This window comes from Schistosoma mansoni, chromosome W (assembly GCF_000237925.1).
Source record: "Schistosoma mansoni strain Puerto Rico chromosome W, complete genome".
NCBI lineage: Eukaryota > Metazoa > Platyhelminthes > Trematoda > Strigeidida > Schistosomatidae > Schistosoma > Schistosoma mansoni.
In genome coordinates, this window is record NC_031502.1 from 44,771,513 (window position 1) to 44,836,214 (window position 64,702).

At 33.9% G+C, this 64,702-nt stretch overlaps 3 protein-coding genes and 1 non-coding gene across 4 annotated transcripts in view; 2 read left to right on the forward strand and 2 right to left on the reverse strand.

Annotated features, from left to right (window-relative positions):
* Smp_175160 (serine/threonine kinase) overlaps positions 1–23,537 on the forward strand; it is a gene marked incomplete at both ends in the record, with an annotated part of 37,740 nt that extends 14,203 nt beyond the window's left edge. Inside the window, 7 exon segments of the mRNA XM_018789845.1 lie at positions 5,650–5,935; positions 7,602–7,770; positions 8,723–8,833; positions 14,030–14,167; positions 14,172–14,278; positions 21,907–22,024; positions 23,442–23,537. Coding sequence (XP_018655247.1) covers positions 5,650–5,935; positions 7,602–7,770; positions 8,723–8,833; positions 14,030–14,167; positions 14,172–14,278; positions 21,907–22,024; positions 23,442–23,537 — 1,025 coding nt within the window.
* Smp_tRNA_01163_Pseudo_TTG.1.1 lies at positions 2,366–2,438 on the forward strand. Its single transcript has one exon. It is a non-coding gene (tRNA).
* Positions 23,538–29,059: 5,522 nt separating the features above from the next.
* Smp_096640 (serine/threonine kinase) lies at positions 29,060–50,021 on the reverse strand (the record flags this gene model as incomplete). The annotated part of the gene is made up of 9 exons (XM_018789846.1): positions 49,974–50,021; positions 49,501–49,891; positions 48,147–48,304; positions 46,191–46,376; positions 42,583–42,731; positions 36,720–37,052; positions 34,058–34,305; positions 30,319–30,470; positions 29,060–29,275 (listed from the first exon to the last, which is right to left on the reverse strand). Exons 1-9 carry the CDS (start codon positions 50,004–50,006, stop codon positions 29,060–29,062), a joined length of 1,866 nt encoding a protein of 621 aa, XP_018655248.1. The 5' UTR covers positions 50,007–50,021.
* Positions 50,022–54,630: 4,609 nt separating this feature from the next.
* Positions 54,631–56,618, reverse strand: Smp_175150 (hypothetical protein; the record flags this gene model as incomplete). The annotated part of the gene is made up of 2 exons (XM_018789847.1): positions 54,631–54,828; positions 56,571–56,618. The coding sequence occupies 2 exons, from the start codon at positions 56,616–56,618 to the stop codon at positions 54,631–54,633; spliced, it is 246 nt and encodes an 81-aa protein (XP_018655249.1).
* Between the last annotated feature and the right edge of the window lie 8,084 nt (positions 56,619–64,702).

Consider the following 64,702-nt stretch of genomic DNA (forward strand, 5'->3'; position numbering starts at 1 on the left):
ACCCAATTAACATTATTTCAAGTTTAAATAGTACGGTACTATTTGAACTTGAAATAATGTTAATTGGGTTATTTATTCTCTGAAGAAGTGACTTACACTGAGTCACGAAACGTCAGAAAATCTAATTTTTCTACTCATTGGGATATTACAAATATACTATTTATTTATAACAATCTACCTAATGCTCAATTTATTCAAAATTATCAAATCAAAATTTCTGTTTACTATGTTTACTTTTGAATAGCTGGGAGGATAGACTAAAATTTATTATAATGTTTATCATAATAGAATTGATCACATGAGGTTTATCTTACTTAACTGCTAGATTGTTTTTTATTATGTTCAATAGTATTGAATAGATAAGCTTAACAAATTGGTTATGCTGAAAATTCCTTCTTTAAGTATTTTTATTGATTTAATTTGAATCATTTTTCATAACAAATAAAACGGAACGAATGAAGTAGAAAAATATTTGAGGTGATATTTTCAAATGATTTATTCAAGTATACAACACTTGTGTTTGTTTTATCAAATATCTATATGACTGAAAATAATACACTATGAAACGTGAGACGACATTGTTAAGGTTTTTTCGTTGTTCAAAGTGGATTTATAGCTATTTTAATTATATATAACGTTATGCTTAAGTTATAAAATAATTCTTTAGAAAAATGAATTAAAGTATGTTCTGAAATGCTGATGGGAACAACTTATGACCTGCTGATGTAAGTCAGTTCAGGTCATATCTAGATATATATTTGAATAAAAAAATTTTAAAAAAATATCGAAAGTTATGCGTTTAGTTTAGCGGATTTTCCGAAAATCACTTATGACATTAGCAGCCTTTTTTAGGTGGCTTCATCAATTCGTTAGGAGGACTCATTTTTATTAACCATTCATTCGATAAGGATAATGTGTACTTAACACTTCAGATCAGTTAATGAATTGTGAACTGACCTCTCGTTTTACCTTCCTGAAGTCGTTTCCAACATACTCTTATACCACAATAGTATTTGATTTGAAAATAGGTAATAGATACTATTAATGTTTGCACTACCTACATCGGTCAGTTAAGGTTTGAAGAACCATTCGTCACTCTATTTCCCCAAAACTTTTTTCTTCATCTCTGAATGCTCACCTTACTTTTAGTAATTTAAAACGATTCATTGGACCCATTACTGTTCTCTTTAAAAGACATTGCGTTATCTACCTAGTTATGGAGTTGACAAAATGCTTAATAGAATTGAATGAAAGTGAACTGATTTAAATCTGATTTTCTTGAATGCACTCAAAGGTTTGGCTTGTGAATATCGATTCCGATATCTTCAGCAATATGCAGCAGATGAACTAGTAAACCATATAGTAAATTTGATGGATTATAGTGCTCTATTCGTTACTTTTACTAAATGTCAAAATAAGAATTTTCTTAATAAACGTAATTAGTAACCAACAGTGGTTAAAGATCTGACGAGTTCTTACGCGTTTTGTTTTAATACTTTTTGAGCCAACCAATGTTTGTTAATTATATACCTGAGTGGGAACAGCTAGAAAGCAAGATGTTTTGATATGATATAGGCATTTTCAATCTATTATGACTCCCAGGGCTAAATCATGGAATATTGATTTGAAAACAAAATTTATTGTGTATTTCTGAATCAAATTGTTCGATCATGTTTGGTATTATTAACTTCTGTTTTCATTACTTCTTATAATAACAAATAGATAAATGCTTAAAATCTTTCAAAACCTTTTCATCTTAAAGAACAATAAAAATGTCTGATGTCAACGAAAGGGAAGTCAATATTTTATATCTTCACGATCTTAGTAATGATAATTAGGAATGTTATTAAGGTAAATTCAAGTCGTAAAGTAGTAGCAAAATCTGAGCGAACGCTTTGTGAGTAATGTGTAATTTTTTTCGCAATCTAAATTATCTTCTACTAACCTGAGGTCCCTTTTCAATAATACATCTAAAGACACATCAATAATAATAATAACTACTAAGTGTAGAATCAACTTTTTTGTTATTCTACCTTAAATTAGTTCTATTTACGTAACAGTTGTTCATACCAGTACACAAACTAAATTAAACATCATTCATTTACCAACAAATTGTTATTAGTCTCGTCAATTACAATGATAACATGCAAAATGCATTAAGTATTTATTTTAAATCAATGAAAAGACCTTTTTTATTAACATAAATTCACTCATACTTAAATTCAGTTAGTATTATTTGTTTGTATCTTCCCATTGATGTTTAGCACTGCAACTGGTCAGTCTCTTATTGGCCATATGTGCATACTGTGAGTATTACCTCAATATAGCCTTAATCCACAAGTATTGCACAAGCAAGTGGCTATCAGGACTCAGTAGCTGAGTTGATAACGCGATGGCGTTTGAAGCGAAAGGTACTGGGTTCGAGTCCCAGAGTGTACATCAACTCTGAGATGCAGGTACATCCAGCTGACGAGTCGCAAATAGAACGAAACGTGCGTCCTAGATTCCAATGCTAGCCACTATCCATCTTTGCTTATAATCACTCATACCTAGTTTCAAATCACTTTTCTTTCATTTTTCTTTTATTTTAACATTACATTCTGTGTTGTTTATTGTTTTATGAACAATAAGAAATTCATTAAAATACTATAGACAGTTTATCGAACTGATTTTAAGTATTTTACTAAAGTATTTAAAGGTTAATCTAAAAAAGAACATAAAAACTACATTCACAAGATCCAATGCTTATAGATGAGTATGATTTCAATGAAGATCCATAAAACATTTGGTGAATTAACTAATTGAATAATGTAATTAACATAAAAATCAGTGTTGTATTGTATTGCTTAATGAGAAGTTTCGTATGTATTATATTTTTGTTAGAAGTAATAATAAAGTATAATAAATGCTATTAATCATTACATTATAATCACGAGTAATTTTAGAAAGGAACCAATGAATCACTAACATGCTTTATTTTATTATTTCGGTCCTAAATTAATTACTTTACATAGATGTACAGTTCATTATTTACATTAATGAATACATTTAATGATTCTTTTCATTTAAATTTATAATATTATCTGAACAATTTGAATAGGGTAGATTAAACTTCATCCAATTAGTGATATAATGCAATTTAATTTATTGGTCTTAAACAGATCAAGTTAATAATATTAATTCACTTTTGAAAATTTATGTTTTACTAAAGTTTATGATATCGACAACATTTAAAGTTACTTTATTTGGATATCTTGATCACTTGATGATCTTTATCTTAGTTTTTCATGTATTCTAGTAATTTGGTATGAATTTATGAACTCAACTATGAACCGTATATTTTTCTAAAGGCATCCTAATTCATGGTTGGTTAGAGTTCGTAGTTATGTGGTTGAATTAAAGATCATTATTTACTTAACTATTCAGACCCGTTGATTCTCTATTTATTTTAGAGATTGTTTATACTGTTAGATTTTTCCCTTTGCAATCATAATATTTTTATAGGTCAGAGGAATACTTCAGTAAGTGCTGCTGATGTATCTATCCTGCACCTATTGTATCCAATAGAAATTATGGTGTCTTGATAACTGTTTCCACGTCCTCAAATCCAATTCTGATATAATTAAAGAACTAAACTACATCATTAGCTTACTAACTTCGGATAAATACTTTATATTCTTCACCTTCCATAACTCGTGGATAGTTCCCCGATATACTAATAAACAGTAACTTGGAGGTAATTTAGATGAATTGGCTTCCTCTAAATCAATGAACGCTTTCAGTAACTTCTTAAGTATACGATTATTTTGATTAACCAGACAACTGCCTCCTAGATGATAAGTAATTATTTATGTGTGTTACCAACATAGTTTATTTTGTGGCACCCTCTGAAATTTGGAATCGAGATTTAAATATAAATGTACAACAGTGTCCTAACAAATAACTTATTGTTTAGAAGTTGTTTTAATAATGTTCAGATAACCGTTCCCTCTTACATTGCTGCTTTTAACCGCTTCATATATGATCAACAATTACTAAGTATGCTTATTTCCCTACCTATAGAGTCATTCTTTCCTTCATTTTCGTTTAAAATTCAGAGTGTTTTATTGATGGGACAGAAGGCGTGTTATAATTCAATATCATATCACTTTTACGGTCACTTTGAACAGCATTATTTGTGTTAGCATAGTTAGAAAGGGTTTCGCTGTTAGACTTGGCGCTGAGCTATTTCTAGGTTAAGGTACACTCGAATATCAGCCCATTAGGAAAATCTTATCTAAAACTTAAATAGGGCGTATACTATAGCAAAAGCCTATCTTTCGTATGCTAAATTGATTGATTAGTTGTCAACTGTTTTGTGTTGAGTGCTGGTCGGACTCTATCGATCAGTTTGTCATGTGGTTACTAGTCTTAATAACTTAACATCTCGTACACTATAGCGAGATGCCAGGTGGATAGAGGTAGTGGACTAGAAGCCGTGAACCCATCATCAAGGCCCATCTATAATTTTGATGGAACCGATGTTTGATTTGGGATTCAAACTCGCATCAAGAAGCTGAAAATTCTGGTACATTACAATTGAGTTATTCGTGCAGCAACTTACCTCCAGTGAGATAGAAATATTTACATCTGATTGGTCACTGAGTACCTTAAACAAATTCCTAAACAAAAATTTCGTTATTATTCGGATTTTTTTAAAACTTATGAATTAAATAACACCATGTATCAATACGATCATTTATCACTGGGTTCATGCAAAAATATATACAGTATTGCGCATCGTTTAAGAAATTACTGATTGTCTAGTTTTTATTTATTTATAAGTATGTTAAAAATGCATAACTACATACAGATATTGTTTTATTACAGATCAACTTTCCACAACGTTTATAATAATTATTCTAGACAGTAAATTAAGCATTTAAAAAATGAATACATATAATCTTTTTTAAATCAGTTGCTATCTTTATTTGGTAAAGGTTTCATATGAACTAAAATAGTCTCTAAAATGTCAGCGTGAAAATAAAATTATATGGCTGGAATATACGCAACTGTTAATGAGTTTTATTTAAAAAGCTTGATCTTGAAACATTTCCCATGAATTTTGCTTTCTAAGACGAGGTGATCACAAAAATATCTGTAAGAATTCATGTAAAAATCTGGTTATCAAAACCTAACAGTTGTTGGGAAGCAATTTACCCTAGAATCATATTTTACCCAAGTTGTCTGATTTTAAATTGAAATTCTGTGAATCCATGAACTTGAATTAATGATGTACTGGAAAAGTTCTTTATTGATATATCATTCTAACTAAAATGATATTTTTCCGTAAAACAACTGCAGATATTTATTCCTTCAGTTTATCTAACAGTTATTTTTTTCACAGTTTGAATTAATGGCAATTATAAATCCTTCATTCAGTTTGTATTGATACATTTTTTGTAGGATCTTAGCAGATGTTATTGAATGACATGCTTTCTGTCTTATATTCTTAAGTTTCCCACACTAAACTTGTAATTAATGCATCTAGTGTAAATTGAGGGGTGAAGTTACACATTTTTATGTAATATTTTCAATTATATTTACAATTGAAGCAAGTATCTGGTTTGTAAGGACTTTATGCACTTTTTAACATCCTTTAGTCCGCAGTTCACTCAGGAAGACAATCAGCAGTGAGCTTGAAAAACTCTCCTAAACTTCTGGCTATCAGTAGAAACCTGGGACCCTCAATTACTCCGAGTGACACAAGCTTCCCAGGTGATGGAAACGGATTTCAAAGCCCCAATCCCCCAGTTTGTCTGGTTTCTCGACATTCCCCTAGTTGTCGTAGCAGAATTCGTATGCGTGATGAACAAATTATTGCCCGGTTAAGGACAATTGTTAGTCACGGTAAACCGTCAGAAAAATATGAAACCCTTGGACGTATTGGCCATGGGTACGTTGTTCAATAATATTTTATTTCCTTATTTTCAGAAATATTGTTCTGAGATTGCATCACTTGAACAGCGAAGATTCACTCAAGTAGTCGTAATCAAAATCGACACTATGTATCCTGTTGTGTGGCTGTGGGTCCACTTTTGTATTTGGAAATTTTCTTGGAGGCTCAAAATTCCTCATGCAGTATTTGTATCTATTTCAGCAGTATTGAATGAATCTTTTCAAGATTTTCATAGACATCATAGAATGAAATACACTTACTCTTAAATGTCATTAAAATAGCTTTTTATCCATGAATTTAGATATCCTTTCATTACTATGGACAAAAAGTCATATGTGAAAATGAACTAACACATTATCACTTCTATTATCGTAGTAATAAAAAGTGTCATTTTCTGGGTCCACACGTTAACTTTTTATTCAATGACTAAACAGATTGAAATACCCTACAACTTTGAGAAGTTTTAATTATGAAATCTATCATATTAAGTATCAGATGTTTTAAGGAAGTCGCCGGAAAACTATTTATCTAGAAATCATATTGTGAATAAAATTCATTTCAAATATCAAAAATATTTCCAGAATGTTTAGTCATCAAAACAGTGTGTAGTTTTTGTTCACCTGCCCAACAAAAAACTATGTGATTCTGAATATATTAATGTTATATTTAGAACTTGAATTTTCGCTACACTGCGTAAGTCTTTTGCACTCGAACGCTTGAACCCTTAAAGTCGCATGTTAGAAAACAAAATACGATTAAAAAGGAATCTTATTCCAACCAGTGTCAAATATGGTACAAAACCACTTCGGGTATTTATACTTTTTAGTAAAAACGAAATCATCATTACAATCTTCCAATCTATATGCAGTGGGTTTTAGCATTTGTTCAATCGAGTAGCTACACATCGAGGTTTTGGAATGTTCCTCCAAACGATGATTAGACGGAACATCTTTAACTCTTTCAGAGCTTCTTTGAATTCACCGATAGCCGTCCCCACATTTAGTATCAAAAATATTGTTGTAGAACAAAGTAAGGACAATCAAAATAGGAGATTAATAATATGAAGTGTTTTTATCATTCTTTTAGCTTTTAATCTCATTTAATAGTGATTTACACCTGTCACATTAATCGTGTCATACATTTAAGTCTTATTGACTTTTGTGGTGTGAGATTCACTAATTTATGCATTGTGATTCTTCGATCGTCCTTGATTTATCTCATTCCGTTCTGCAAAGACAATACTTAAAGAAATTTGACGAAAACACTGTTTTCGTTTGAATAATGCCCGCACACAACCAATATCTACCTGTCATGGTTAATCATGTTCTGCTTCCGAGGTAGAAGATCTAGATGACAAGATTGAATGATTTCTTCAGTTTAACTCAAGTAGTGGATAGCTTATAAACTATTATTATCGTTTTTAATTAGGGTCGATTGTTGAAAATAAAATCCAGTTCTCTTCGACTTTTGTTCTTCAAAATAAAATAGATTTTAATTTATAAAGAGAGAACACACCTAATTATGTAAATGACAGGGATGACCATAAATAAGTTAATTATGTTTTCTTCTGTTTAAACTTTAAGAGCATCGTTTTATCCCTTTTATGTTTATGATAATTGTTGTACTTTTATTATCACAATTCATACTTATTGATAATGTTTAGAGCTTCGGGTGTTGTTTATATCGGTCGAGAACTCCAGTCTGGATGTCGTGTAGCTATTAAACAGATGAGTCTACGACAACAACCTAGAAAAGAATTAATCCTCAACGAAATTTTAGTTATGAGAACATATCGAAATCCAAATGTAGTCAATTACTTAGATAGTTATTTAGTAAGTTCTGTACCGTGATTTATTGTTTTTTTCATTTACTACTCACCCCATTTTTACTATATCTTACTTAATTCAGATTACTTCTGACGCTGTAAAATGCTTAACTCAATATTCAATCTGACTAATAATAACGTTTTTGTTACTGTCATTCTATACTACTTATATTGTCTATGAATTTTGATTCTGTTATTTCATTCGACCTACAAACTGATTCAAATGTACATTATGTGTGAATATTCTCAACATTTGCAAACGCTAACATTAAACACAAACTGCTGATAACTTCACCGAATATACAAAGATCCAAAATAATACGAGCAAAACAGCAAACGTTGCTTAAAACCAAAGTAAATCAAGCTATTCATGTTATTTAGTTTAAATAAAAATATAAAAATGTTACTTATCTGTGATTAGCAAGTTATAATTTTGAACATAGTGAATGGTTAACCAAGTAATCATGTGGTGTTAAATCCCAGATGATGTAAATGTATGATATTTTTTTAAGATTTCCACTTTATCTAGTTATCCCAACATACTTATTGAATTCATCACGCAAAGCCCGATTATTCTACGTTGTCATGAAGAGTTTCCGTGATGCATATTAACTGTATTGGAAACACCAACTACAGTATATCATATGGGAAGACTTTATTGATTACTTGTTCTGGCTGAATTGTGGTGATATATTTTATGAATTCATTGATTTAAGCGCTCTTAGAGATTGGTGATTGCACTAAAAATTGTCTCGGTATCACAGTGAGATTGATAATATTTTGATTATTGTCATCTACGCAGGCTTATGAATCAACATTTTATTACTTATCCGGCTTATTTTATCATATTCTAATAATATTTAGGCAAGGAATAGCTCGTCTGCGTTAGATGAATTTCTGCAAATTTTATTTATTTAACAAAATTTAAGTTTGCACTTTATCTTTAACTTGATACCTAGCTAGGAGATGAATTATGGGTTGTAATGGAATATTTAGATGGTGGTTCATTAACTGATGTCATTACAGAAACATGTATGAATGAATCACATATTGCCACAGTTTGTCGTGAAGTAAGTCCACTATAAATCTGTATTTTCTAATTTATTTATCTCTTAATGCTAAAAAATAAATTCAATTATTATTATTTCACATAACTACTGTGTTTCCACTTGTTGTAACATGATTCATGAACTGTCAAGTTCAAGTAAAATTATGAAACTAAAACAAATTTGGACAGCTGTTTTTGGTTAGCTTTAAGAATTTGTATCATAATGAGTTCAATATCTTATACATTACAGTCAGATCACAGTGGAGATACGTTGTTTGAATGATAAATTTCAAAAATATGGACTGTGAGCTCTTCATTGAGAATTTCACGTCTAGGTGAAACATGGATGATGTTTTAATAATATACAGTAAGCATTTTGATCTACTTTAATTCTTAGATGGAATTAATGATAGGCAGAATAATTTCATACTAATTTATGAGAAACGAAATAGTATACTTCTGAGTTAAACAAATGATGACTCAATAAGACGATCAAGTTATAATGGACCCAAATAAATGTTTTCATGGATACGTATATGTGATGTGCCAGCGTATTTAAAATATGGACATAATCCATTATATTAGACTTTTGACTTCTAAACTAATATAAAAGAAGATACCCAATAAAGTTTGTAAACGAACGTTTATTCATAGGAAAAAGACTTATTTTACATTATTGTATTGCAAGTAGTCAGTCATTTATAAATCGATTAGTAGTAACTGTGATATGCTCTTAACATATTCGTTTATTACTTAACCTTATAGGTTATGCTGTCGAGATAATCAGCTATCATAAACTTAAGTGAAATTTTATTGTTATATATTATGTCTACTTGATACAGACGTAGTAATTATTTTTATTATTTTTGTCTTGCATGAATGAACAAACAAAATTATTCCTTTGATAAATATAATTGTGATAAACCTTATATCATTACTACACTATTTAAATTTACCCAAATTCATTATTCATACTTTATATATAAAAAACAATTTTTGAGTATTTTAACAAAATGAATGTTTCAGTAATAAGTCATACACAATAGTTAAGAATATGACAGGCGTTGAATACCTTATAATCGAGTCAGGATTGGAAAGGAAGCACCAGATTATTTATTATTTAAACACATAAATATTGGTACAAAAAAAGCACCAGATACATATGCGCTACACAAATCTCATTTGGTTTGTGTGAGGGTTGTGATACTGCCCAGGTGCCCAAACTGAAGCTCGTGGTTTTATTAGGGGGCCTCACTCCGAGCCTTTGACCTGAAGGTCTAGTCCACAAGGCAGTGGAGCATCTTAAGGAGATGCAATCTCATGGTAGCCGGTGACTAACAATTGGTTCGTACGCCATTCGCTCCTTCAAGATGCTGGAGCCCATGTGCACCATTGGTTTGGAATCAGGGTTTTCCAACTCCCCTAGGTGGACGCGCCGTGTTCACCAACCTGGTTAAAGTGCCGGAAATTCGCTTTTCGTCCTCTCAATTTCGTAAACAACAGTAATGCCATCAGAGGGAAGTGAGTAGGACTTCCCTGGCAGAGGCTATATACGCGTGGTCGTGTGGGAGCATTTCTAGAGAGAGGACGGGCCCTCCCCACTCTCGGCTGTACCAGGGTATTTGGGGGCCGTGAGAGGACCGATTCATTCATCAAAGATATTGCATACGTAGTGATATTACTTTACTGTAATATTACCTATCAACTCATTAAGATAATAATAATAATAATAGTAGTAATAATAATAATAAATTTGAATGAATGTGCGCTGATACTAATGTTAAAATTCATTTAAAATCTTTATTATCTGTGTAATCATATTTTTTGGTAGGCTTATGTATTTTGAATAATGATAACAATAATAATCATATAGATAATAATATTAATAGTAATATGTGTTTATGTATCCATATTTACTTGTAAACCAATATAAAAGAAACAAATCAGTAGCAGGATATCGAATATCTAACTTCAACGGGATTTATTATTTTCCACAAGGTCAGAAAAGTACATCAAAACTGTAGTGTACTATTGATAACAATAACTGACTGTAGGTTTATTCACATACAATATCCATTCCATTATAGAGGTGATATAAGTATCTTTGAATGAGGATAGTATTTTTAAAATGTTCTAGTTGCTATAAATAAACTTATTTGATTTGAATGATTTAGTTGAAAATAGTTCTATTTACATCATTTTTAACATGGATTTAAGAAAATAGCGTTGTATACATTTTCGCTAATGAACTTTGGACATTTAAAATAGAAGTATCAACTAACAAATCTAACTGTACGCAAGATAAATTTATATAAGATAGATTTTATGAAGTAAAGTTCCAACAGAATGCATGGACTTAATTATTGATCTAACTTACTTACTCTCACTGCTGCTCCTTGTAGGGTACAGGCCTCTGATCAGGATTCTCCATCCAACTCTATCCTGGGCTGTCTTTTCCAGTTGTTTCTTAATATTATTTTGATGTCTGTTTCTAATTCCTAACTCAATCTGTTCTATGGTCTCTCTTTCCATTTTACTCTTAGGATTCCAAGTTATTCCTAGCCTCGTGGTTCAGTTTGATGATTTCCTCAATGTATGTCCTCTCCAAATCCAGCCTCTTTTCCTTATTTCCTCTTCGAGGAAAGCTGGTTTGCTCTCTACCACAGTAGGGTGCTGCTGATGGTATCCGAACCGCGGACGCTAAGTATTTTGCACGGACAACTGTTTTAAATACCTGAACGTTTTCGATGATGCTTGTAGTGGTTCTCGACGTTTCAGCTTCATATAGTAGAACTGTCTCGACGTTCGTATTGAAGATTGTGACTTTGATATTGGTTGACAGTTGTTTTGAGTTACATATGTTGTTCAACTGTAGGAATGTTGACCATGCTTTGTCAATCCTCGCCTTTACGTCTACAATGAATCCTCCTTGTTCATCAATGTTGCAGTTCAGATAAGTGAAATTTTTCACCTCTTCCAGAGCTTCTCCATCTAGTATGGTGTTCTCTGTCTTGTATTTGAGGATTTCGCTTTTTCCTTTGTGTATATTGAGGCACATCTCTTCAGAAGCTGCTGCTACACTGTGAGTCTTTGTTGAAAGCACAGAAATCTGCAAATCTCTCATCGTTTTTGTCCCTTTCTCCCAGTTCATTTTGTCCCATTATATCTTCGTACCCAGTGTCGTCCATTCCCTACTTCACGTTTAGGTCTCTCATCAATATTTTCAGGTTCTTTCCTGAGCAATTCTCTACCATCGTCTGCAGATTCTTATATAACTGATCTTTGTTGTCTTCATTGTTATCATTAGTGTGTACATAACACTATATAACATTCATTGTGATTCCCTTCTTCTTTGTTTTGGAGGATTCTTTAGTGATTCTGGATCCATGAGACTCCCATCCGATAAGTGCTTTTCGCACTTCTTTGGACAGCCTTCTGCAACTCTTTGGGTGTGTAGAGCATTTTCTTTCTCATGACTAGAGTACAACATCATCTCTCCCGAAGCTTATCTATTCTGTCCAGTTTGGGTCTAGTGGGTTTCACTTATTTTGAGTATAACCATGTTGTACCTCATCATTTCCGCAGCTATCAGACTGAAGTGTCCGCTCTTCCATATTGTGCGAACATTCTATATATCTATGTTAATTGTTGTTGCTTTGGTTGTTAGGGTGATAATGTCCTCGTGACTTCCGAAGAATCTCGGCCTTCACCATGAGGCGTTATAATTCTTCTGAAAGAAGATCGCTCAACTCCTAGGACAGAGTTTAAATGACTTAAATGATTTTTCTAGTTTGCGTTTTCTTGTGGTAGTTATTTTCTAGAGGTTGGTGATGCAGCCCACATGTTCAACCCTCCTTCTGTACATGGGCTTGGGAGTGTGAGTAACTCTCGAAAAGCTACAAGCGGAGTTTCGAAATTACGAATCATTTCGTTTTGATAATCTAGGCTATGGTAAACACAAACACACGTACAAATAACCTCAAAATCCAGTCACAGAAATGATCGATTTTACAAACCCTGATATTAGTCTACCTATGATTACTTACTGCCATTATGTATATTTGCATGACTATCCTAAAGCCGTCCTTTAAATTTTGGGCTTTATAAGCAGAAATCTTAAGTATTTGTAACGTTTAAAATGTAAGGGGGTCATTAGGATGTGTCAGTCAGTTACAACGTAGGACCAGGAACATAAATGCATCGGTACAAGTTCCAACACCTCATTAGCACAACAAGATGAAAACCAAATTCATAGAATTAGTTACTTCACTGGTAGTAATACATAAAAGAAAGATAGTATATAAGGATATAATACAGGGAGAAAGAATTAGTTCGTAGAAATAAAGGTATAAAGCAATTTTAATCTCAGGGAAGACCAAGAGTGTATACACCTACACCATTGTGATCGATTCTGAGCCATCTCACCCACAGTCTCCAACGAACCTGCTTTGTAAAGAATATTTAATTGCTTACAGATAGGTAGACTCTTATGGAGTTAACTCGAAGTATAAACTCGTATTTCACTCATCCTTTAATTAGTTACTAGTGATGAAAAAATGCAGAGATTCATAAATCAAAACAATTCATTAACTTTGGAGAACACACATTTATGTGCCAAGTCCATTAACATCTCTCTCGAATTTAGTGTTTATTTACTAGAAAATATGGTTCTTCGTATTTTATACACACATTTTTTACAAGTGTAACTATTTCATCAGTACGTTCGGAATATGTTTTTAACTGTTAATACATTTCATTATCTATGCATAATTTTCTGATCAATAAAGATTTCACATTGAATCATTCAGCCAAGATGCAAGCATTCTCAACCCCACGCAACTTATAGTCATAAACTTCTGACCTTATTTCAATCATGATGTATATAAATCTCATCAATGAGTAACGAGGTGCATTTAAAAAGTATTTATTACACTTGTTCGAATTTTATGATCAAACCTACGTACTTTCATAAAGGTGGTACCGCCATTCATCATTCCATATAATTTTTTCTCATACAATATTTATTATCAATATGATGAAGTTTTACTATCAGGACTGATGGAACATAAGATTAGAAAGAAACCGTTCTTAAAATAATTTCTTTTTGAGATTTATTTCTGTTCTATAATACTTTATCATTACCATACACATTACCTCAACAAAATTCGAATACCTTAATAAATTATTGTATTTATTGTTTTTTTCATTTTTCTCATAGACTTTACAAGCTTTAAAATTTTTGCACAGCAAACATGTAATACATCGTGATATAAAGTCAGATAATATACTATTAGGGTTAGATGGTTTCTGTAAAATTGACAGAATTTTTGGATTTCGTGTGCGCAATTGGTCCGCCTAAAAATGATGATTTTAAACGAAACTTAACATGGTTGGTACACCCCTTAATTGGAGGGGCAACCCGAAGTAGTAGCAGAATTACATATGGTCATAAAAATTTGATATTTGGGTCACTTTAGGTATATCGGACTTGGTACAAAATGCTAGAAGTGACTACTGCTTTATTTAGTGAAATCCTCTTAAAGTAAGATAACTTTTGACTGTATTTCCATTTCCTATCGCGTAAAAGTTATATTTTAAAATGATTGGTACATATATTATTGTGGATAGACAAAGAGAATGAAAGAGAGTATTTGAACAGTTGTTGATACTATTTAGTAGAATGATTATGCCGAAAAAAGGTAAGTACTAGCACTATATATTTGAAACTATACTACTATTTTTTTGTTCTTAAGAAAGTAGATTAAAGATTTTACAGACAAATTAATTTTTTTCTCAAGTTATCACTAAATTATTTATGTATTTAAAAAAGAAATCTATTTTATACTTAATAATTAATATCTCAGTAAGACAACCATCAAAATGTGTAAATGTTAAATTGTTAGTGATAATTTCTGATAGATGAATTATGTAAACTTGTTGTGTCAAAATTACATAATAGTATAAAGAAAATACTTTAAAAACAAACATCAAAATGGCAGCTTTTCAATAAGTCTTCTAACTGAACTCTAGATTTCGTTCCTAAGCTTTTCTAGTAACCCCCAGGCTAAATCTACACAACAACTTGAACACGAGGAGAAAAGCGCGAAATATGGAAGAAAACACTTCTCCAAAGATTCGTTCATGTACAGAAAAGCTAGGATATTTATAGTATCTTAGATGGCCTTGAGTTTCCGGAAAATTCTGGAACGCTACTAAACACAGTAGTAGTATAAGTAATCATCCAATCAGAAGCTCAGCATGTTTCTGTCCAAACGTCTACTGAATGCTGATTGAATAAGATGCTTCTCAGCGTTTTTGGAGCCTTTTTGGATGTTTTTTGAGGAGTTTTCTAGATCACTCCACCACTTAAAATTTACTAATGTTTTTAATTATTATACATGTATTGATTTCACTCATTAAGGAATCAATATATTTCACAATATGCCGTATATATTTTTGCAAATTATTGTCATAACTTTACAGATGTTCATTTTCACAACTGCATGATTTCGTAAGATTTTCTAATGAAATATGTACAGTTAGAAATTAAAAAGTCATGTTTAATTCTAACAAATACTTTTATAAACAATTTGTCCAGGCTGGAAATGTCATCATTAAGCTTAGGTTGATTAAATAAGACTTAAGCACTTTCTTGAATGGTTTAGAAAGTAACAAAACTTTTGTATTGATTTATAAAACGACAGATACATTGCACGTCGTCAGTCAACAATTTTTATACAAGTGTCAGACGTCACTGATATTGTGGTGTGGTCTACTTATATCCATATAAGTAGTATATGGTGTGGGTCAGACATAGAATGTATTTTGGCAGAAGTCCGATGAGGGAAGGACTGAAATGAAGCGAAATCGGTAGGAAAATGCACGAACAATGGAATAAGAGAAGAAACAGTGAAGATTGAAACAATTGGTTGTTAATTTGCAAATTGACTGTTCATTGTTTGGTAATCATAATTTATTGAGATAGTCTGTAATCTTTGCTTAAATACATCCGATTGTCCCCAGTCGTGTTCTGTTCACTACAATATCACTGATTTTTGACAACATATTACCGATCCTTTTGCTCCCGTCTTCATGTCCAGTTTATTTGAAATCTATGTATATTCCGGAGATATCTCTTAATGCTGAAAGAAAATCCCTATCGAATGATCTTTCAGTTAGTTTGCATTGGGGGAATGAAATAAGCATCACCATAGTATGATCCTTAAAATACCATTACCATGTGTTCTTCAGCTTTTAAAAATATGACTACATTACCTGATATAATTTTGAGTACTGGTTATCAGTAGAATTCACAAAGTCCATTTATTAGGATCCAGTCTTCAATATTGACAATGAGAAATACAAATCTTTAGCATTTTAACAACATACAGTACTATAAAATTTCAGTTAACAGTTCGTAGCATAAACTAATGCAACAACTCAAAGGCAAATATTTTGGAATAATATAACGAAAAGTATCATTAGAGAATACGAAAAACTTAATTTTAGTTTATAACTATTTCTGTCGTAATTCGCATCCATAAGAATTATAAAATTCAAAAAGTTCATGTTTACATTTAAAATTTCTTAAAAAAATTTTTAATGAATTTTTAATTATTCTACGACAAAGTTCCATCTACTACAACCATCTTTTAATAACAGCTAAATGATATGAATATTATATTCCTAGAAGTTTCCAGGGCTCTCAGTTTTTTTTTAATTTATTTGCATAATTATCTATATCTATTGACATGTTAGAATGACATCAAGAGCACAACATCTATCAGCTAATTCATGAATTTACTTGTGAGTAAATTTTCTAAAATGACTCCACAGAGTTATATTTACTGAAATTGTATAAAATTAAAATTTTACACGAGTTTAGGGACTGTTATGCTTAAATTCAATCTATTAAATTTTATTCATTATTGTATTGTTTATGGGAACTTTAACTATTTATAGACAAGTCCAAAAGTTTATGGTGTCCCAACTTATCACTAACAAATAAAATCGATTTTACTAAGTATTAAAAAGCATGAACTGTTTCAACTATAGGCTTATATATTTAAAACAGCATATCTGTCAGAATAAACAGAAAAAACGTTCCACTTATTGATTACAAACTTCACATTGAAAGCATTAGATAATTATTCCCTTCAAAGTCGATAGGTTTTTTCAGTTTATCTATAATGAGAACTTTTTCTTGCTTTATGGTTGTATGTATGTGAGAGGTAATGGACATCATTTTATGGTAGATGGTATAAAAAACATTTACTACAACTGGAAGGTTCTAAAATTTAGTAATAGATTTTAGATAGAATTTCGTTCTATATATATACGTAAGCACTATCATTCAATATAAGCCTTTTCTATTGAATAAATTTTGTTATTTACTTTTCAGTCTGTGATAATTCCATAAAGCATAATTATTCTTTGATGGTAATAATCTCTAATCGAAAAGCTCATTATTTTAAACTTATTATAGTCATTTTTACCCGGAATATATCCAGAAGTTAAAAACGGTGTCACTCCATGACCATAAAGCATCATGTCCCTGAAAAAAAGTAACTTAATCATATTGTTTGAATTCCAACTTGTTGATCTCTCTCCTCTAATAGTTCACTAAATTAAGAAACCTTTGTAATCAACTCGGTGTGTACTAAACTACTTGGGTTTCATGAAAAGAAATCCTACCAGATCAGCTCCACGTTGCGTGTAAGCATTCTTTCTACACATTGTGAGCAATATTAGTCTTACACACAATAATTAGAACTTATTTATTAATGGATTTTAATAGCGATATAAATAAACATAAATAACCATGAATTTACTTAGAAAATTTCGAATGTAGTTTATGACATAACTTACATGCCATATAAAGTCCGGTACAGAAGCAGATACATAGAGAAACTGACCGATTATGAACAAACAAGTTAACTATTCCTTGTTCTACTCAGAAAGCTTTGCTAATAATGTCAATTTCTTGTGATATGACTGAAATATGTATCACTCATTTGCTAACCATCACATACTGAATATTATACAAGTATATAACTAAGCTGAAAGAATGTACAATCAAAAGAAAACATAATATCAGTTTGTTAAGTCGTTGGTTATTATTTAATACTGTTTCATGAGGTTCAGACTTCTGGATAAATATCGTCAGAGTAATCGTAATTTATGCTTAAAACTCTAGATGTAATTATCACAGAAGAACATTTGAATTCATTTTTTTGCAGTTCTCCAAATATTTAGGGAAATATTATTTTACGCTTCCTCTTTGTTGATTTCATCTGTTTTCTTTGAAATATATTTCTTATATTGTCCTCACTATGACAGTCAGCAGTGCTTTTTCCTGTTTTTAATCATATTCATTTACTGTTTCTTATCTAATATAATGCAAACACAGTTTAGATTGAGAAACATTTGTTCTTAATTTTATGTTATTTATGTCTATCTCTTAATGAATAAAACTCATTTTTATTAAATTTACTCTTTAAAAATACATTTTATCTGGTTAACAGATCTCAGTCTTTGAATAACTCTTTCTGTTTTAATAGTTAAATCACGAAAATATCTTAATTAAGTAATTATTAAAGGCCAAGAAGCAATGGATAGCAATTTCGTCCTAGTATGAGACATCTCGACAATAAGCATCCGAAAACTCTCGGTGGGTCAAATACAAAATTATCAGGTCTCGTCACGTCCTTAATATTTAGACCAATGACTTGACACGCAAGGATTTAGGTGTTTCGCTTAAAACAATTCACCATATTTTTCAAAAATCCCCCGTCTTCGGCGAGTAACTATCTCACACCCGACGTCGAACTCCAGTGGTTAAAAGTTTTTACTGACCGAGATACAATGTCAGTGACAGACCAATAGTTCCTCTAATGTTATATTTGATCAACGCAGTTATTCGGCAAATATATAATTCAAACCAAGAAAAACTTAACAATAAATTTAAACCCCTTATATTCATAATAACAAGACTGCAACAATGCAGCTAGTTTTTTAATGCAGTGTAAACAAAATACACTCAAAGGTGAGAAAATCGAGAGTGAAATATCCAAGACTTACCAATATAGGGAGACTAACCATTTAGGGGTAGTTTCCTTATATAACATGGAGAGTAAGAAGACGTTCAGTGCGCACAAAAAAAACGATTTTGATGCAAAGCATCGATTTCATAGTAAGAGCGGATGTAATGCAAAACCAATTTCGTATGTTCTTCAATGTATTTATTTGCTAAAGTAGATAACGTTGTGCGGAAAAATGAATCAATAAGCTCTATACCATATTCCTATGTGAAGACATAAAGTTTGTAAATTTTAAGTTATCAACCTAGTAACGACCAACGAATTAGTACAGATTTCCATGAAAATATATTTTCCACCTATAAATATACTTGTGCAATCATTTTTAGGATAGATATTTGCAAGACAAAGTAAATAAAAAAAATGAATGAGATCAGTTTAGTTGTTTAAAAGTTTTGTTAAAAGTGTGTCAACGAAATTCGCAATCTCGATTATTTCCATAGGATTTTGCTGTACGGAAATTCTATCAAAATTTTCGAGTCATGTTTTCTGACATGGTTTTTAAAAAACTAGACGGATTTTAAACATTCTTAGTGTATCTTTTGCAGAATTGCATGTTCCGTTGAACAAACGAACAATCAGGAAGTTTTGTTCAACAGCAAAAACATTTTTTTTAATTCCCATATTTTTTCTGAAATTCCGAACTCCCCGAACTACTACTCTAGATCACCTGTTAGTGAGCATATGGTCAGTACTACCATAAGAGTTGGATTTATTCCTCGTGTAGTAAGGTTTCATGACTATAACAGCAAATATTTCATTTACTAAGTGCTTTATATTTTATTTAAAGAATAGAAATAACTTTTGTATAGAAACACCTTACTTTACAAAAAAAACAGTTTTAAGCCTGATGCTTCAAGGTATCTTCTTATTTCATGAACAGAAAAAGAATATAGTCACAGTACTGTGAAATATACCAATTCATTGTATACTAAATGCAAACATATTCTCAAAAGAATGTAGAAATAAAACAAGGAACATTTTAATGATTTAATTATATCATTATCTTTCATAGATGAAATAAAAAACATTAATAATATTGCATTGAATTAGTCTGTAGAGTTCAACTATATTTTGTCTAATATATATCTGAATTGATAATTTCTTTTTTATCATAAGGGGTTTTTTGTGGAGATGTAGTATTTTGATAGTGCTTCTAGGTTTTCCCTGGTGGTCTAGCTTCAATTGACTCACGCTTTCAACTATGAAAATTTCTTTTTTCTTAATTTTAACTATACAATTCTATTTAAATTTGTTTAAGATATCATGTAAGTTGAAATGGTTTTATTTAAACATTTATATAAGTTGAATAGTTAAAATCATGAATCATTTGAAGCCAGACCATCATGGAATTCCTGAAAGCACATTCATCTAAGTTGAATAATACTATTTACATTACATAATTTTATTCTATAAAGTGAGTTTTAATCGAGAAACAAATCTGAACACTTTTCTTTTAATATTCTCATTCAACAAACATATTGAATTATTAATTTATCATTGACAAGTTTATAGTGAACATCAAATATATGAGAATCTTTTATTCATTGAAATGGATAATTTACAAATATGTATTATTCAGGTACTTGTTGATGAAAGATGTTTAAAGAACTATCATTTCAATCGTTTAAAGATCCCAATCATATTAAAAGACTAATATTTGAACGAAGAATATTTTTTTCGATAAATTCTCTTCAGGTTCTACAATTATATATCCAAATTAATAATCCGAATAAATGGTCAGGTTAAGAGCAAAGTATATTGTTTAATGCATGTAAATTTAGGATTGTCAAACCGAATAGAATAAAATTGTTAATGTTGATATGACTCATATAGAATGTTAACTTGAATCTGTATATATGTTAAGTGAAAATTTAAGATCTGTGATCAGAATAAATATGGGTCAGATAGGGTGAGAGAGATATGATAGTGCAATTACAATTCGATCAAGTGGAAGACTAAATGTGTGAAAAATTAGTGAGATGTAATAAGGAGGGATCAATGCGAAGTGAATGAATCATGTATAGGGGAGATTAATAATGATGTTTAACCAATAATAATAATAATACAAAGATTTGTGAATAAAGGTAACAGAGACAATTACATTTGACTACGAAAGGTCGTAAGTACATAGTCAAATTACGTCATCCAATAGCTAAGATTACTATTAATTAATTGGCCCTGTGGTTTGCCAAGGAAGGTGCAGGGGTTAGAGATATTTCTTCTGTACGCATAGCTCTGTTTTTTTCCTCCAGGAAGTCAAACGGCCTCCACCGTTGGAAAAACTTTAAACCTGACAAGCTTTGGCAAAAGATTACTGACCCTATAAATAATTGAAAAGGATTACTTTATACTGGCACTATGACCAGTTTGTACTAAATGGGCCAATATAGAGCTGTTTACTTTCTTCACTAAACCCTTGCTTAGCCACTCTGGGAGGTGTTCTCTCACTCTATCTGACGCATATTTATTCTGATCACAGATCTTAAATTTTCACTTAACATATATACAGATTCAAGTTAACATTCTATATGAGTCATATCAACATTAACAATTTTATTCTATTTGGTTTGACATTCCTAAATTTACATGCATTAAACAATGTACTTTGCTCTTAACCTGACCATTTATTCGGATTATTAATTTGGATATATAATTGTAGAACCTGAAGAGAATTTATCGAAAAGAATATTCTTCATTCATATATACTGTTTAACAATAATGATAATAATAATATTTCGGTAATATCTCCTCACTCGTACATTATTTCGTTTAGAAAACTAATGTAAAATTCTTGATAGAAAAGTGTCAATCAATAATAATATTTAATTTCTATGTTTACAATTTGTAAAATCGAATCAAGTCAATAAAAATTTTTTTAAATAAAAGAAACTGATCTAGAAAACAAAATGGATTGAAATGTTTAAAAAAAATTCTTATCAGTTTTCTTTTGTTATTATTTTTCTTATTAAAATATTTAGGCATTATATTTAATAGCAACTAATGGTAAACCAGATTTTCGTAAAGATAATCTTAGTCCAGAATTATTAAACTTTCTTGACAGATGTTTAGAAGTGGATGCTCAATCTCGTGCTAATGCATCTGAACTAATTGAAGTAAATATTTTTATTTTTTGAAATAACTATGATTTATTAAACAAGTCAATATATAAATATATATAAACGTTTTGAATAGATTTTATAATGTTGTATATGAAGTGAATTCTATTCAATTTCTCTATAATTTTAATGCGATTATAGCAACAATAGTGTTGAGTAGATCTTATTCTACTCAGTTTCTTTTTCAGTTAGAGAGCACAATGAGATCAAAACCACTTTCCAAACTAAATCCTGAACTATAAGCTTGTAATATAGAGAAAAAGGATATCAGTATCTAAGTAAAACAGTGCAAAGTAAACGTAAACGGTTATTCATTTTTTTCAAGTGAAATTCAACAGAAGAACGATGCAAGTGCCTAATCAAATGGTTTTCGTGCTTATCGCTCCTCAGAATTTACATTCATGTGTTTGATTGTTGCAGATTGTTGAAACATTGTCCTTTTTGGATAATTGTCACTCTGAACAATTTTACTGGAACCTTTTATCTGTTAGGTCAAGGATTTATCCATTTGATATAAAAAACTACATTGTAATGACATATTTCGACTATCTGTACATTTTGCTTTAAGTCAGCTCTAAATAATCTACTACCATGAAATTGCGTGCAGTTCTGAAAGTGCGGGATTTAGGATAATCACATTTTCTCAACTGGCAGAAATAAAACTGTTGAAATCATGAGTCAATTGAAGCTAGACCACCATCGAAAACCTGGAAGCACTGGACGGCCGTTTCGTCCTGTTATGGGACTCCTCAGCAGTGCGCATCCACGACCCCGCACTCGCGAGATTCGAACCCAGGACCTACCAGTCTCGAGCCGAAGCCCTTAACCGATAGACCACTGAGAAATAAAACTGACAGTTAAGGCTGATAATTGTTGGTGAAATGATCATATTCAGGGATTCTTAAGAGCAGAAATGCAACAGTCTTCTAAGATTCAAGCTCCAATGAAGTAAAAAGAAACTAATTAGTTTTCTATCGGACGTTGAGAAACTGTTCCAAAACATTGATGACAAAGTATGACTCATTATCTTTATCAAGAACACATCACAGCTAATTAACCTGCAACTAATATAAGATTAATTAATTAATTACCAGTTTTAATTAGTGTTGCTGTTAACTGAAAAATATCAACCAAATTTGCGACACGATGACTCAAGCAAATAAATTCCAAATATGGTTTATATTACCTAGTCTAATTGGGTAAACAAAGCCCTGTTCAACGAATTGTTTTAATATATTCATGAGAACGCTTTCAAAACTATAGTTTGGGTAATATCTATGTTAAATAAGCATGAATGACACCAGAATGAGAAGTATGTTTAGCGTCCATTTCTCATTACATTACTTTATGCACATATACGTATTTTTCCATGTTAATAATCTCATTTCAATTTGTTCTGTTTTTGCATGTGAAGCACCCATTCATACAACAGAATGCTCGCCCAGTGATAACTTTAATTCCACTCATTCTATTAGCGCGAGAACAAGCTCAGTCTGTTACAGAAACATAAATCCTCGAGACTACTAAATTTCGTAAATCTACAACTCTGGTTCAACGTTTGTGTAAAAAAAAAGATACAGAATACTTCACTGTATTTAAAAAAAACCACTGCTTGTACGTATAGATTGCGTTTCTAGTTCTACATATTATGTTCAAGAAACTTTCTCACCTTATGAGTGATATCACTGCTCTAACTATTTTACTTTTCGGTTATTGTAAAGATTGACTTCTATTTTGCTTCATTCTTTCTCATAATGCCAATAACAAACGAGCTGCGCTTCTACTATTTTTTTATTAACTTATACGCTACATAGCTAGAGTTCCTGGATTTATTTGTTTCATTATACTAAAAGATAATGATGAACACTGGTTTTTTATATTGTATATTTATTTGACTGTTGTTACATCACTGCTTTTGTGATCAATCTAAAAAACAATTACACTTGCAACCGATTATGGTATTTTTTTAATATGAGAGCAAATGCTTTTTCTTAGGTATTACCTTACACCAACCCAACTTATTTAACTATAAGAGAGTGAAGGAATTTTTAAAAAAAATTGCCCTATAAAAACACTTATTTAATTCCAATTTATTCAAACTGATTTTACAAGGTGGACTTTTATTCACTAAACGACTAGTTAGTTATTCCTTTATTTTGTTTTTTTCTTAATTATTGCTTCCCTCTGTGCAATTTCATTTGGAAACTTGGATCTATGTGTATGTATGTCTTGTAAACAGACAAAAATATATTATTTCAATTTAGCATAATATAAAAACAGAATGACAGTTGCCAAAATTAACCATTATATTTATCATTTTATTATTATTCATTCCAAACCGAATAATCATTTCCATCTAATCTACAATGATTTAATTGTACGATCGTGTATATCGAAATTGATTTTATCGGTTTCTGAATACAAATTACATAAACTACAATTATTATTAGTATGTCATTAATAGTAACAATTGTATTCTTTTTTGCCAATTAAAATCCTCGCTTAGTGACTCTCCGATATAGTCACGTTTCATATATGATAGGAAATTTGAACAGTTTTATTTTTATTTCTATGAAATCATCAGGACGGGAAAAACAATTCTTAGTTTATTGGTTTGTCAATCAAGAAATGCGAACTTTTAATGATGAGTTTATCAATAATTCCGGAAAATCCAACGTGCTCGTAGTACTTAAGAGGCGTTTTAAATTAAGTTTATTGTCGAATCATGATTCAATTGAAGCTCGACCACCATCGAAAACCTGGAAGCACTGAACGACCGTTTCGTCCTATTGTGAGACTCCTCAGCAGTGCGCATCCACGATCCCGCACTCGCGAAATTCAAACCCAGGACCTATTGATCTCGCGCGTGAGCACTTGACCGATAGACCAGTGAGCAACCATTCACCAATGTATCAGTGAGTTGATATCTCCCAACAGACTTGGTTGAACACCACTGGTTACTGTTTCTCACTAGAACTCCAGGAAATACCTCATGGAGCTAGTCACTGGTGAGCATATGATCATCATCAGAAGGGGGTTTTTGTGGAGATTTTGGTAATTTACTATATTACTAAATTCTCCACAAAAACCCCCTTCCGATAAGTTTATTGTGTTAAATCATGGTACACGATGACTTTGGACGAGTGCAGGCTCCGTTGGTAGTCGTCTAATCCATACAAACGGACTTGAATTGCATTTGTTCAAATGTTAAGATTGTGACAAATCATGACACGATCAGTGCCTTTGTTTTGCACAAACGTCTACATATACTTAGGTAAAGATGACAAATTTCTATTCACCGACACCATCTCACTGACCTTATATACACAGAAAGAAAGCTGTGAATTCTCTTAGAAAACAATTAAGAACGGAGTCTTGCACGAAGATATCTGTACTACATGTATTCTAACTTTAAGAATTCAGTGTTTTATTGTTTCCCGATGCCTATCTGACTTTACTTGACTGTGTACTGCTGATTCAATAACATGGGACATAAACATTTTCTGTTTACCTTAAAAGTAGCCTTTTTCGACACCAGATCATAGGTTTGGCAACTTTGCATTTTATCAAGTACATGAATGGAACCAAAATTTACACTTCCTTTGGATCAACTAAACAAAATGATAGGCAGTTAGAGAAAATAATGTTCCACATTATACTCAGGACGAATTGTACACTAAGGATATATGTGGATCGCACGGTTCCGAATTCAGACTGAGTAGTTTTCTAACACAGCTATGCAACTAAAGCGATTTTTGCTACAAGTTTACCCTAACAATAATGCGATGAAATTCCATAAACTGAGAAAATAAACCTCAAGGTACCAACAACTAATCAGATCTAGAGAAAAAGACTAGTTGTCTATATCATAGTAACTTAGAGGACAGCAGCTTTCTAGTTTGATGGAGCATTAATTAATGAAATGTTAGTAAATTTATAACTAAGTGGCTGATAGGTCGTAGACACCCAACTTCGAGACCAACAGGCTGGATTCTGTAAGGATCGATCGTGTAAAGACCAAATCGCAACTCTATGGATCATTGTGGAACAATCAATTGAAGGGTCATAGTTAAATCCTCCGACATGAAAACTATTTTCGTAGTCTTAGTGGCTTAACATTACAAAAGCCTTCACTCGATACTGTCAAATTATAAATAACTAACAATCATGGTGCTAATATATGGTATTACAGATTGGTTCAGATGAACACCCTTAAAGATCACATCACTTACACTATTTCAATTTTATTATGTTATTTTAATAACCATACAATCCAAAGGGAAACAACTAATTCTTTCTCGGACTTCAAAAATGGCACATACACAAAACAAATAGAAACGCATAGTCTGGTTGCATTTTCTCATAAAACTCTAAATTATTCTAATTTTGACATGTTTAGAATCTAGGTAGAGTAACTAGTAACCAAATTTATTGCTTCCCGAATAACTTGTATAAATTCTTCTTTCAGAGTCACTATAACTGATAGAGTTGTATTTACAAAATCTTATCATGATGGTCAAACATCATAGAAACATTCAAAAACTAGGATTCCGCCAGTCATATTGATTGTGAGGAGTGAAAGTTACAACATACACACCGTCAATTCTATTATAGTGTGGCTAGCACAATCCAAGTCACGTAATTTTCATTGCACTCAAGAACTGACTCATTCTACTGAAAGAAAAGTATATAGTGTAAAGTCTGGAGAACAATGAAATAACATGCAAGTAATTAAAACAATTTTGTAGATTGTTTAAAATTTATATAACTAGTCTGTGTTCCGACAACTTAATAGAACCGATGTAGTAGTGATGACATATAGTAATACAATTCATCAAAATCAAATCTCAGTAATAAAAGAATGCAGTGTATCGCAGTTTTCTATTCCACTTCAACTACGTCACTAGTTAGACAGTGACGCATGTAGTTCAAAATATCATATCTCTATCTGAATTTTCACTTGGAGTGCAATAACTAATTTCCCAAGTGAAGTGTAAATAAACGATAGCAAAGATCACTGTAGCTTTTAGCTAACCAAAGATGATAGCAAAGAAAACGATAAAATAAGTTATTAATCAAAACTTTTATATTTTCTCATAATCAGTGAAACATGTTTGCTGGCTACCAGCAGCTACAGACACACAGAGATATGAACATACACTATTTAAATACCAACCATAGGAGAAATATAAGGAGATTAGAACAGAAAAATGATTGAAAGACAATGCAGCATTATTATTACTAATATTAGTAGTAGAAATAATAATTGTTTCATATGTGAAAATTATCATTCATAAAATGCCCTGTAGGACAATATCCAATGTACTATTAGCGAAAATTTCACATTAAAAGAAACTATATATATAAGCAATCCATTCAAGATAACAGTTTACATATATACTTAAATTTTTTGGTGATTTGATTGATTAGGCTTATATATTAAAAGATAAGAAAATAGCACTTAACAGAGAGCAACAACAAAAATTTATACCCGAAAACAACCATAGGAAAAGAAAGAAAACTAACGGTGACATCAAAACGCACTAACTAATACTTAAAATTTCTTTTTACAACCTATAATCATCTTCAGGTAGATGATATCAAATTTAATTGATAGTTAACGAAAATGATTATTCATTTAATAGATAAAAAAAGCAAGGACAACACACAAAAAATTTGCGAACTTCGATGAAACAATGATTGTAATAAACAATAATGTGTATTGAATAACAAGGTCATGAGAAGTATGTAATTTATAGAATGGTAACTTTTTTCCCTTCAAGTTACTAAAGGGCAAAATATGCAGTAAAACTGTCTTTTTTTAACGAGTTACATATACGAACACGTATATGTTAGAAAAACATGAGAATAGATTATTCCCATGATAAAAAGGTGACAAAGACTAACTAGTAGGTGTTAAGGAATGTGGAAAAAAAACAAAGTTGAGCACATTGAGTTTGTTGAATTACAATTACACAGCACATATTGCTGACATACATTAAGTTAAGAAAATATTTTTTTTAATACAATACATTCATTGCAATAAATCATATTACAAGAACAAAATGATGAGAAGTCATAAAAATGAAGACAGAATATATGTACTAATGTGAATATGATTGTGTATCAATTTTACGCTAACGATAATTTAAATGAATATATATATATATATATAATAAACTGATGAATATATAAAACTATCCACGATAGGAATGGGATTGCTGGAAAAATAGAAAACACACACAAGATAAACAATGGGATTTAGCCAGATTATTAAATAAGAAGAATTAAATAACTTCAAAATTATACGAATCCCCTAGGTTCTATAACTGGTTTCACTACGGGATTGACTAGCACAAGCATCTAAAACTATTAAAAACGCTTTAACATAAAAGAATTACTATTGTTCATCACTCTTTGACGATATGTTTACAACCTAATAGATTGATTTTACCTTATTCACACAACCAAACATTGTAAAGAATAGATTAAGTTACTGTCGAGTGCCTCTAACTTTCGACAAATAGCAACTAAATTTTAGACTTTGGTCATCTTTGGAGATACGACAGAAACAACTATTGATAGTACAAACAACACATACCATGGAAAATAGAATAACAACAAGATAGAGGAGTAAAGTAAAACAAAATTTTGATAGTCAAATAACAGATAATTTCGAAAATAAATAAAAGATATATATTTCGGAGTAATGAAATGTGAAGGAAACACATATATACCCAGATGTTGCAAATGAGGACGTTTCGGGTTAGTGCCATCATATTTTCGACAATATGTCTTTCCAAAGAGTGATAGTACAACTCATTTTGATTGTATTCAAACTGCTATGTGTTGAAGCGCAGGTAAAAATGATGAGAAGACATTGCTTCTTTTAGAGGTTACGTATAATCCCGAAAATGAACATGATTTTACAGAAAATATTTTCGAAGTTATACATCAAAAACACAGGTATCAATAGTACGGGATCGAAAAATGTAGGTATAACATACCACTGCTATTAGAAAATAATTTACATTAAGAGTCGGACGAATTCATGCGTAAGCGATCTAATACACGACGCCTAACATTGGCAGATAATCGTGGATTGCTATCCAATACACGGGTTAGTAATTCCGCTAAAAATTCAGTTGTATACTGAGGTGACGAAGCATCGACTGCCTGAAATGTAGCCGCTAAATTGGAGATTGAATCTGAAGCACCACTAGTGACTTGACTGTAAACATCTTGGAGCTGAAGAAAAAATCACAAAACACTTGAAAGTGATGAAAATAGAATAAGTGTAATATGGTGAGAATACATCACAAAATAAAACAATATTTGAGTGTACAGTCTAACAAACTTTAGATTATTTTGAGATAACCCAATTTTTAACAGTATCGTTTATATAAGTAACCACACAAAAACCTGAAAACAACACAAATAATAATAAATCAACAATTTTTTTATCAAATCAATTAAATCGTTTGTGTTTTATTATTTACAAAACAAAATCAGATCATACATACACTTGATAGGCTTAGACGGCGAATCTTTGTGATGGGAAATCCCCTACTATTACCATAGGTGGTTTGTGAAAATTGATGGATTTTATGCTTATGTCACGAACTAATCTTAGTTAAGAAAATTTTACGAACCAAGAGACACTGGATAGCTGTTTCGTCCTAGTATGAAACATCTCGACAATAAGCATCCAAAAACTCAGTAGGTCGAATAAAAAACTATTAGGTCTCACCATAAGTCCTTAATATTTAGACCACTGACTTGACACGCAACAATCCAGGTGTTTCACTTTGAAAAATTCACCATATTGTTCAACAATCCTCCTTTGTCTTCGACGAGTAACTACCTCACACCCGATGTCGTACTCCATTGGTCAAGGATTTTCACTATAACTACAGGAAAACCTCTCTTAGACACCAGATGTTAGTCTAATTAACATTCAGTCCTAGTTTTTATTTACCACAATTATTGTCCTAGACGTTTGACAACCATCAGAAATTCTATCGATCAAGTGTCGAAAGATTTCATCGATTGAAACTATTAATTACTCTGATAGTTTTTGACTGAGGTAAAATATCAGTGACAGATTAAGTTCCTCTAATGTTATATTTGACCAACAAAGTTGTTCGGCAAATATATGATTCAAACTGGGGGAAACATAGCAACAAAATCAGACGTTACACAAAGTTACCACGAAACAATTTTTTTCATAAAAATGAAAGCCATACGCATAAAAAATGAGTAGAATGTTAGTGCAAAATAATATATCTTACATCCTGAAGCAAAGGTAAAACGTGCTGATGGAAACAAGATGGTTTATTCAGATTTACAACCAATGGTGGTGATTGACTATGTTGAGGTTTGTTATTAGCTGATGTAGAAATATTCTTTGAGTTGACTAATTTTGAGTGTCCAGGGTCACCAACTGTAAGAAAAACGAGAAAAGGGAACGGATAAAAACAAGTGAATGTCTACTTGGAAACAAACTGAAGTTTTCGGAGTGTCTAACTGATATGAATCAAGTCTCATTTCGTGCATCTTTGTTTTTCCTACCACTCAAAACTACTTGATACTTATTAAAGCATACGTTTCTTAAATGTAAGAAGCTGTATGAATGTGCATACAAAGTACATACTTTATAAAATTATACCGAAAGCGATTTTATCTCTCGTCCTACTTTTGTGACAGAGAAACTAAGCGAGGAGGCGGTTGTCTTATATTTGCTTTGGATACCTTAACAACTAACAAAGTTGAAGATAGTATCTTGAATAGTTTACCAGAGTCGATCTGGATATCAATCAATACCCTAAATCATAGTCTACTCCTAGGTTGTATATATAGAGCTCCTGATAGTACTGATAATTTGAATGATCTTATTATCAATGCATTTATACATGCATCTACTCTAAACTTCAGTGCTAAGATTGTCACTGGCGATTTTAATTATCCTGGGATTAACTGGAGTACCGGTAGTTGTCAGTCAGGCAATGATGAATTTTTATCAATCCTTAATCTGTACTGCTGGTCACAGTGGGTTCGTACCCCAACAAGGGGTGATAATACACTTGATCTAATATTTAGTAGAGATATCATTCCCCTATCTGTACAAGTATACAACGAGTTTGAAAGCAGTGATCATAAGATAGTAGCTTGTGCTCTCCCCATCTATCCCTCCTACAACCGACCAATTCAAAGAACCTGCAATTATAGAGACTATAAGCATGCAGACTGGGACCTCTTGCGCTCACTGATCAAACTCTCAGACTGGGATGAATTCTTCTCATGTAATAGTCTGACAGATGCCATCAACATATTCTATTTGATTGTTAACTCTTGTCTAGACTCCTATGCACCAATTAAGACTTACAGGATTAGTAAACCTTACGAATTATATATACCAGCTAAATATCGTAGTAAACTAAGACGCCTAAAGAAACGTTATTTTAAATCTAACGACTTCACGGCAGTCACACAAATAACAATAATTTTTAACCGAATTAAAGAGAAACATAGATTAAAATCCATCAATGAAGAGCTATTAGCACTAAGTACTAACTCAAAAGTGCAAAACCTAATCCACCTTTACAATAAACGTGCTAAATCAACTCAAAAGGTTGATATACCATGCATCCTGTATAATAATAGTTTTATATATGACCCAAAAACTATAGCAGAACTTTTCAGTGGTAATTTTGCAAATGGCAAAGAATCCATAAATGGCTCTGTTTCTAGAGTTATATGCATGACTGGTAACTCAATTAAATCTATCTCCTTCACATGTCTGAAAATTAGTAAGGTTATAAATAACCTCAAGGTTTCAAAAGGTCACGGAGCAGACGGGATTTCATCATTTCTCTACAAATATGGTGGTCCAGATATTCCACTTCTTCTCCTTAAGCTGTTTACTCTCTCTATGGAATCAAGCTCTTATCCTGACCGTTGGAAAACCGCGTACATCATACCACGTTACAAATCCGGAGATAAGACTGACATGAACAACTATCGGCCAATAAATATTACTCCAGTTATCTCTAGGATTATGGAAAAAATTATTAGTGACGAACTATCCAACTATTTATTGACTGAACAATTTATTGATGATTCGCAACATGGATTTCTTAAAAATCGATCTTGTATGACATGTCATTTTGACTTCTTTAATTTAGTCTATTCTCTTCGTAGCCAGGATATCTAGTATTAGTGCTATACGCGCATAAAGGATAAATTAAGACTGGAATCAGTACAGAGACGATTTACACTTCGTACTCTTGAAACTGATAGTGTCTTGACATATAATTCTAGGTGTAGTAAACTAGGGCTTGACCCTTTATGGAAGAGGAGACTCAAACTTAACCTTATCTTCTTTTTCAAAATACTTAACAAACTCTCCTTCACATCCAGCCAGGCGATTCAATATGCTAAAGCTTCACATTACGACATTCGTAACTCCTTGTCTTTAGCCAAACAAACATATTCTAGATCTTCTCTCTATATGAATTACTTTACCTGTAAGTTTTCTAGGCTCTGGAATAATCTACCTCAAACTATCCGTATGTTAAACTCTCTCCCATTGTTTGTTCGCTCAATTAATGTCTATTGCTCCTCTGAAAACGCATTAAATGCTCTAGCGCCTGCAAGTGTATCTTACTCCACAAGTGAGATTATCGGAACTTTAAATGTTTAACCTCTTACTTGCTATCATTGTTTTGTTGTTCCGTGCTCTTTGCTTTTATCTTACTTTCTCTAGTTGTAGATAATTATCAATAACTCGCTCTGGCACTGGAAATAACCTTACATAACAACGTTGATTAATCATCAGGCTATCCACTTAAGAAAAAATGACAAGTTCCCTGGTGTTGCATTGGTTTGCCGTGATATATGCCATATATAAACTACTTATCAATTTGTAAATAAGCAAACATAAAACTTTCTTATATTTCATGTTTGTTCTCTACATTAAATGTTGCTTTTTATATCAATCTGATCATGCCTGTAAACTGGTGTGAATTCTGTAAATATTATTTTCAGAATACATTATTATTATTAATGAATGGCATGCAACACGAGATATACTTACATAACTAGACAACAAATACAAACGGAAGCTTCAAAAAATATACACCTGGTTCAAAGGTAAGTAGATACGAAAATCCTGTACCGGATGAGGATAAGTTAGATAAACAGAGTCAGATATATCGATGTGCGATTTCATATGGCAGTCTAAAGATTCAACTCATCATATTTTGGAATAGTATACAAAGAAATAATCAAGGAAAATGAAGACGATATATAACGAAAAGATCAAGGTGGATAAAGGAATATAAATTAACAGCACAATATTGTTCACGATCCACATGAACATTGAATACAATTGCACCACTGTGATCCTAATTCAAATCACTCCAAGTCTAAAATCATTGATTTTAAGCTACCTATGAAGTTGTTACCACGATATGAATCAAACCAATAATAAGTGACTTTATGAAGTGATGGAATTGTCGTCTCTAAAAATAACCTTACTACAGTCGGCAAAGGTAGTTGGATTAGTCAATAGTTGACACCTCTGATACAATAATGGTTCAGTTACCACATTCGTTGTATTATACGAGAATATAATTGGAGACTTTACCTTGAAGAATGACAGGTAAAAGGAACACTTTATTAGTATAAATAAATAGTAGGTTTCATGACCTCCAACTTCACGGTATGATTCTCCCACGAGATATGATGAGATTGAACAAACAGTAACTACACAGCGAAAAGAAACATCGCAAGGTCTCGTGAATGAGCAGAAGCAGCAGCATTATATTTGTACCATATAAAAAGACATGTACCCATTGTAAGGGATAATTGTGCTTTTAGAAAAATCTCACTACAAAGTACTGTTTCACACTCGTTACTAAAATTAAAATGTTACGAACCAAAAGTTAAGACAACTCAGAAGTATAAGACTTATCGCTATCATTCATTTCACTACTTATAACCTTTAATCTATAAGCAAACACAACTAACCATAAACTTGGCGAGACTGAGGGATATCACTAGCCATAATTCTAGTAACAGGTTGAACATTTTGTGGTCGGATAATCGGAATATTAGTAGGGCCAGAAGATGCGTTAGGACCAGCGGTATTCTGATTTGAATTCATTGCTGAACGTGACATTTGGGCACGAGAATTTTCATCTGCTGTACATAAACCAATTTGTGAAGGCTGAAACCCCGAATGAAGTGGTCCCCCTATTACAGGGTTCGAGGCACGTCTAATTAGATAACAATTTGGAAAATGGACAAAAAAAGGTTGTGTGATAAGTACTTAACGATTATTTTTAAAGCTACTAATTAGTGCCATTTTCGTAAAAAAAAATATAGCATTTCCAATACAGGTCAAAAGAATGCCAAAAGAAGCAATATAATGTTTAACGTTACAAGAGCGCATTGTATCTACGAAACATAACATTCAGAAAAAATAAATAAATAAATAAACATTTTACTTAGTTTAAGCATATTTAGTTGCACAAAGGTATACACTTTCAGTACTTCCACATACATTAGTAATGTAATAAAACGAGATAAAAAGAGTGCAAGAAAACCACAGGATCCTTTAATTAGCTTTCGGGGTAAAAACAATATCATGTTTTCTTTCTTGATTCATCATGATCTTTACTTAATACGAGTTCACTATACAATCCAATGTGATAATCTCTCAAAAAATGTCTTATTTTTAGCATGGTAATTTGCTCAGCATAACATTGATTTTATTTTCAGTATGAGATTTACTTATTACAATATTCTTTGGATTAAACTAGTGTGAACCTTGTTCAGTATGATATGCATTATGTGTCTATGTAATAATTCTGTGCACTTTTCACACTAATTAATTATCAAATGGATATACAAGATAAATAAATGTATTTTTGTGGTTAGGTGAATTGGATTTTGAAAGGTCAATAAGTCTTTGTTTGTATCAAACTTTTGTGTTTTTACTTCCAGTCATGAGGATTGTCGTGGTTCCTAATTTCAAGTACTTACCAATAATACCAGAGACACAACAAATAAATTGGATAGATAAATGAATTGAATATCGAAAATGTGTAATACTAAATAGAAGTCATCATTTGTCCGGTTAAACGATGAGTATAGTGCAACCGGTACTAACTGAAGTTCAGAAAATGTCCAGTATGAACAATGTAACGGAAAATAAACTAGGCAGAAGATGAGCAGGCATTAACATTAATGCACTTAAAAATTATATGATGAAAGCTAAACCAACATAAATAATGCAGTAGGCTTTGGACGATTTGTTTACGAGTCATAGTTACACTTATATAATCAAACACTAGATTATCGATAAGCAGCTCAGATAAGGCTGCTACATTTGAAAATAATCGCCGTAGATGGTAAATCATGAAATGCGTACAGTATAGAACCTGGCATATGTGTACATCGGTTCAAGTTGTCACACCTCACTGGCACAGTGAGATGAAATTTCTACGATCAATTCCATCGGAAGAGATATTAACAGTATTGGTGGCAATAAAAAAGATTACGGGGAAGAAGATATGATTTGAGACGCATGAATTAGAGGAAAAAAATTCATTAAGAAGTAATTTATGAACTTACGTCTAAGAGTGAACGCAACTGTGCAATTGTTCCAAACAGTTCTGAGCCATGTCACACAAAGTTGCTAGCCACTGGTTAAGATAATCGGGCAGACCCCAACCAAATAATCTGGAACCAGTTACATGGATCAGCCCAAAAGTCGGTAACTTCATGCACTGATACCGTGTATTTAGTTTGGTCAACCCTAACTTTCTTTCAACCTACTACTATACCAGACATAATCATGCATCGAAACAGGCTTACACACTATGTAACGAACTGGAAGTCAGTTTTATTGATAAAGAAATACCACTAGCACATTCACCATTTAGTGTGTGGATTTGCAGTTACTAAATTGAATGAGTTACAGAAGCCTGTTTATTTAGTATAGATACTTCTATACAACGTTGAAGTTCAAAGTTACACATCGACAATAACAACGAAAACGATACAGTGCAATAAACCTATTTCAATCAAGAAATCTTCGTACAATCTAAAGAGAACAGGAAACGATGGTTGGCAGGAAAAATGGAACCTAACCATAGAACAATCCATACAAAAGTAACATTAACAGACAAAACATTACTGACGGCGATTTTCTGAATTTATCAGCAGTTACTGTATGGGTATCATTAGAAAAGTGTATACAGTTTACAAGCTGAAGCAATGGGTCAAGCACAGTATGAGACTCTCATTATATAATCATTTCCATGTACAATATTGGAATGAGTATTTAATCTGCAATTTTATTATGGGAAGTGATTGTATGAAAGTCGCGTTTCTATGTTTAAATATGAACGGCCGTGAAGAATCCAAGTTATTTTACACGCTTTTGTTGGAAACGTTTCAATAAATCGTCTATTAAAGCTTTCAATCACCATTCAACTAGTAAATAAAAGACATTTTAAACAATTACAAGTATGAGGATAAACATACGACATTTAGACTCATCTGTTTTACTTTTATTAGGAAATATGTCCGCAATACCCCCAATAAATGTAATGAAAAGTTAGGTAGTAAGAAATGGAAAAACCAACCCATTAGTTACAATGTTTAATTTTTAGCGACTACTTACGATTCATATCCATCAGAGAGACGTCGTTCAGATTCAAGTGCAGGACCACCAGATGTTCTCTTGATCACAGGCTGGACATCTGAACTGGATGGTGACGATGAAGAAGAATGGTGGGCAGAAGAAACATCGGGAGAAGAGTAAGCTGAACTTGTATTATGAGAAACCTGTGCGGACTGTGATGGCATAGCACGAACTGTTTCAAAATTCCACTTGAATGTATCAGATGCTTTTCCCGGTCTCATACCATCAAAATGTTTCTTCTTTTGACCAGGTTTATCAGCACCGCCAGGAGAATTTGAATGAGCATTTACAAGATCTTCCTCGTCCGGAACACTAAGAAAATTCAAATCGCAAAAACCAGTCTTAATTCACGCGGAAGTTAATACAATAACAACAAAGTAAAAAACGAACTCAACTATAATTCATCACTTTTTATGTTTCCATGTATCACGTTATTTGTGTCGAGAAGAATGCTTTAAAAACAACGTTAACTTTACAATTAATGAAGTTAGACCAACTAATGAGCATTTATTATCTCACCGAGTTGAAGTTTATAACGTAGTGAACCAAAATCATGAAGCATCCATGGTCGGATATCGAATATAACACAATTGTAGGTTAGATAATTATTATTATGTTATTATATTACCGTTTTATGTACTAGCTTTCTGTAAATTCTAAATCCTTTATTCCACACTATTTCAGAACTCTTTGATGACAAAATTTAGTTTTTTATCAAACGTTTCACTGATTCGAACTTTTAGCATCTAATAATAATACTTTCATTTGGGACTTCAGCTTAGGCACATATCTAACAAAATAGTGTTCAATCTGGATTCAGTCCTAACAATAGTTTTCATGTCATATACGAGTTTCAAACAAATTTATTTTTTAAAAAAACTGTACTTTTAATGCGCCATTTATCAGCATGTTTCTTCCAATTTTAAAATGTAATTGGATGGGTAAGATCAATGAGCACTTTACTTAATACCTACTTGTGGAATCTGTAAAAGGACAAAAAATGTACACGAAAAAGAGAACAAAAACCTTTTCAAGATTTTAGTGCAACTGGGTCACTGGAAGCCATTCTTAGCCATATTGCTTAAGACCTCTAACCAATAATTTCGGTTATAACATGAAACTTCCAAGATAAGTAGAGATATTAAAGTCGTCAAATACTCCACTCCCTACTAACAGACTAGTATTGAAGTAAAATCATGTATTTAGAGAAAAAGAAACAAATTTTAAACATTCTTAGATTGTCACTTGAAATAACATCCAGGACATAATTTTGTCACAGTCTTCAATAAGTAGGTCTACTCTTTAATAATATTAATAATAGTAATAATAATAACAGTAATGATAATAATAATATTATTATTATAAAACGACAGAAATGAGTAACATCAATACTATGATTTATTTATTTGAACACATAAATATTGGCACAAAGAGGCACCAGATACATATGTGCCACACAAATCTCATTAGATTTGCGTGAGGGCTGTGATACTACACAGGTGCCCAAACTAAAGCAGGACCGATACTATGAAATTTCAAAAGAAATATTATTGATATATCTTGAGACACTTGAGAAAAATGTTAAACAAATAATTTCATATTTAAAAATTTAATGTAACAAACAATCAATTTTTAAAAATAAAACAGTTTAGTCTAGAAAATCATGAACACTTTAACGAAATGTAATTACAAATTAGATAGGAGATTACAATTCTTCATTACGTAAACGTTATGTGGTTTCACAGCATTTCTATTTAATCTTGAGTATAAACAAATAATTACTAAACATTTACTTGGATTTCAATGTTAAATGTTGAAAAATTTTGAAAGATTTATAAATAACAAGTAACTAAATTGTAATAATACAACACAATTATTTGAACAAAAAGATCAAATTACGTAAGTACAAACATATATACTATGAACAAAAAATGTTTATATGCAACATATATGCTAGTCTTTCTTTTCAGTGAATTACACTATGAAAATAGTATAAAGAAAAGAAACAAACAATAAACACAGATCTTGGACAAATCAGTACCAAAAAAGGAATGTGAATGTGCGTATGTGCACAAAAAGACAATCCAATATTATTTTTCATATAGAAAAAAAACCTCTCTTCACGTTTATGTAAGTTGTGTAAGGTATGCAATACTCCATTTGTTTAATTGGCAATTATCGATTTGACCAAAAATTAATAAACTTTACATGTCTAATGCCGGAAACCAAACAACCATATCACTACACAATCTGATACCACACAACACCATGCATAGGGTTTGAAATTCATTAACTGAAGCCTGTTAAGGATCTGAATCATGTAGTCGTCTAAACATAGCTTAAAAACAGCAATTGAATTATTCGATCAAAGAAACTATGACCTTTTACATTTGATTAGATTAACAACTCAACGCAAAGTGAGGGAATGTTCCTAATACGTGATCTCTAAATATTTAAGTGATAATCGAATAATGCAGGACAAATGTTGAGCCATCTAAGAATAAACGCAAATTTTATGAAAAATTTACCGAATCTTTACCTATGGCATTAGGTGGAATGATGAAATGTGCCAACATAAAAGTGCGGAACCTAATTGACAGGGTGATTAAAGAATTTCAGCTGTGTAGGTATATTCAATACGTATTCAATATGAAGTTGATGCCTCATAAAGATATTCGCATTTTGATACATATTTTTATGTGAGAATCCTTTAGTTAACTAGGTTATATATATATAGTTTCTATACTAATAAACTACCGGGCTTCCACAGTATGATGTTTTGTTAAGAAATGATCAATAGATTCAAACTACTCAGTATTTTCAGCTGTTGTTATTACTGAACGAAATACACCTAACCAAATAATTGACAATTTGTTCCATACAGAACTTAGAGTTTGCAGAGAAACTCTTTTAAATACTTAACATTTCACTGGGTCGCAACAACATTGTACCACAATACATTGAGGAAATCATCAAACTGAATCACGAGGCAAGGACTAACTTGGGATCCTAAGAGTAAAATGGAAAGAGAGACCATAGAACAGATTGAGTTAGGAATTAGAGACAGACATCAAAATAATATTAAGAAACAACTGGAAAAGACAGCCCAGGATAGAGTTGGATGGAGAATCCTGATCAGAGGCCTGTGCTCTATAAGGGGTAACAGGGATTAGATAAAAGTAAAGATACTTCTTTACAAAATCTTTGACAGCAGACTTCAGTAAATGCCTGGAACACTAAGTAGAAAAAATTATCCAAGAGACAATCAACTTACAAAATGATATTCCTTATTATAAGATCAAAAATCGATACTGTAATAAAGTATTTCCGAAGTTACATCTACACTATATGCTGTGTTATATCATGTAGGAATGGTGCAAACTCTGATGATAACAATCTGATATCATGGTTTGCAATAAAAGCGGTTGGGATGACTAGCCAAAATCAAAAGAAAACAGACTGAATATTAAATTTGAGATAGCTGTTACAGGCTCAACTGTTTGAAGCTTAAAGAACTAAACGAAATGAGTTATTTCATTTCAAACCCATGTCTACTTGTCTGATAGTTAAATATACTTCGGTAAAATGATTCGCCACAAACTACAGTTTGGACTTTGACTACATTTTTTCCCGTAAATCAACGGATGAATAGTCAGTCATTCACACTAGATCTTACAAACAAAACTAGTATATATTTAGTGAACAGTAATTCCAGTTTTTAATATTTGGAATTTTTGGTGTTGATTTATCGCAAACATGTATTTGGTCAAGTGGTATGTTACTTAGATTTTTGAAAATATTAGGATGATGTTTTCTAAATTTTGGTTCAAGCAAATGTGGTGTTGAACTCATCTTAAATACAGTATATCCGAAGTCATGACTATCTTCCAAGAATAAAAAATAATAATAATAGTTCCGGAAGCGCTACCAGAGTGGAGCTTCATAAAAATCGAGGAGTGACAATAAATTTGTTATCTATCTAACAGTCTGATATTCAAGCCTACCCATAAAAACAAAAGTGCCGTGTAAATGGGTACTTACACCGACTGGACGCATTTGTTGGATGATAAAATTGTACACACCACAATCATCATGAGTAAACATTGTGAGACATAAACAGTCAACTCTTAGTCACTGCAATATGGAATTATATCAGCCAAATATATTTTAATGTTTGCAGGTGGATAACACAAATTTTCCTTAGGTTAACAGGTAGACTATAAATCAACCAGATATCTTCAATTCGCTTTCATGTTTCACATGCCGAGCTTTAAAGAGAAATTAGCGCTTCCATAACACGAAGGACATAATCAACTTTCATAATAAGAATGACCATAACTATTGACAACTCACTCACTAAGTATGACATTTTCACTCAATACTCATTCCATTTTAAAAATAGGGGAAGTGAAGCAGGCCTAAAGATTAACAACAGTCAATTACTTTTTCACACTTAGAAGTAATTGAGGAACGAAATCTTTCTTGGCTTCGTTTATATTACAAGTTTTTAAAGTTGTTTCGTCATCATATGACTTTCCTCTTCTACAAAATACCATTTCCTTTATAATGAAGAATTCCTGAGTGTTTTGTTGTGATGAAACCTATAAATAGATAGTCAGTAGTGTTATATATTTCCTTCTATGTTTTTTATCAACTGGTTTTCCCCTTAACATGAAACGGAAACTAAACTACAATACTTTAATAGGCATACTGACGATAATTTAACTCTAAACTTATCTTACTTGAAAGAAACAAAGTAGTTTAGATTTGTACTTTTACGTCCCTCGTAGAAAAACAGTGAACTCATAACAATAAAGCCGCTTTATCACACTTCAAAAGCTTTTGTCCTACATCCCTGATCATATCAGGTAGAATACGAAATGAAAATATATTGATTTATTGATATACTGAAGGTTATTGGTTAGAAAACAGATTTTCAACAATAAAACTACTAATGTTGAATGTTGGGTTTATAAACTGTCCAATTAACATTGATATGGTCATACAGATTACACCTACAGATAGGAAGAGCTTGTTTCTTAAAACTTAATTAGTGCTTTTCTCTTTTGCAGTCGAAATTAAAACTGTCCTTAAAAGTCGTTCTTTTGGTTTTCCAACAGTCAATGACTACTTAGGCTTAATAACACGTAAGATGAATTATGAAGGCCGTAGTTTACAATTCCATTACGTGATACATATGACTTCCAAGAGCTAAAGAATTCAAAACGTCTAAGAGGGCATCAGCATTTTCGCAGTAAAACTTTATAACGACCTAACGTTGTTTACGATTGCATGGAACCAAGAATTAAGATGTTTGAGTGGTGGTCTACGGATGAAATATAATTTTAAAAAAATCAGAATTTGAAAACCATTTACACATCAACTTGAGTATATGCAACGACTAACATTAAACAATGGATTATGTTAACTGAAAGGCCAGGACAATAGGAAGATATGATATGTTGAAGCAAATATTGGTGAGAAAACATTTACCAATTGTTAAGTAATTGACAAAACTAAGAAACTTAAACTTATTACCCGGATTTTTTGGCTGAATTATTGACCCAATGTCATAGCGTTAGGGATAATTATAATAGGCAAGTGACGGTAGTGAAATGGAGTGAGATCTGCAAGTTTAACAGAGTGATTAGGTGTTGTGTCTAAACCAGTGATTAGCAGCTACACAACAAGATAGGATCTAAATTATCATATGTATATTTAAAATCTAGGAGATTTTCAGTCAGTCAGTGCATACCTCATACCATTATTTAGAAAATCTCCCAATTCTGTATGATAAAATATGTTGTACACGAAAACAGCAGTTAAATATGTTTGAACTTACAGTCCATCGTCGTCAGATTCACCATCTGCATCATCATCTCCACCTTCATCACGCCATTTTCGATAGCGCTCAATTAGCTCTTGTAGAAAAGCTGTTTTACGAGCCTTTTTAATAAAACTGTGACGTAGCAATTCATGTGCGGTTGGTCTCTGGAAAAAGATGAATTTGACAGACATAAAAGCAATTAATGTACAGAGAATATGGGACGGACTAAATTATTTACAGTAATGCATGAATAAGTTGTTTAAGTAACCCTAGATAGATTACAATGAAAAAATATCTGAAAAAGAAATCATACAAATACATAACCTGAAAAATTTGTTTGATATAAGTCGTTCTACAGTAAGTATGCAAAATAAGAGATGATAGTCACAATAGTATCAATGAATAAAAGTATTTACGGCAGTTTATTTATTTATCTATTTAAACACATAAATATTGGTGCAAGGGGGCACCAGATATATATGCGCCACACAAAAGAATGAAAATGGGAAGAGAGAGGGGTAAGATGCATATAAAAAAAGAAATGGTGAGGGGAACTGAAATATACAACCAGAAGAACTCTCTCAGTTAAAGAGGTTATAAGCACTCTTTATGCATAAAGTAAAAGAGGTTACAGCAGGATCGCCATTGGCTTCTATTCTGAGCCATATCTGATAACGTCTCTAGCCACTATTTAGCACCATCTCTCGTACCCCAGCCAGGGAGTCGTGAAGGACCAATAGAAGCCAGTCCTTTAAAGCTTTCTTTCATACCACGACACCATGTCATACTGACCACCTCTCCGCTTTTTCCAACCAGTCCCAGCGTCGGCAAATAATGCACGACGTGGAATTCTCTGGGACGATATTCGTAGAACATGTCCAAGCGAATGTCCGGCGCTTTAACCAGGTTGGTGAACACGGCGCGTCCACCTAGGGGAGTTGGAAAACCCTGATTCCAAACCAATGGTGCACATGGGCTCCAGCATCCTGAAGGAACAAACGGCGTACGAATCAATTGTTGGTCACCGGCTATCATGGGATTGCATCTCCTCACGATGCTCCATTGCCTTGTGGGTTAGACCTTTAGGTCAAAGAATCCGGGTGAGGCCCCTCAAGAAAGCCACCTGCTTCAGTTTTGGCACCCGGGCAGTATCACAGCCCTCGCGCAAACATATGAAATAACGTTTTCTGCTCACGATGCTTTTCTCGCTCCCACTAAAAGTCAGACAATGTACATTATTATTATTATCATTATTATTATTATTATCATTATTATTATTATTTACCACGCTTACTCCCTTTTATTCTTAATTTTGTATATCCTTACTTTCCAACTTATGCAGCAGCTGGCTTATGGTCGAAACTCTGTTCCATCTAAACGATCTCCAGTCACTGTCTGGTCGAACGTGAACGCTTCTACTGAATACGAATTTACGGCAAAGCAAATTAGGAAATAAAGAACAGTACAAAAACAAGCGACCGTTAATAAGGTACACAGCAACCTGATCACTTAGTAGCTCATAATCATTACAATGCGGTCTCGCTAAAATACCTCTTCTAGCATATATCATCTCATTGGATATTTCGAATAACTGATGTCACTTTCACCTATATGGTTGGTCGCTTGTTTCACAACTTGTGGTATCACTTCACATCACTGACATTGTTACTCCAGTCTACGTCCTTAACTTCTAATCAGTATATCATAATTCTAAATTGTGAAGATCCAATGAAATTTGAACGATTGTTTAGCATTGTATATATATATATATATATATATATATATATACCTGGCTAATGGGTTACAAAATTCTTTTTACTGTTTACTGAAACCAGTAAAATCATAAGTCGGTAGAGATAAACAGGTTACATAACCTTGTGTGATGAAAAGCAAGTGAATAGTGAGTATTACATCAGCAGAAAGTTTTAAAAAAAACTGTAATTGCATAGCATTAATAAACAGAAAATTAACAGATAATCAAAACAGAACTAGAACTTTACTAGCTTCTAGAAATAGTGACTATCGTACCACAAATAGATTTATATACGAAGAAAAGATCGAGAAAATTTAGATTATTTATTTAGTTATGTAGAGGCACATATGTTTTGAAAAAATTGAAGACTACTAGCGTGGAGTTGTGGATAAACAACCTAGACAGTGGATGGAATATGAATACAAAAAAGTAGCAAAATTATTAAAATGAATCTATGAACATAATGTAGGTATGACTACTTCCTTCCATGTGTTATGTGATACATACAGAATACGTGTACGCTATAAGTAATATAACCAAATGGTTTACGGACTATATACAAAACAACTAAAAGGAAATGAATACCACCAGATAGATAACATTTTACATAATGGTGTTAAATAATAATTTTAACATCAGTTGGTGAGCTAACAAAGTATCATTATATTGATAAATGATCAATATCATTGTGAAAATCAATTCAACATGAAGAACGAAATTGCGTATAAGTCATTCATAGCACAAGTCAAACTGTTCAGTGTAGTCATCTGACTTAAGTGAACCCTAAAGCATTTTGAATACTTGACAATTTATCAACCAAAAGATAAATATATACGTATTTGTCCAAAAAATTGAAGGTTTACTTTAAAATATTGATTTACACTTCAAGCCAATCGCACATATATGACCAGACGCTGAGTCGTAAAACCATAGTGCAATCAAAACATGTAAAATGATCACCCTAATAATTAGAATCGAAATCACTATTATCTTTGCCCAATAGTAGAAAATTACTTAAATCTGGCAATAATTGATTGTAAACACAATAAGAGATATTTTGTACGATTGCATGGATTAGATTACCATACCATAATATGAGCAAACAAGAAGCAACCGTTAGGTGGTTTTATGTTACCACCTATCCATAAAGAGAGTACTAAGTTGTAGTGATCCTGTTTATTACATTTAACAGCATTAGAAAGGAACCATACAAGACGTAACTCAATAGACAAATACAGTGTACATGCATTAGGTTTAACGCCACAGAAAAAATAATTAAAACAAAAATTAATGAACACGAAAAACATCCATTAAATAACACGAGAACAAAATGGGTAGACTAAACTGTAATGGTACATTAATTTGAACGAGTGATGCTAATCGTCTCAAGAACCCACAAAAAAATTCTGTAAACAGTTCTGGGATTGTTTAGCTTTCTATTGAGGTAAGCAGATATTAAAAATAGGCGGAATTTACACAAACAATTATCAATGGATGGTTGTTCAATGCTAGAATGATTATAAAAAGTAAAGAACAATTTGAAACTCAGCTAATTTACTCAATCGCAGTTCATTCAAAATGAGAATCTAGTCCATTCAAAAGGATTAAATTTGAAAACCTATATAGTCTACTCATTTTCAGTATGGATTACAAGAATTACCGGAGTCCCAAAATGAGATCTGTTTGAAAATGACGTGAATGTATTACGGCACGAAAACCAAGGAAACAAAAGAACGAATTTGTACTACATTCAGAAAACTGATATGATGAGAAATAATACTTGGGAATTTCACAATAACCAGAAAGATATCAATATCGAATAAAAATAATTACTTTAATAACATAACCGGATAAATAACTAAAGACTTACATTTTCTGGAACTTTAGTCAAGCAGCAGTCTACAAAATCTTTGAATACCTTACTGAAATCGCCAGTCAACTGAGGAGAAGGGTTCTTTGGAATAAGCATGAGAACACGTATTGGATGTAGGTCAGCATTAGGTGGTTCTCCTTTAGCTAATTCAATGGCTGTAATTCCTGTAGACCATATATCTACCTAGAAAATCCAAAGGACAATTTACAGTTGGTTATTAAACAAAATGTCGAGACCAATAAATAACCCGGTAATTTGCAAGTCAGAAATTTATTAAGCAGAAAATACAGAAAAGAAATGACGACGATTATTTCAACAGTGACTCTTTGAAGGATCCAAAATAGACCAAATGAGTAGCGAGTGTTAAAAGCTGTGTGATATTAGTTCATTCTTATCATTGATGATTCCTTTGCTGACGGAAAACTACAAGCTACTCAGACAAAAAAATAAAAACTACAGTACAAGATCGTGGTTTAAGGGGATTTGGATCAAACTGCCCCACTCCGGTAAACAAATAAAAATACAATCAAATATCGGCAAATACACCAGCGTCAAAGGAACGCAATATAAGTGGTAATGATCCCTTCATTCAAAACCGTATGTTCAAACCGTAGGTTCAATAAAAAAATCCTCAAAACAACGTAGTTGGCAAAAACATAAGCAATGAAGTTGGAAAACTGCATACATATACTAATTCCTCCGTGATTACTATGAAGGCATTCTTACCCTTTGTAATAATCTAGTAATAGAGAGACGGCTTTTTGGTGAGATTGCGTCTGACTTTCAATACCTACCCTATACCTTACTCAATCTTACTGAACATTGAACACTACAAAGTCCCCAAATGCCCTGGTACGGCTGAGAGTGGGGAAAAACCGCTCTCCCTCTCGAAATGCTCTCACATGGACACGCGTATATAGCCTCTGCCAGGGAAGTCCTACTCACTGCCTTCTCGTGGCATCACTGTTGTCTACGACATTGAGAGGACGAAAAGCGAATTTCCGGCACTTTAACCAGGTTGGTGAACACGGCGCGTCCACCTAGGGGAGTTGGAAAACCCCGATTCCAAACCAATGGTGCACATGGGCTCCAGCATCCTGAGGGAGCAAATGGCGTACGAACCAATTGTTAGTCACCGGCTACCATGGGACTGCATCTCCTCACGATGCTTCGCTGCTTTGTGGGTTGAACCTTTTGGTCTAATTTATTTAAACGCATAAATATTGGTACAAAGAAGCACCAGATACATATGCGCCTCACAAATCTCATTCGATTTGTGTGAGGGCTGTGATACTGCCCAGGTGCCCAAACTGCAGCAAGTGGTTTTCTTAGGGGGCCACACCCGGAGCCTTCGACCTAAAGGTCTAACCCACAAAGCAGCGAAGCATCGTGAGGAGATGCAGTCCCATGGTAGCCGGTGACTAACAATTGGTTCGTACGCCATTTGCTCCCTCGGGATGCTGGAGCCCATGTGCACCATTGGTTTGGAATCAGGGTTTTCCAACTCCCCTAGGTGGACGCGCCGTGTTCACCAACCTGGTTAAAGTGCCGGAAATTCGCTATTCGTCCTCTCAATGTCGTAGACAACAACCATGCCAAGAGAAGGCAGTGAGTAGGACTTCCGTGGCAGAGGCTATATACGCGTGTCCATGTGAGAGCATTTCGAGAGGGAGAGCGGTTTTTCCGCACTCTCAGCCGTATCAGGGTATTTGGGGGCGCTTACAAAGGTACAAAGTATTGAATACGATTTGAGTAGTTATATTTTTATATATCATAAGAAAGAAAATTAAATTTGAGAAGTTTGGAACAATAAAATATGAACCCTTTACTTTTCAGTCAGTTAGGAATTTCTGAGTGCGAATCGACTCCTTTGCTTTAAGAAAAGCCTTTACAGATGAATATTTTGGTGTTAAATACTGGATCAAACATTAGACAGTCCTGAGAACAACTGACCTTAAAATCGTACGCATATCGCTGAATTAATTCTGGAGCCATCCAGAATGGGGTCCCCACAAAGGTGCCACGCTTAGTTATAGTTGAACTCAACTGACCAGCGACGCCGAAGTCGGCCAACTTTACATCACCACTGTAGGAAAGCAGGACATTAGCAGCTATCAAAAGGCGAATGATATACCAATTAATTAATTAATTCCAGTGAAAATAGAAAGCAAACTTGGAAAAGTAAAGCTAAATACATAAATATGTCAACAACATGAAAGATATGTAGTGGTAATATCAACCAAGCCGTAAAACAGCACTAATGACCTGCTCAGTTAAAAACAGGAACAGAATAAACAAGCAAACAGGAATATTTAAATTGATAGTTGGTCACTTGAGTCTACTATCGAATTGGGAAAAGTCATTACTACCCATGAATGAGTAGACATATATAGGCTATCTATAATCAAAAGTACACCAGTAATAAAAGTCGAACTAGCCGAGATAGCCTATGATATGTGGAGTGCAAAAACAGATATTCTTGTCTTTTTTTTTAATTAGTTGAGCCTATGAGCGAAAAACACATGTTAACCTGCAATACTTAATGTTACTTGATGTTCACGTAATATTTAACGGGAAGAAGTCACAACACCTATTATGACGAGGATTTCTAGTTAATCACTGGTTTGGCTGCATACTTTACGTTCACCGTCTAGCCTCTATTAGAGGATTATAAATGAGATCATAATTTATGGACGACCTTTGAGCAACGCTAGACTGACCGGGAGTGTCCACCTAATAACTGGGACCAAGTGGGGGTTATAAACCAGTGCGAGAAATAAGAATTGTGATTTACAGTTGGTGGTTAGGGTTAGGAATCAGATTTAGGGTTTTCGCCACGAACTGACACTAGCTATAATACCAAAACTTTATCTAGCTAAATAAATGAGTGGATTTCGCGCCAAAATCCGAGACCTGTTATCTTATACCTGATTGGTTCGTCCATAAATTATAGTCTCCCTTTATAAACCCGGAAGCATCGACGAGACTTATTATTAGAATATGTAGAGTCATATTTTCCTACAAATATTCTACAAACCACTCTACATACCTACATTGACCTTCTAAATGATGATAGACTAAAAATGAGGTCTGTTTTCGACTTTTACAAATAGAAAACACTCATTAGCTGTGAAAACTTTTGAAAATTCACCAACACAAATAATAACAGATAAGGAACTATCAGAACTCTACGAGATTGAATACCAACGGCTTATCCACAAATATAAGGATGAACCGTCATAAGAAATCTTTAGAACAAATGAATTTATCAAAACAATTCAAGACTGAAATGTTACGAATAACAAACCTTTTATATCCCTGTGAATTTTACTTTGACTATGTAGGTAATCTAGCCCCTTTAATATCTCTCTCAAAATAGTAGATATATGAACCTCCGGTATAGGTCCAGGCTTCATTAAATCAAGTGCAGATCCACCACCTAAGTATTCCATGACGATCCATAATGTAGTGTCTTTCAAATAAGAACCATGGTACTTCGTGATATACGGGCTGTTGCACTGAGAAAGAACTTTTATCTCTTGCTGGATATCTTCAATCTCATCCTCAGCTGCTTCCAAATCAATAAGCTTGATAGCTACAACTTCTCTTGTCTTTCTATCAACACCCTTATAAACTTCCCCGAAAGAGCCTCTTCCGATCCGTTCAAGAATGTCATAAATGGTCTCTGGGTTTACATTCTATACGGCAAAAAACGAAAAGTGTGAAGGTTGAATATCACAAACATGACTGTAATAATAGACTAATGAACAAAACACTCACAACTTTTAACTGTGTTCCTCTTGGATCAGGCATAATGTGAAAGGAAACTAGAACCTGCCGCTTTACCTAGGTCGCTTAAAACGAAGAAACCTATTACGGTCTCTGAAAAAAAATTTAAAAGAAAACCACTAAACGTTCAGCCCTTATATAAAAATCAATTTTAAAAGTGGTTGTATCTCATCACACTAAAATGTTTACATGTCAACAAAAACAAGAAAGTTTATTTATTTAAAACCTTGACTGTCTGGGTGAAAATCGCAGAATGTTTACTCCTTGTCTCGGTCTTCAGTTAAAGGTCTGAGCTGTAGACAATTAAAATTCTTGCTTTGATGGCTGAACTATCTGAAATGGTGATTGAAGAGTCAAGCTTAGAACAGTCTCTCCGAGTACCGACGAAACTTAAGGAAATCTCAACTCTTCTTTTTAAAGAATCAGAAGGAGAAGTTTTCTCCCTAACAAAAAAATGAACGATCTTCTAAAAACGAACACTGGTAATATGACACTTTATTATCATATTCCATTTTTATCCTTCTGTATCATACTGGCTAGAGCTTTAGTTGACTTATGCAAAACGAGTAGAGTTTACTTCTTAATAAATTTGACTTTTTGTCTGCTCGTTCTTGTCCTAACTCAGATAGGAGGATACCCCTCTCTAGGTGGAAGGATAGAGTGATTTATGATTTCGACATGAAACCTTGAGTAATCACTTGAAACGGTCTCGAATAGTTTGGAAATTAAACTGTTCAAGATTCTGTGGAGAAACCTAATAGCAGAGCACACAGTACTGACACTTAGATTTTCATGAAGACTGATACCCATACATTTGTCTATGGAGAAAAGTGTGGTAAAGTAATGGACCAAAATGAACAAAGATGACATTTAACTACCATCCATCATTAGCATACTACACTAATTGGTTTCAAGTTTAAGCGTAATTTAAGCAGCGTTATCATTTATTCTCTTCTAAGTCCACGTCTGAATGTAACATAATACCTTTGTATTTGGTACTACGTCACAAATAAGAATGTATACTCCGGCATTCACTAGAAAATGTGTACTTTATGCAATAGAAACGTCTATTTTCAGCTACATCACCATAGTCTTGAATTCATGCAAGCGACCCCGACGCCGTTTTGCTGTTATCTCTGGCATGCAGCGTTACAAATGCAAACGTTGGTTCCACGAAGCATGCACATATCTGACAGTAGTTGCTTACAACATACTTGTTAAGTCGGATCGTAGGTAAATGTGTGGGGCGTGCGAAATGAATGCTGAGGTTTTGCTGAGCAACATCATTCTCTTGACAGGCCTGCGGCAAAAGTTGTCAACAAACCTGGGAAAAGGTAGTCCCAAAACGGATGGCCAAACAAACACGCTCAGTGAAGGGAAGAAAACGGACCTCAACAACGCTAGTGTAGACGGAACATGTAGTGACACCAGTGAGGACATGCTGAAGCTCAAAGACATCATAACACCGACGGTACTAGGCACCCTCAGCAAAGTTGGATCTCCCAGCACAGGATCGCCGAATGCAACCGTGGTCCCCCGAAACTGTGTGTGACTGGACCCACGTCAACAAAGTTGAGAAGGACCGGGTGTCACTGTCTAAGAGTCAGATCATGTATTGAAATGAACAAGTGATGCTCTGGAAAAAGTTAGATAGATTCCCAAACTGAAGCCGTTGACGGTCACACGGCTCACTCAGGGAAAGAACTTCAGACATCAAAATCACCCAAAAGTGCTTCGTGCAACGCTTACCAACGCTGCCGACGTAGAGGACGTGTTACAGGTAAGTCACTTACTGAAATCATATGAGAATGTAAGAATATTGACTGACATACCGTCTTCTGAGAGCACTGTCATGCGGAATATCCCTAAGGAACCTCCCGAGAATCTTTTTTGCGGAAGAAATATTGTCGTACAAGGTGTGCCAGAAAATAAGAACACTGCCCACACAAACTCTGATATTTGGAAGTGGAAATTCACCAAGCAGGCTCAACATGCAGTGAAACTAGCCAAGAAGGACGGGGATTCTAGACACCAACTGATGAAGATTACCTTCACATCTCATATGGCAGCTTCAACTCTGGAAGCATTTCGTGCCAACAGACGCCGGTTGACAACTGGAACCCACATGCATCCAGATAGGCCGCATGACGCCAGGATCAAGCACAAAGGCAAGTTGGAGCTGATCATTCTCGATCATAAGAAAACGTGGAAAGGACAGGGACTACCAGCTCGAAAAACCTTGTATAGGTGGGCTACCTGTCCATTCACCTAAGGCTCATGCAGATAAACAGAACGGGGGAAGCTCATGCATTCCAAATTGAAAGCATAAACTGCTTATACAGGAACGCTACGAGTTTATCAAATGAATTGGATGAACCACGTGAACTCAGTAATGCTAATAATGCTCATATGATAGGAATATCCCAAACTTGGATATCTTCTCAGTTTACGGACCAGGAGCTAACAATACCCGGGATGTCTTTGTTACGCAATGACAGAAAAACAGGAATTGGGGGTGGAGTAGCTTTATGCTTATGGTCATGCCTGGAGGCACGTCAGGTGCACAACCAAGAGTTTATCAATCTTGATGAATCCGTATGGTGCTCAGTAAGATTGTCTACCACCTCGAGATGTCTAGTTGGGGTCATCTATAGGAGGCCCATTTCTGACATGGAGTACGACAGTCGTATGGTGGAAGGATTTTCCCTCTCTACTCGTCTCGGATTCACTCATATCCTGATTCTAAGGGACTTCAGTCTTCCTAAAGTCAGTTTCGCGGAAAATACATACATTGGAGGTGAAAACTCAACTGAAGCTCAGTTCTTCAACCTCATTGAAGATCTGGGACTACTCGAAAATGTGAAGTCGGCAACTCGTTAGAGAAACAGTCAGATGTCGCTTCGCCCTGACTGGGCATTTACAATTCAAGACTTCCTAATCGATAAACCATTAATCTTGGCTATCTTGGGTCAAAGTTATCGTAATATCATAGCCCTCAGTTTTATCACCAAAACTGATTTAAGATATCCCACCAACAACAGGCGCTGGAATTTCGACAGGTTGGATGTTACAGCTTTACATGACAATCTACAGCAGATGGACTGGGAAGTACATCTTCAACATATGGTGGATGCTCACTGGGACTTCCGACTGCACACGATCCTATGTGCTACAAAGCAGTCTGTTCCTCAAATGGTCTCCAAAATATAGAAGCAACCTACGGTCATAAATCTACATGTATTTATCCGAGTACACCAAAGGTTTATTATTATTGTTACTATCACTATTTTTTTTCTGCCTTTCATTATTTATTTATTTTATTTTTTCAATTATTCGTTTATCTCAAAAGTCTATATCCATTACACTATTATTATCATGGTTGGACCCTTTCACTAGATGTTCATTCCTTTTCTCTCTCTTTTTTTCCTTCTAAATAAATATTATTCTTAAGATCACGAAGTTTTTGATTAAGACAATAACTTGTGTTACGTTTAAATCAATTCAGACTCGTTTGATCTTCACTATGCATATAAGACTGATACATATCGATTATCTTTTGCACTTAATTGAGAGTTTCCTAGCATCACTCCAAACTATGACTGCACAAACATTTATTCTAACACCATATCTTACCGCAATTATAAGTTATTTATTCATTAATTTGTTTTTTTATTTTTGTTACTCATTTTGTGATATATACATAACTGTTTATCCTTATTCTGTGTTAAGCTACTTAAGTAATCCGCGTCTCCTTTATTTCTATTTCCTTAGTTTCTTCCTTTCCTTCTTCAAAATCCATTCAAAATTCTCGCTAATTACACAGAACCTGATTTATTATTACTATTCCATTATTAATATTTTATTTTCCATTTCTTTCCTTTCTCAAACATGGCAAATGTAATGCTAACATTATCGAAACTTGTGTATTATTGCACATTTGAAGAAACCCGAAATTGTTTCTTCACAACACTTATTTACTCATAAGATGTTTGTGAATAATAATATTAATAATACTAACGCTTGCGTGCCTCATAATTTTTCCAGGTGATCTGTTATTTTAATGACACTTGGTAGCATTTGTTAATCCCTTTCATCTAGAGTAATAACATGTTTTATCGCAAAGATGTTGCTTCAAACAACCTTCAGTCAACAGACCATTACACGCAAGTGTAATGTTCTCGTGTAAAGCATCTTAAATTTGATATCACGCTAACACCATTTAGTTGTCTTTAATGTTACTGCAATATGTTTTTTCGTCTTCTAAGTTAAACCAAATATAATAATCCCCAGAATAATGTCTACCTTATCTCCATCATTTTCAAAACTATTGTTCTGTAACGTCCCAAATTTTAGTTATTTTAGTTTCATTTATTCCATACTGGCTTGTACTTTGACTAAGCTTACGCATACGTTTATAGTATATTTCTACAAGTCCATTGGAACTCATTGATCATCTGAACTGCGCGTAAAATCTTCCACTAGATTTATCACAGCTTCCACAGCTATGCGCATTTGAATTTATGAAGTTGATCATCGGGATAATGATCTCGGCAGTTTTAACACAGAGGAGACTATGAACTATAACAGGGACATCCTTTTGACATGTTATCACGCTAAATTTTTCGAAGCATCCTTTTTATTAGTACGATTAATGATTTTGGGTTTTAGTTGTGGTACCGTCCGTACAATAACCATCGCCTCGCTCTCGAGGAGGAAACTGTCCTCCAAGGACTGGTGTGGATTTACCGAACCTATATTCGTTCCTCACTAAGTAGATATAAAAGGACCTGAAGTTTGTCCCAGCAGGCTTATCACACCATACCCGATACAATCGAAGTGCGTGGCTCTAATTTATACACATAAATGCTCCACAGTTCTGTATAAAATGGGGATAAAGTGTTTACACAAGAAAAAGAAGTAAACAAATGTTTTTTCTATGATATTTCAATCCTAGGAGGGGGTTGTTGACTTGTTTTAAGCCACCCAACTTAGACTTCAACCTCAGCCTGCCCCAAGAGATGAGCTCTATTGAAACGTTGACATGATAAGTCTGTAAAACAGAAGCAAAGCAGTTCAGTATCTGTGGAAGACTATATAGCCTAAAATGGTGGAAATTGTAGCTCGGGTGGATGATTTGAGTGGAGTTTTGCTCTATAATCTGGGTAGTTTGATCAAGGGACTTTCATTGCCCTTCTGAACATCATAAACACAACATCTGTCTGCAGTTTGCTCTGATGATGTTCAGAAGAAAAATTATGGCTACACGACCAAACCACTCAACTTAGAGAACAAAACTTCACATGAACGATATAGCCTCACGAAGAACCGCTTCAACTCTGAATGTTTGACATAACTACACTTTCAACCACAAATGAATACTCCTCATTTCATATTCAGAAGTAAATTATTCAAAAAGCGAAATTTTCTATAGTATGCAATTTTTTCTACAGTATATATCCTCTCGCCACGATCAATCTAGCAACAAGAGATAGCATCAATTGAATCTAATAATTTATCATACCGCTCTCTGTTCCACTACTAAATGTTAAGCATTGTTTATCGTTCATATCCAAATACCTTGCTGCTCCTCAGTTCCTTTTTTTTCTCTTCAGAATCTTGCCCTGAAGGCGAAGCTGAGGAACTCTTGACATGTGGAACAAACTCAACGTATGTGCTCTCCCAAGGTCACAGTTCGCACCAGGCGCCCCACAAGTCTACTTTATGACAACTATAAACTTAAAAAGTTGCATCGCATAAATACTTAGCACGACCAAATCCTAATACAATTTTCGCCGAGCTTGGATCTGATGTGTAACGTGGACACGATGCCCCTTTAGAAAATATTTTGAAGACTACGCAGTATATCTGAACGAATGAACTGATATTAACCCTCATAGATTATATTTACTAAAAGACCATGCTTGGGATGCATACTGTGAATCAGTATATATTGTAACTTGTAGATCATGCCTGTAATAATTCCGTGTACCTGCCATTGCAGAAATGTATTCTTATTATTATTATCCCTTCTTAGATTTATAAATGGAAGGGTTACACTGAAGGTAATTTTTAATGATTGGGGTGAAAATTTAGTTGAAGAGCTCAGGGGAGGGAATGCGTGAGGAGTTATTACTTTGACACAGGGTTTAATCCTCCTCAGACTAGTCATTGTGCAAGTCTGTGGGAAAGATTGATTAGAATAGTAAAGCGTTAACTAAGTGCTATACGTAAGATGCAGTGTTTAAGAGACGGAGCGTTAGAGGAGCTGTGAATAAAGCTAAAAGTATCTTGAAAGGTAGGTCGTTGTAACCGGTGATAAAAATGCTAGGGACTTGGATGTTTTAACTCCGAACAGAATAATCTTACTTAGAAGCAATGGAAGATCACAACATAGTCTGGGGTTCGAGAAGAGCGAAATATTTAGCATATGTGTTTTGAAAGAGATTGTACAAGGAGTAAATAAACACTCTCCAGTTGCACGATAAATAGATAAGCTTTATGAAGAACTTCCAAGGAGGGGATGTCGTAATTAAATCTGGTAAGTTAGCTTCAGGAGGCCGGCTTTTTAGAATAATACAAATTGCTTACATCAGTGAGGATGGGCTTCTCAAAACTGTGGGCGTGTTTCTGAGTCATTGTGTTTACCCACACGACGTCGCTAACAGTCCGTGCTCATCCAAGTCTATTAGCCAGACAAAAAGATCCAGGAAATCTCGGTGAATGTTTATTTAATTAATTGTTCTCCATAGTGGTCTAGCTTTAAGTGAATCATGAATTCAATTATTAAATTACTATAATCTACACAAAACCCCTTTCTGATGATAATTAATTGTTATTTCATTGCTGCCTCAGCGTTATTCGGTTTTCTGATCTGTGTCCAGTTGTGTGATATTATTGGGCCAACAGTGTAGCGCAACTATAACTGGTTTAAGATGATCCGTGTACAAGTTGCATCGAGGGGAGTTCAGACTACTAATGAGCCAAACCACCACGTATGTATTAGCGTAACCCTATCCTGTGGGTCATTGACCGAAAGAAGTCGATAAGAACAGGGATAGTTAGGTGTTCCGTTGAGTCCTATCCACCCCTTTTAGACCTCCACAAATAGGCATATAATTCCCTTGTTTTTCTAAGGTTCGCTTGTGTAGGCTGTCTTTCCTGTGTTCGCAGACCTGTTCTTAGCAGTACAGACGTAGAAAAACGGTCTGTTCGATAAGTAAAAGGTGACACCGTTCCATTGTGGTGGGAAGGGGCGTCAAGATGTTGAACGATTTAACTTCTGTGGTCAGGCTAACATTCCGCTCTCTGGTGTCAACATCACCATGTCGTGACCGTTCATCATTGGAATCCAGAGTCAGCGAGAATATCCAACGACAGTATAAAGACATTTACTCTTGTTATTTTCGTGCCAGTTTTGTTGTACCAGTGGATGAAACTTCTGTAATTGTTGAATAAACGGATTCCTGTGCCACCGGTCGTTGACTGGTTCTTCTTTTGGGAGTTGGGGGCAGTTTTATAACAATATATTTTACTCTATATGATGGTGTCAATATTCCAACGAGGTCAGAAACAAATGAATAAAATTGGTTAAACGTTAGGGATTTATCGAATGGTCTTGTCAAATGGTCAGATACTATGAGAAATAATATGATTATACGTGACAGGTGTTCCGTTCTACGTAAATTCTCGATCTTGCAGAATGCATCAGCAATTTAGAAGGAGATAGGTGCAGATTAGTTATCTTAGAAATGAGTATATATGAAAGCAGGACATTACCTCAAGACTAATATCACTGTGAAATCGCCAGACGTCTGATTCTTTGCTGCTCCACGTAATACGTGACGTTGAGCTCGTGGCATCTGCCTTTTACAACCTGGTTCGAGACCACGGGTACAGGTAATATCCACCGACCATAAATAAAAATATAAACATACAGTTCATCGAAATTATAATGCGAAATAAATGACGGTCAATCGTTATGGTCTGTGAAACAAGTATTCTATATTTCAACTCTGATAGGTGACTGATGAAATTAGTTCCTGTACCGATAAAATTCAATTATTCCCGTAATCCGCGTGAAGTCTAACATTCTAGACCTTATCTCAACCTTTCTCTGTTGCAATTTCGAACTTTCAGGTTGCGTCTCACCCTCGCATGAGTCAGGGAAATCATGGTATTGTTCCTTATCAAACTTGGGAGTTCTAGGCGCCCTGTATGGTGTTTACAAATATCTCGATCGACGTAAAACGGTAGGGAAAATGTCAAACAGTGTAATCCGATACCGCTGTCGATTTACACGACCTGCTGTGCGATGCAAACTGTTAGACACTTGTTTTCGTTCGCAAGTTATTGACAGTTTTGACAATTATCAGTGAAGTTTTATCCACTGCAATACTTTGCTTGTTTTGCTCTTAGCAGTCAGCAGAGTGTTGAGGTTGATTTGCATTCCGAAACATTAACAACATGTGTATTAACAACGATTGGATCAACCAAAGCTTTTCTACTAGCATGAGCTAAAATAGAACCACATTCAAATACAAATGGATCTTCAGCGTCCTTTAGAGGTAGCTTATGAAGAATAGACTCTATATCAGTAACACTATTGTTGTCAACTATGTTATTTGACAGATGTCTACTTGTGATCGATTACTAGCGTTGTTCACGCGCGTATTCATACTTTTATCACGTAGTTTGTTCATGGTCAACTCTTAGTATGTTTTAGATAATGAACCTCTCGTAGTTCATTCCAATGTTATTCTAGACGCACAGGATTCGTCCGTGTTCAAGAGCTTTAATTTGTACAATTCATGGACCATAGGAACATTATAGCCAATGAGCAACAGAGTTCACCCATTCATGAGCCCCACCATACTCCTTATGAGAGAAGAGTGAACAGGTGATTAATTCTTAACAATGCTATTTTTCATCGGTGTATGTCTTCAGTTCTATAACTCGTCTTGATCTGCACAACAAAAATGAACCGAAACGGCATGGCTCGATCATGCGGGCGCGGTCAATCTTACTAACCTCTTGTTCTCTGCATAACCGTGTTCTTCATAAGTGTTAGACATCATATTGCAGATTGTCACCATAGGGCGAGTAAGTATAGACAGTGCTGCGACTCGCGTTAGATAGTCACATCACTACAAGTCTGCCATTTTGAGATTAGGTCTGTTATAGTAGCGAAGCTAAATGTACCAATACTGAAATAAACCGTAAATCTAAAATTCCTTGTGATGGTAGCGAAAATGCCAAAGATAATCTTATTCCTAAGGTCACAAGATAATAGCCTGAGAAACAAATCTTAGAATTTAGAGGAGCTGCTTCAAAATTCATAACGTGATACAATTGTTCCATATCAAGTTTTGAAATGCTCATTTCTGTTGACGGTGTGGTGGATGCCAGTAGCAGAACTTATTCAAAATATAACTATGCTCACAGTTACTAATGATATACCAAAAAGCGATTATCACTACAAATTGAAGTGTCTGTTTATAAGCTGAGCGAAACAGTAAAAAAAGCTACTACAACAAAATTGTATTGAAGATACGACTAGTTTTTTGGTTTTACAACCTGCTACCAGTAGCACGTTCTATATTCGACGCTTTTTCCCGAACAAAGGAAATCAGAAGTCAGACGAGAAGAGGTAGGAAAGATATATTTGATACGTTATCAATATATCGAGAAGCGTTTATTCTTAGCTGGCTAGTGAAAGTAGGAGCTGTGTCCCACGCTGAGTCGAAACGTGATCTCCTGCGGATGCATAACCAAAAGCCTTCAGTTAAACAAGTCCACTTAAACAACATGGTCAGCATCCAATGTCGAACACTTAGAAAGCTATTGATTTTGGGGAATTATTTACAGCTACAATATCACAGCATCACCAGTATCATCTACAAAGTCGCACCTTTAGAATACTAGAGACCTAAGTCCTCTAAAGATCTGTATATATCGGTCGGTACACGAAGACATCTTCAAAGACATTGTACTCGATTCCACAACTTTAATGACTTTTTCTCTTTAGTAACGATGAAAGAAATACTTGTCCGAACAGAGGCAACAAGTACACAAAAAACAGTCGAACAAGAAAAACGCGCTGTCGAATTTAACAATAACTCATCTGCACTCACCATACTCTTTCAAAATAAAGTTAAACGTTCAAATTGAGAGGAAACATATTTATTGGAGGTGGTGTTTTATTAATAAGCTACGTGTTTTTAATTCCAAATGCATTTAAAATCAAACAGGCTTTCTCAAATAAAAAAGTAAGCACATTTTCTAAGAACAATTTATTGAAAATGGAGTTGGACAGGAAAAGCATTTCACGGATTATTTCTTTTCCTAACGCCTGTTCGACTACTGAGAATCAAAACAATCTTGTAACTTCTAGAATGTAAAGAAAAATATGTTACTATATCTGAATGACTTGTTTTTGCACAACTAACTACTTGAAGCTGAACTTACGGTTGGCTATAGCATCCTGTTTTGTCGGTGGAATGCTTGACTGGTTTATGTTTGGTGCTGAAAACTTTGGATTCGAAGATGTTTAGCAAAATCACAAAGACTGATTATGCGGCTTCATTTGACCCCGGAAATCAATCAAAATTCTACGTGAATACACTCACTTATGCATCGATCTGACTCATCACACTTGATGATTATTTTAACAATTATCACACATAGGGGAAATACACAGAATTACTTCAAAAACCCAAACTTGGAATCCTAACATGAATTCATGCAAAGATTATCTTGAATAAGCATCATATTAAAATAAATGAATGTTATACTGAAAAGAATACCCCACTGGAAATAAAATAAATACTACATTGAGGAACCATCATATTGAACTAAAAACGGAAGTAGTGTTGAACAAAAATCACAATGAGTTTAAAACGTAATTTTGTCATATAATCCCGTCATATCACCGACTCCTGAAAGAGTTGGGATAGGCGCACATCAGGCATGAATGCTGAAGTCAAACAAACAATACTGAATGAAGTCAATATAGTTATTTTAACACCTACGGCGTGATTTCAATAGTAAATCCTCCCTGCTGACGACCAGTTAAATCAAGAATTGGATGTTCGATGACTAACTATGGATTATAAACCAAGTCATATATTTATAACCTTCCGTTTATAATACTATAATAGGGGTATTGAATTGACGTGCCAATAAAATTGTGAATTGAATGCTTACTTTACCATACGCATATTTACGGCTTTAAAATGCAAGCACATATAACTTAGTGGATGTTTAAAGGAAGATAAAACGGTATCAATTAGAATATTTCCCTATTTTCCGCTCATTACGCTTAAGTATAAAAAGTTGATCTCACTAGACAAACGGTACAAATAAGTCCTGTAAGATAAATCAAAACACAGCGCCTTCAGCTAAACGAGTCCACTAAAACTAATATGATCAGCATCCAATGTCGAACACTTACGGAGCTATTGATTTTTTGGAATTATTTACAGCTACAGTATGTTAAATGACGAAATGATAACAATTGTTATGGAGTGAATTTAAATTGCAAGCAAATAAGTGGTTAATTAAGGTCCGTCTACACGTGGCGGCAACGTGGTGAGGAAGATAAATCTGATAGTAATACTCAACAATAATCTGAGCCGAAAACTCCGACGTAATGTAGAATGGCTTAAAAAGATGTTGTAACACCACAATTACCTACAATCACAACAAATTAAAAAAACGGATGACGGAGGTAGCGTTTATTTGAATAGCGGCAATAGCGCGTGTATATTGGTACAGCTAAACAATTAAAATCGTTTTTTGAATAGATACTGAGAAACAACATATATCGGATAAAAAATTTGTTTACATATAGAGTGTCACAGATAAAGAAAAAATTTGGTATTTATTTTACCATTATGATATCCATTGAATATATACATCAATAAAATTGTGAATTGAATGCTTACTTTACCATACGCATATTTACGGCTTTAAAATGCAAGCACATATAACTTAGTGGATGTTTAAAGGAAGATAAAACGGTATCAATTAGAATATTTCCCTATTTTCCGCTCATTACGCTTAAGTATAAAAAGTTGATCTCACTAGACAAACGGTACAAATAAGTCCTGTAAGATAAATCAAAACACAGCGCCTTCAGCTAAACGAGTCCACTAAAACTAATATGATCAGCATCCAATGTCGAACACTTACGGAGCTATTGATTTTTTGGAATTATTTACAGCTAGAAATCACTCTCCCGCCCTGGTGAGGTAGTGATGACCCCACGACGTGGCCAGCCAGAAGTTTAAACCCAACGGCTTTGTCGTTTTTAAACACTCTTCTGATTATTTGCTATGTTTAGCAGCGTCTGGTCGTCTTTCGTTACTATAACGGGCCATGAAAAACACAGTATAGCAATCGTAAAACAAGTACAATCGAGATCTCGGTTCTTTATGAGCTTCTTGGTTTTTTTCCAGCCGTCCTGGAAAAGAAGAACATAGAACGTGTGAGTGCATGTCGAAATACACTCGTACTTGCGTAAAGACACATGGTGAGCGGAAATAAAGATAAATAAACTAATACACTTGCGACTGCTTAAAAGCGATTCAAAAAACCATTTTTTTAATAAATATATGAAAATGAGCGTATCAAATTCTTTATAATATATAATGCAAAGGAAAATCAGGATAAAGTTAGTGTCCTACGTGCGATAGTCGCTTGAATGTTCTGGAAATCTTACTCTTCTTCCAGAACGCGTTGTCTTAAGTTTATTTTCAGGCGCTGATGAATTATCAACGTGCCTGTTGGCTGTTTTGATTGGGTACCACAAGTGTAGGAGCCGTGTCGTTCGAATGTACCGAAGGAAAATCGATGTAGATAGGGTTTCCTTCCAAATACACTGCTTTGAGGCGATTAATACTGATGCTATCTTTAGTGCTATTCTTATCGACTACGTAGTACTTAGGTTCCTTCTGAAGAAGCTTGAAGTGTCCTTCGTATGCTGATTCGAGGGGTCGTCGATGTGAGTCTCTACGAACGAAGACATGTGTACTATGTAGTAAGTCAGGTTGAACGAAAACATCAGTTGATTGAGGTCGAGTGTGAGCAGGTTTAACTGAACGCATAGCGTTTGTAAGCCTGTTCGTGTAGGAGTTTAGATCCATGTTCATTGAAGAAGACGAAGGATCCACGAATTCTCCTGGAAGTCGGAGTGTTGTTCCACAAACGAGTTGAGATGCAGTGTATCCAATATCAGATTCACTGCATTGCGGATACCTAGTAGGACGAGTGGAAGTGCGTCTGTCCACTGTGAAACGTTTGTAGCTGATAGTGAAGCTTTAAGTCGTCGATGAAAACGTTCTACCAACCCGTTTGCTTGTGGGTGGTAGGCGGTTGTTCGGAAGCGAGTCCAGATAAAAAGTCCAGATTCGAACTGGCGTCCGCGGTCTGTAGAGATCATGGAAGGGCAGCCGAAATTTGCTACCCATCGTTCGACGAAAGCGCGAGCCACTGTTTCAGCAGTAATGTCCTTAATAGATACTGCTTCTGGCCATCGAGTGAAACGGTCTAAGCAGGTTCAGAGCTCTGAGTATCCATTTGAATCTGGTAAGGGTCCTACCAAATTCAGATGAACATGGTCGAAACGAGCATCGGGGTTTTGAAAGAGCCTAGGGGACATTTGTTGTGTCTAATTACTTTAGTTTTCTGGCAGCTTACACAGGAGCGTACCCACTCCCTCACGTCTTTATTCATGCCAGGCCAGCAAAACCGTTCACCTATAAGCTTGATTGTTGCACGAGCACCTAGATGATAAAGATTGTGCAACGTATTGAAGACGTTGCGTCGATAATGTTTCGGCAAGATTGGGCGATCCTTACATGTAGATGTGTCACAAAGTAAGGTTTCCTTACCTGTTCCCATCTGTTCAAGGGTTGTTAAGGATAAGTCATGCTGAAGATCAGTGTCTTCTTTTTCTAGCTGGGCGAGTTTCAGAAGGTCGACCACTTGGAAACTGTTCAAGGAACTTATACGAGACAAGGCGTCTGCAACTACATTGTTCACTCCAGAAATGTGTTGTGTATATGGAGTAAACTGTTAAATGTAGTCCAGTTGTCGAGACTCTCGAGGTGAGCTTTTGTCTGAGGATGAGCTTAAAGAGAAGGTAAGAGGTTTATGATCGGTAAAAAGTGTGAATTCTCTTCCTTCAATGGAATGTTGGACATGCCGTACGGCACAACACATAGCTTGGAGTTCCCTAATTGTGGAGAATGCTTTTCGTGCGGTGTCGTCTAGATTAATTGATTTCGCATTTCCACGAAGTTGGTCGGTTAACGGTTTCATAAGAGATGCGTATTTAGGTATGAACCGTCTGTAGAAACTTACAAGGCCGTTGAAAGTTCGCAACTGCTTAATCGTGATCGGTTCTGGGCGATCCAGAATGGCCGCCACTTTGCTTCTAAGAGGTCGGATGGCTTGAGCATCAATGGTGTGTCCTAAGAAGTCTAGGGAGTTGGTTCAGACTACTGGACGAGCTGACTGAATGTTTACAGTAATGCCATGCCTTTGAAGTAGATCGAAAACAATGTTCAGATACTGGAGATGGGATTCTCTGTCCGGACTTGCTATGAGACAGTCATCAACATATGCATGTACGAAGTTGAGACCTCGGGAAACGTCATCTATGAATCTTTGGAAAGTTTGAGCAACATTCCTTATACCGAAAGACATTCGTAAAAATTCGT